This window comes from Castanea sativa, chromosome 2 (assembly GCF_040712315.1).
Source record: "Castanea sativa cultivar Marrone di Chiusa Pesio chromosome 2, ASM4071231v1".
NCBI lineage: Eukaryota > Viridiplantae > Streptophyta > Magnoliopsida > Fagales > Fagaceae > Castanea > Castanea sativa.
In genome coordinates this window covers 8,907,519-8,975,279 of record NC_134014.1, presented here as the reverse complement: position 1 = coordinate 8,975,279, position 67,761 = coordinate 8,907,519, and the positions used below count along the sequence as shown (strand labels likewise).

The 67,761-nt window shown below is 37.0% G+C and overlaps 3 protein-coding genes, 3 long non-coding RNA genes and 1 pseudogene across 6 annotated transcripts; 3 read left to right on the top strand and 4 right to left on the bottom strand.

The window, feature by feature from the left end:
- Positions 1–18,941: 18,941 nt before the first annotated feature.
- Positions 18,942–21,146, bottom strand: LOC142623133 (uncharacterized). Its single transcript, XR_012842062.1, has 2 exons — positions 20,974–21,146; positions 18,942–19,337 (listed from the first exon to the last, which is right to left on the bottom strand). It is a non-coding gene; the product is annotated as an uncharacterized LOC142623133 (long non-coding RNA).
- A 3,658-nt stretch (positions 21,147–24,804) lies between these two features.
- On the bottom strand, positions 24,805–27,466 carry LOC142624844 (protein FAR1-RELATED SEQUENCE 5-like; annotated as a pseudogene).
- Positions 27,467–28,117: 651 nt separating this feature from the next.
- Positions 28,118–29,984, bottom strand: LOC142623802 (uncharacterized). The gene is made up of 2 exons (XM_075797259.1): positions 29,975–29,984; positions 28,118–29,224 (listed from the first exon to the last, which is right to left on the bottom strand). Exon 2 carries the CDS (start codon positions 29,034–29,036, stop codon positions 28,575–28,577), a length of 462 nt encoding a protein of 153 aa, XP_075653374.1. The 5' UTR covers positions 29,037–29,224; positions 29,975–29,984; the 3' UTR covers positions 28,118–28,574.
- Positions 29,985–30,231: 247 nt separating this feature from the next.
- LOC142623803 (uncharacterized) lies at positions 30,232–30,753 on the top strand. The gene is made up of 2 exons (XR_012842234.1): positions 30,232–30,347; positions 30,445–30,753. It is a non-coding gene; the product is annotated as an uncharacterized LOC142623803 (long non-coding RNA).
- A 2,501-nt stretch (positions 30,754–33,254) lies between these two features.
- LOC142624843 (uncharacterized) lies at positions 33,255–34,213 on the top strand. Its single transcript, XM_075798582.1, has 2 exons — positions 33,255–33,720; positions 33,852–34,213. The coding sequence occupies exons 1-2, from the start codon at positions 33,255–33,257 to the stop codon at positions 34,211–34,213; spliced, it is 828 nt and encodes a 275-aa protein (XP_075654697.1).
- A 1,170-nt stretch (positions 34,214–35,383) lies between these two features.
- Positions 35,384–38,231, top strand: LOC142624842 (uncharacterized). The gene is made up of 2 exons (XM_075798581.1): positions 35,384–35,486; positions 37,849–38,231. The coding sequence occupies exons 1-2, from the start codon at positions 35,384–35,386 to the stop codon at positions 38,229–38,231; spliced, it is 486 nt and encodes a 161-aa protein (XP_075654696.1).
- A 1,160-nt stretch (positions 38,232–39,391) lies between these two features.
- LOC142625835 (uncharacterized) lies at positions 39,392–41,103 on the bottom strand. Its single transcript, XR_012842413.1, has 2 exons — positions 40,889–41,103; positions 39,392–39,811 (listed from the first exon to the last, which is right to left on the bottom strand). It is a non-coding gene; the product is annotated as an uncharacterized LOC142625835 (long non-coding RNA).
- Positions 41,104–67,761: the final 26,658 nt, after the last annotated feature.

The following is a 67,761-nucleotide window of genomic DNA, read 5'->3' as shown; positions in this document are numbered from 1 at the left end:
CGAATTTGGTTTTCTCATGTTCAGGGCAAAATTTGGTAAATTGTATATTTTTTGGAAAAAATTCAGTGAATAGTATGCGGCTGAAAGTATTTAGTAAGTCGGACTATTTTTTGAAAATCGAGTTTGTGAAACTCGAGTTCCACCCCAAAATTGAGTTTCTCAAACTCGATTTAGACCCGACGTGAATTTAAAAAAAGAAGAAGAAGTGGAACTCGAGGGAAGCAAAAGCGAGTTCCGTTACTTTTTTAAAATGGAACTCAAGTTCCACTTTTTTTTTTTTTTTTAATTCAATTCGGGTCTAAATCGAGTTTGAGAAACTCGATTTTGGGGTGGAACTCGAGTTTCACAAACTCGATTTTCAAAAAACAGTCCAGCTTACTAAATACTTTTAGCCGCATACAATTCCCCAAATATTTTTCTGAAAATATGCTTTTGAGCAAATTTTGCCCATGTTCAGCCATCTCAAGACAGAAGTTATGATGCATTCAACATCTATAACCCTTTATGCACCCTAAATTGAAGATAAGAAAAAAGGGTGATGCAGAAAGGTCCTTGATTTGGTCTCTTATATATATTTGGTTCCATTTAGTATGTTAGCCATTTTGGTTTAGGCTATAAATAAGATACACGCAAGGTGGCTTCCACCAACAATTAGACAATAATCTTATGTAGTATGTACTTTAAACGTCTGATGGAAATGGCCTAATGGATTTTGGAGAGATTAAATATTAGCTAGGTAGGGCCTCTTTAATTTGAGGGATTGTGACAAAGTTGTAAACCATGCACCTAGGCAAGGCACTTTCCTTTCACTTCTTCAATCCCACAATGAAGGCTCGTCAGTGGCCACTGGCCAGTGCCTTAGAGTAAGACCCACATTCAAAACTCTTGGCCCTTCATGAATTCATAGAATCCTCTCCCGATTTCAACATAGACGGTTTCATTGAAAAGGAAAACCCTTAATATTTTAGATTTCTTTGTATTAGTGATCAATATGATTTCCTAGTCAAAGACTTTAGTCTATTATACACCTTAATCTAGGTTTTATTGTAATAGGATCGATCCACTTCTTGCATTACAAGTTAAGTAATAACAAAGAAAAAAAAAAGTAATCCTAATCCTATTTATAGTGCAAATATTTGTAAAACTAAATAAAAGTCCTTGATATAACCTAGCTAGCAAGTATTTGTAACGCTAAAAACTTTTGGATTTAACTAGGGAATATTTTCACCATCTCAAAATTTGTTTAACACCGTACCCTAGAGTCATCAGGGACTAAGGCATTGTCAAACCCAAAAGCATCGCCAGACACCCAAGGGAGCATCAAGCCTCCCACGTGTCAGGTGATGCTAATGGCAACGGTTAGACGCTTACCCATCTGGTACTTCATGTGGCTGACGAATATCCCCTGATCGAAGACCCTCCATATTTAGTTCCACATCATTTGTTTGTTCACCAATCAAATATCTCCATATGGAGAGAACTTACATGCCACACCCAAAGATCTTTTTACATATTCATATCCTCCAAACATGGGAAGTTAAGCCCAAGGATCTTGAAGCATTAATTCCATACTCTCCTTATAAAAAAATAGCTTATATTCACATAATTTTGGTCATCTCTATATCACTATATAAGCACCAAGCCCCCTCCTCTCCAAGTTACGTAGAATTTCCTAACTCTCATACTTAGTTATTAGAAATTTTTTACTCACTAACTTAACATTCGGAGGATCTTTAGCTGGCACTCCACCAATGCTCTCTATAGGTTCTTCACCTTTTATTCTTCAAATATCCTCTAGTCACTGCGCCTCTGAATTATCGATTCACTGACGATTTTGTGCATCATTACCTGCTATATATACTTTTCGGATTTTTTTTTGGTAATATTTAGATTTGATAGTAAAGAAATAAAGATGTAGTTAAGTGTTTCTTACTATAATTATATATCTCTAATCCCAAACCGTGTTAATTCTATGCATTCTCTTTTTCTCCTTTTGTTTCAAGATCTTTCCATATACTTTATTACCTTTATTTATCAAAAAAAAAAAAAAAAAAAAAAACAGTAAAAAATGAAGTTCTAGTAGGGATGGCAATGGGGCGGGGCGGGGCTGAAGGATGGGATCTTCGCCCCTGGCCCCGTAGAGATTTTTCTTGCTCCATCCCTGCCCCGCCCCGCCCCGCCCCCCCCCGCCCCGCCCCGCCCCGCATGATAGGGAAAATTTCTTGCCCCATCCCTGCTCCTTAAGGCCCCGCGAAGACCTGCAAAGCCCGGCCCTACTTCGTAAAACTTTATTTCTTGTTAATTTTCCCTATAACTATTCATCTTTTTTCAAATAAAATGACATGTTTCAATATTAAAAATATACTTGAAATTATAAATAAATTTATCTTATCAAATCAAACTAATTTTTAGCAAAAACTAAATAATATTATCTAAATGTTTAACAAGACAATGTCACAACAAAAATTTCATAGTATGACACAAAAATCTTATATAATGTTAATGATGAAAAGTAAGTTGGGAAAGACATATGAATCATGAATGAAAAGACAAAAAGAGAGAGTTAAAATTGGTACCTTATTTTCAACTTTGCTCAAGAGAAAAGAGAGGTAGAACCACATTAGGTAGAATAAAATAAGCTGATGATATTTTTGTTTAAATAGTAGAATTTTAGAGTATGAAAAAATTACAACTTAATCCTTATTAATGCGGGGCGGGGCAATGCGGGGCGGGGCGGGGTGGGTCTAAAAAGTGTAAACCCATCCCCACCCCGCCCCGTGGTGCGGGTCTAAAATCTCGCCCCATCCCCGTCCTATCACTTTTGTGGGGCGGGGAAAACCCACACGGGGCGAAGCGGGGAGAGACGGGTCAAGCGGGGCGGGAAAAAATTGTCATCCCTAAGTTCTAGCTCTATTTATTCAACACAAATACATGCTTAATTACGAGAATAACAAATTTAATTTTAGTCACATTGTGCTGGTTTGGATCCAGCTTATAAGTGCGCGTCTGCATTTTGTTTTTGTTTTTTTTTTTTTCTTCTGCTGTGGGGGGACAAGTGCGCAGTGCGCGCACTGTGCGCGTACTGTGCGTGCACTGTGCGCGCATTGTTCATGTACGTTTTTAGCAATTTTTTATTAAAAATGGGTCCCGCAGTACTATTTACACATTTAAAAATTATTTTGCTACAGTGTTTTTAGTTTTCAGTTTTCAGCAATAAGTTCTATCCAAATGGACCTATTATGTAATAAGTTGAAAAGTACCAATACTTGAATCCTTTGATGATAAACAACTATCCAAAAAACAAAATGCATGATAATTCATAATTGATAAACTATTTTTTCTCCTTTTTTTTATTACTTTTGACTTGTTCAACTCATAATGACCTTTTTGTCACCTGTATGTTAATGTGAAACCCATCTGTCCTGCTGCATACAGCTTTACTTGTCACGTGGTCTCTAACGTAGAAGTATAAGTTGCATTAAAAACTCTCTTCACACATGACTTAGCATGTAACCTAGTAATTTTTTTTTAAAAGAGAGAAATAGCCCTAGGTTTATATATCAGAAAGTGTTTATATGTATATATGAGATGAGTTCAAGTTATATCTGGTGTAACTCTAAAGAGTTATATATTTTTTAAACTATTGGATCTAAAAAAAACTATTAAATTTAAGTAGATCTAACGGTAAAAAAAAGATCCTCATTAATGCTAAAATCTTAATTGATCTCATTTATTATCTCTTATTTAATACATTCTATACTTATTTCTAAGCCCAAAAAATTTATATAGCTGACTCTTTCTCTCTCCACTGCACGTCTCTCTCTCTATCTCCCCCACGACTCTTCTACCTCCATGGTCAGGTCTCCAATAGCAAAAAAAAAAAAGCCACAGATGGTGCAGATTCAATTTATTGCTTGAATCTGCACAATCTATCGCAGACAAAAAAATATTAAACAAGCAATAGATTGTAGAATGATTGACAACTCAAATAAACAATGTATCCATTGATAAATCATCAAGGCATTTCGTGGAGTACTATGGTAGGCCGGCGTTGTCAGCAGTGTTGTTCTTAAAAAGCCAAATGGACGAGTTTTCAACTTTTACTTGGTTAACAGATTGAGTTGATAATGTTGCTTGCTTTCTTTTCTTTTGATTAATTTATCATATCAAAATGGCAGACAGATCAATGAAAGAGGAAAAAAACAAAAGCATGTAAAACGGAAACCACATGTGGTATTGTATTTGTGTTTGGAAAACTTTCAAATCCTTATACAATCTGGAAAATTAAGTGGCCAATGGTTGTTAGAGTTCCCAATTAATATTTTATTTTGATGTTAAAAAATGACTAAACAAGAGTTGTTCTCTTTTAATATTTTTGTGTCTACAATAAATTGTGCAGATTCAAGCAATATATTGAATCTGCACCATTTGTTGAATCTGCACCATCTGTGGAATTTGCACCATCTGTTGAATCTGCACCATCTGTGGCTCTTTTTTTTTTTGCTACCGGGGACCTGATCGTGGAGGTAGAAGAGCCATGGAGGAGATAGAGAGAAAAAATGTGCGGAGAGAGAGACGTGCAATGGAGGGAGAAAGAGTCAGCCTTATAAATTTTTTGGGCTTAGAAATAAGTATAAAATGTACTAAATAAAATATAATAAATGAGATTAATTAAGATATTAGCATTAATAAGGATTTTTTTGACCGTTAGATCTACTTAAATCTAATAATTTAAAAAATGTATACACTAGGTATAACTCTCTCTCTCTCTCTCTCTCTCTATATATATATATATATATATATATATATATATATATATATATATATATAAACTACGTGAAATTGCTTAATGAAACCTCCTTTAGGTTTTTTATTTTACTTTCTATTCACAAATAGTGATAAATTAAAAGTCCATGGACTTTTAACGTTAACGTTTAAGGGAATAGAGTTTTTAACTGTCATGTTGATCTTAGAAGCTTCTTAAAATCTTTTTTGATAGTTGTTCTAACTTATTGGGTTAAGACTTAAGAAAGACTTGAATATCGATTCTCAACCAAAAAAAGAAAAAGAAAAAGAAGAGAGTTGAACATAGTAGTAGTCTATATATGACATGACTAAGTGTATAGCTTTCCATAAGTTTTAATACGTAAAAAATCTTCCCTGCTATCTCCTTCTTTTCAGGATGCTTGGAAGTTAGATGCTGATATCTTGTTGGTTTAATAAAAATTCTCTTTATAAAATTTAAAATAAAATAAAATAAAAACTATGACATACATTTATGTTTTATTGCACTATAAAATAATTAGTAATTGAGAAGAATATAACTCAAACAATATTTCTTCTTTGAAGAAGGCTCACCTTTAATCTATCCAGGCCCAGAACTTAGAAACTTTTTTTTTTCCAGTTTATTTTCACCTCCAATTTATTTACCTTTCTTTCAAAATTTATTTTTGTACTAAATACTAATTGCTATTTTGCAGTAGTGGGCCCTATAAATTAAGTCAATTTTTTTTCTTTTTTTCTTAATAAACCTGTAGTTATTAACGAGTGCTAATATCTTGCATGACGTGCAGCTTAGCAAATGATATATATGTTGAGCTTTTGTGAAGTCTAGTTGTGTTTGATTCGGATTATAAACAAACCTGAAATAATGTTGTTATAGTTTTTAATGGAAGATTTTCTAAGACTTAGTCCAAGGAGCGAAGGCTTGGATTGATAGAAAAAATCTTTTTGACCCATTTGGTAGCCCATTGTGGATCATGTGCATGCGCAGGTTAGAAAAACTGTTGTTTTGGATATTAGGGTGTCATATAGTTTTTGAGCGAAAAAATTATATTGTCGTATCTTGAATTTTTCTTTGAGAATAGTGAAATCCCTGCAATTCCGTGGATGTAGGCAAATTGTCAAACCACGTAAATATTGTCTTGTGTGATTGTTTTCTTTGGTGTATATTTTTCTCTATTTTTGCATCTCACAAATCTAGAAATTTCGTGATATTACCCATAAAGTGGTATCAGAGCCTAGGTTCAGGTTTGAGTGGGAGCAATGGCAAAGGAAATAGGAAAGACGTCTGGAATAGAAAAATTCAATGGCACAAACTTTGGATTCTAGAGGATGCAGATTGAGGACTACCTTTATGGGAAGAAGTTGCATCTGCCACTCTTGGGGGAGAAACCTGCAATGATGAAAGATGATGAACGGACTCTTCTTGATAGACAAGTGCTGAGAGTTATCAGATTAACTCTGTCAAGGTCTGTTGGGAGGCTATGAGAATGGCAGTAAGCAATTCTACTAGAAAAGAAAAACTGAAGTACAATGACATACGAGATTTAGTTCTAGTTGAGGAGATTAGTTGAAGAGATGCAGGTGAAACCTCAAGATCTAGTTCTGCCTTAAACCTTGAGACAAGAGGTAAAGGTAATGACAGAAACTCAAATTGGGGCAGATCAAAATCCAGAAATTCTAATTGGAACAGAGGTAAGTCTAGATCTGGCTAACAAGTACAATGTTGTAATTGTGGTAAGGCTAGCCACATTAAGAAGCACTACAAAAGTCCTAAGAAGAAGAATGATGATGATTCTGCTAATGCTGTAACAGATGAGGTATAAAATGCACTACTTGCTGTAAATAGTCCACTTGATGATTGAGTTGTGGGTATGAGAAACGTCTGGATTATACTACCCAATGAGTCTGTCTGGTTACTATAGAAGGTTCAACACATTCTTGACCTGAAGAGGAATCTGATTTTGATTGGACAACTTGATAATGAAGGGCATGCAATACTATTTGTTGATGGTACCTAGAAGGTTACAAAGGGAGCCATGGTATTGGCTTGTGGAAAGAAAACTGGTACTCTGTATATGACCTCAAATCCAAGAGACATAATTGCAGTTGCTGAAGAAGGTCCTAATGCAAGCCTATGGCACCACAGACTTGGCCACATGAGTGAGAAAGGGATGAAGATGCTACTGTCAAAAGGGAAACTACCAAATTTGAAGTCTATTAATTTTGACATGTGTGAAATCTACATATTAGGAAAGCAGAAAATGGTGAGCTTTTTGAAAACTGGCAAAACACTGAAGGCTAGAAGATTGGAGTTAGTACACACTAATTTGTGGGGGCCTTCTTTGGTTGCATCCCTTAGAGGTTCAATGTGTTACATTACTTTCATTGATGACTCAAGCAGAAAAGTATGGGTTCATTTTTCTTAAAAATAAATCTGACGTATTTGAGACTTTTAAGAAGTGGAAGGCTATGGTTGAGACAAAAAAAGATTTGGAAGTAAAATGTCTAAGATCAGACAATGGAAGAGAGCATAAATGGAGGGTTCAATGAGTATTATGCTGCACATGGAATTAGGATGGAGAAGACCATTCCTAGGACACCACAGCAAAATGGTGTGGTTGAGCACATGAATAGAACTCTCAATGAGCGTGCTAGGAGTATGAGGTTGCATGTTGGATTATCAAAAACTTTCTAGGTTAATGCTATTAATACTGCAGCTTACCTGATAAACCGAGAACCATCAGTTCCCATGGAGTTCATAATTCCTGAAGAGTTTTGGAGTGGTAAAGTAGTGAAGTATTCCCATTTAAAAGTTTTTGGTTGTGTTTCGTATGTTCATATTGATTCTGATGCTTATAGTAAACTTGATGCAAAAGTCTAAAATATGTTTTTTTATTGGCTATGGTGATAAGAAATTTAGCTACCAGTTTTGGGACAAACAAAACAGAAAAATCATTAGAAGTAGAAATGTGATATTTAATGAGCAAGTAATGTACAAGAACATATCAACTGTAGTGTCAGATGTTACAGAGATAGATCAAAAGAAATCTGAGTTTGTTAACTTAGATGAATTGACTGAAAATACTGCCTAGAAAAGGGGTGAAGAAGATAAGGAGAACGTAAATTCACAGGTAGATTAGAGTACACATGTAGCTGAAGTTCGTAGATCTTCTAAGATCACTAGCAGTGTAGTCGATACCATACCAATATTGATCGATATGTACACATTCTATTATTTGACATGTTTTGCATTTCACTTATGCTATGTAAGTCTTGTTAGACCTTTAGCCACACCAGAAAAGGATGAAGTAACAGTCTTTCCTACTCAAATGGCTATGATCCAGCCAGTCTCATATGAAGGTCTTGAGGGCCTTCAAATCAAAGCATTTCAAGAAGATGGAAACCCTTGTTATGAAGGAAAATCATCCTTTGGCCATATATGGTGGGATGTTTGTGATTGTGCTGATTGTTAAGAAGACGAAGTTTTTGAAGAAAAGCAGACAAGACGAATGAAAAAGTCTTCCCAGCAGCTTCTCAAAGAAAGATATGAGGCAGGAGATCCGGAAGTTGACCTCCTTGGAGAACCCTCTGGAAAGTTTAATTACTATGTCCTCTATCCCAGAACCAGAAAGAAAAATCCTCCTTCCCCCTCCCTATGCAGAGAAAATCATGATCAAAACCAACAAAATCAGAAACCTCCACTAATCCCATATTACCAGAAAGTCCTTCCCCAAATACCAAAATGTCAACCCAAACCTCCCAGTCAAACCTATACACAGAAAATCTTACCTTGTTATATGTTTGACCATGCTTCACATTCCTATTTACAGAATTTTCCTCCTCTTAAAAGTTTTGACCATCCACAAGCCAACGTTAAACACGTTTGGAAAATCAAAAATCATGTTGGAACTAATAAAGATGGATCCAAGAAACAAGTTTCTTCGGCTGAAGCAGCTCTAAATTGGCAGGCAGAAAATGTTGTTGCACAAAACCAGGTACTTTCAAAGATCCTTGATAATCAACAAAAGATAAGCAGTAACTCATACATTCTTGTCCTCAAATTCTCTTATTGAAGATTTAAAGAAGAAAATACAATTAGTTGAACAAGAATTGGCAACAATTGCCTCCACAATAAAAGATTTGTCTGTCTCCTTCCCTCTCATCGGACAAAAAGAAAAAGAAAGAAAACAGTTGTTGATGCAACTCCAGTCTATGGAGAGTTCACAAAAGGTGGCTATCCAAACTCTTCCATTGCAAGTCTACATGCCTTATCAACCTCATCAATTATTGTATAAAGATCTGTCCATACCTTTAACCTCACCATTCTCCCCAGTTTCCCCTTACCAGAACCTCCAACCACTAACCATGACACATCCTGCTCATAATCCTTTTAAACCAAGTGAAATTTTTCCCAGCATAATAAGCTCAATACCACTCCAACTAGAATATCAAACTAGACCACAAAATGAACCTTCTCTCATCAAAAAGGACAAAGAGCCATTATATGAATCATTAGATCCAACTATTGGTGCTTCTTCAAGACCTCTAGATATGAACATGTTGGCCATAAACTCTGATCCCCAAACCCAATTTCATCATTTCTTAAAACTTTTATTCTTCAAGAATCAAAAGAACCTTTTGTCCTCCCAGTCATTGACAACACAGATCTAGACTTGTCTGGCCTTGAATTCGAAGGAGTATTTATGACAGATCCAAAGGTAGAAGAAGATGATGATGTTCTTCACCCTGAACAACCTCCACTACCACCAATATTTCCTCCACCACCTTTCATCCCTAATCACCATACAAGATTAACTTACTCATCAACCATAGATTCAAAGCACTTGTTTACCATTGATAATAGTCCTCCTTCAAAATGGCATGATGAGATTTTTAACATGTATTCATGGTGCACAGCTGAACACTAGGCTCCAAATAATACTGTTACACAGATCGTTGCCAAGTTTGTTGCAAGACTTACAGGAAGATTGAGACAATGGTGGATCAATCTTGGAGAATACAGGCAAAGACAAGCAGCTCAGTGCAACACTCTAGAAGATTTTTTCACAATCATTCATAGTGAATTCCTTGGTTCACTGGCCCATTACACAGAAGTAGCAAGAAAAGAATTCTTACTGATAAAATGTTGCTCTTTTGAAAGAAAAGATCTAGAAAAACATTTTGACAGAATGTCAAGCCAATACTACTGCTTTAATGGAATGGATGATGTCAATTCCAAGCACACTTTTCTTAACTCTTTCCCAGAGCCATTAGGAGATGAAACTCTCCACATGATGAACCTTCAAAAAATAACCCTGCAGCAAGCTTCTTTGGGAGAAATCTACCAGCATGTGCTTATAGCTCTTGAAAAACTCTGTAATCAGAGAACGTTTCTTTCAGAAATTGACAAGGTCTATAGCAAACTTAAAGACAACTGTAAAAGGAAAGATTTGCAGATAAAGTGTTATGACAAAAATTGTGCTTGTCCGACAAAAAGAAGAGATCATTTCAAGAAGTATTCTTGGAAGAAGAAACATTATGCAAATCAACAGAAGAAGAAGTCTTTCAGGAAAAAGAAATGGAAGTTTCTCAGAAGAAAGCAGTTAAAAGGAAAAACTTCAAAAGTCTGTTTTGTATGTAGAAGACCTGGTCACTTTGCAAAAAATTGTCCAAAAAGAGAAAAAGCAGCAAAGCTTTTGGAGTAAGCCCAGATTTATGCAGATGATACCCCCTTTTCAGATGTTAAATCACTCTTCTCACTGGATGATGATTACTCTCCCCATGCCTTGGCAGTCATGGCTTATTCCACCTTAAAAGATGATTCAGATCCAAAAAATACTGATGATTCAGACCCAAAAATCCAAACCATCTACACATCTCAGCCTCTTATAGCCCCACTAACTGGCCCCACACCAATAGCCCAAGTTCACATCCTCCTTGATACTTATTCCAGACCCATCCCAGTAATAGCCTTGTTTGATACAGGAGTAGCAGCAGCAATTCTCCATCCTAAGATATTACCCGAAAACTTTTGGCTATCCCATCATCAAATGTTCAGAGCAGCCAATGGAGAAACATTTCTGATCACCCAAAAAAGTAAGCCCATTCGCATTCAAATTTTTCCAACCCTTACCATTAGACACCAAGTCCTTGGATCCCCACTCACAGGCAGGGACCTTCTCATAGGATTTGATCTCCTTCATCAAATACCTAGTCTTAGATGGTCATCAAAAGGACTTTTGCATAAACAACACCTTCTCACCTGGACCCAAGTACCTCATTTGTTCTCAATAGATCCCTTTGATTCTTTGAGACTCCAGATTATCAATGAATGTTGTGCAACCACTCACTCTGAATTCCTCCTTAAAAATCCAAATCCTTTGTGGAAAAACTCATCTTTTTTCATAAACCTACCCTTCAAAAAGAATGAAGACGTTAACCCTACAAAAACTAGTCACAAAGGAATGAAACCAGAACACCTATCCTTGGCTAAGCAAGAGTTATCAACCCTTCTTTCAGAAGGCCTTATTAAGCCCACAACTTCTCCATGGGCGGGTGAAACTTTCTATGTTAACAAGCATGCTGAACAAGTCCGAGGAAAGCTTAGATTGGTAATTAATTACCAAGATCTTAATCACTTTCTTGCAGATGACAAGTTCCCTTTGCCAAACAAAAGTGCCCTTCTCCAACATCTTTCCCATGCTAAAGTGTTTTCAAAGTTTGATCTCAAAGCAAGATGTTGGCAATTAGGAATCCATCCAAAAGAAAGATACAAGACAGCGTTTTGCATCCCAAACCACCATTATTAATGGACTGTAATGCCTTTTGGTCTTAAAAATGCTCAATCTCAGTTCCAAAAAACAATGGTAACATAGTTCTAGCCACTCTTGTCAAATGCATTAATTTATGTAGATGACATTCTCCTATTTTCCAAAGATGCAGAATCATATGAAAAATTGCTTACTGAATTTTACAATTTAGTAAAGGCTCAAGGGATAATGCTTTCAGAAAAGAAAATAGTCATAGGAGTATCCTCTATTGACTTCTTGCGCGTAAACATTTTAGATGGAAAGTATACTTTGCAACCCCACATAGCAGTCTCTCTTACTGAATTTCTAGATAAGCTCACCAGCACCAAACAGATCCAACAGTTTCTTGGAATTGTTAATTATATGTCAGACTTCATCCCAAAAATCTCCAGACACAGGGATTGTTTAGCTAAGCTGAAAAAATCTCCTCTAGAGTGGAATTCAGTTCATACAGAAGCAGTCCAACAATTGAAAAAATTGATAGACAAACTTCCCCCGTTGCAGATTCCAGGACCAGGCAAACGAGTCCTGCAGACAGATGCAAGTGATGAATATTGGCAACAGCTTTCTTTGAAGAAGTTGATGGTAAAAGAAGTGTTTGTGGTTATAAAAGTGGTGCATTCAAGCCTTCAGAGCTTCATTACCATTCTACTTTCAAGGAAATCTTGGCAGTCAAACGTGGCATTGAAAAGTTCTAGTGTGAAATTTCTGAGGGGCCCTAATGGTACAACAAGAAGTACAATGGTGAATAGCTTTATAGAGAAAATTCAACGTACTGTAACTAATATAATAAGCAGTGCTGGAAAAAAACTCACCCACTATATGAGTCCATTTTTTGAAGCAAATCACCGCTGTGAATGAAGGAGCAAGGTTCCGAAACTTGAGGGGGAGGGTATGAATTGGGGGAAGTAAATGCACATGGGATGTGTGCTAGTGTAACTAGTAAACAATAATTTAATTAACCACTAATTAATTGGGAGAAGCAACTAATAAACAATAATTAATAATTTAATTAACTAATACATTATAAAAGACAAATAAATTAAATTATGTTAGGCTAAACAACAATTAATAATTTTATAATTAATGAAACAACAATATAACAAATTATAGTTTATAAAAAACAAACAAATTAATAAAACAACTAAACAACAATAATTAATAATTTTATTAATATTTCAAATGAATTTATAGTTTATTGTTTATTCTTTTACTAGAATTATGGACAAATATTTGATAAGGAAACCACATACCCAAGGAACACCCTGGGAAAAATTCCTGGAGCCGTCACTGAGGGTATCTCTATCTCTCAGTCTCAGACACCCAAAAGCCAAATGCTGGAGCTTTGTTTAAAACCCTTGGACAATCGAGTAGTAGTGGTCCTAGTTACAGATTTTACATTGGCTGAGAGAGCGAGAGAAAGAGTCTATGGCTGATAGAGAGTGGGAGAGTGGGAGAGGCTAAGGAAATCGAAATCGAGCAAGTTGAAAGGTAAGAAGAGTGTGACTGATTAATGGTCTTTTTTTTTTTTTTTGTTTGTTTATTTTTAAATCTAGACAAATTACAAGTTAGCCACATGTAGTTTGATCAAAAATTTTAGTTATCTACACGATTTGAAATTTGACACTTACTTACTTGAGGTTAGCTTAATTAGAATTTTGTAACTCACCTATGTTAAAAACAGAACTAAATATGTAATTTTGTTTCACTTTTATGTCTCTCTTCTCCAAAAACACTATATATATATATATATATATATATATATATATATATATATAAATACAAAATCAAATAAGATAAAAAATAATCTAAGAGGACAATTGTTTCATAGGATTTCAAATCACATGTAGGCAATTTAAAATTTGGTCAAACCTCAGGTGGGCAAATTGTCAAATTTCAAACCATGGGTAGGCAACTTTAATTTCGATTAAACCCCAGATAGGTAAGTTGTAATTTCTTCTTAAATCTATTATAATATAGAAATCTAATAGGAGAGAACATGAAATTCAACCATGTAGTGCATTTTTTTAGATTTCTTTATTTAGGTTTACACATTAATAGTTGGTTCTAGTTAGCTTAATTGATAAAGTCTCTGATGGTTGAATAAGAAATTTAGAGTTCAATCCCCGCCTACACAAAAAACCAATTGAGAAGAGTAAATATATATATATATATATATATATGTGTGTGTGTGTGTGTGTGTGTGTGTGTGTGTGTATGTATATATTAATTATATGTAGTTAATTAGTTATACATCAATTATTAATATTATACTTATCAAAAAAAATATTTATATTAGAAGAATTTAAATAATTATTTCTTTTGCTAACAACACATTGTCATTGGGCCTCACTAATATACCATGATAACACTTTTGCCACTGAAACTCAAAATTTATGATTTGGAAACTCCAAAATCTTGTTCTCAGTTTCATCACTCAAAATCAACTTTTTTGAGTTTTGAGTAATGAGAACATACTAAAAAATTATGTCAAACAATCATTTCTTGCATGGGCCGCATATATTTTAGGTTTTGGGTGATGAAAATTAAGTTATATAACTCAGTTTTCATAAATCCAAACACTCATTTTGACAAAAATTGACACAAAAGCCATAAAAAATTTAAATATTTGTGAATTCACTAAAATTAGTCCTAATCATTTAGATTTCTTAACTTCTTTTAGTGATATTATATATATAACCAATATTGTAGCATTTATTCTATGCAATTAAAAAGATTACTAATATAATATAAACATATTTTTTATATTAATTATTTTAAGTGGTTCATTAATTATTTAAGTATAATGAAATTTTCATATAAGTTTTCTAAGATTTATATTATAAAAAATTGAGTAGAAATATGGTACGCTTGCACAAATTTAGTTAGTTTTGCTACCTTGGAAACAAGGTCCAATAAAAGAAAATAATAATAATAATAGACAATCAAGAATGTAAAAACAATTCTATATATATATCGACGGATTCAAGTTAGTGAAGTTTTTTTTTTTATATAAGTAACGATAAAAATATATTAGAGAAGAACACAGCCCCGTACATAGGAAATGTACTAAAGAGGCAAAAATATCAAGAAATCAAATTACAATGATCCAGCAAAACAGGAAGGGGAAGACAAGAAAAAGATGGTAAAACTAAACACCATTCCAGAAGAGTAAAAAAGAAAAAAGACTTAATCTCAAGAATGGACCGATCGCGACCCTCAAAACTTCTAGAATTCCGTTCCCGCCAGATACACCACATCAAACAGTGCGGCACCATCCTCCAAATCACTATATTGTGATGACGCCTGAAATTGCAAGCCCAATAATCCAATAGATCCACTACCCTTTGCGGCATCACCCAACAAATACCAAATAAGCAAAAGACCATACTCCACATCTCAAAAGCTATAGGACAGTGAAGGAGGAGATGATCAACAGATTCCCCACACCTTTTACACATATAACACCACTCAAGGACAACAAAGTGCCTTTTCCGAAGATTATCAATAGTAAGAATCTTGCCTAGAGCAGCAGTCCAAGAGAAAAAAGCAACCCGGGGGGGAACCTTCGATTGTCATATCATTTTCCAAGGGAAGGGAGTGGCAGTGGGGGGAAGGGAAAGGGAGTGATAATACCCACTCACCACAAAACCACGGCTGCTAGCTAGCTTCCAACAAAGCTTGTCAGAACCTACACCCCGCACCTTTGTGGAATAGATTAAAGCCATACACAAATCCAATGAGTGTGACTCTTGATCATTCACAAAACGGCGAAATTGTAGGTTCCAAAAAATACTCCCATTTGCATAGCACATAACCTCAGAGACCGAAGCATCCCTTGTCCTACTAATATTGTATAAATCTGGAAACGCCTCCTTAAGAGGACTATCCCCACACCACACATCAACCCAAAACTTCACACGAGTACCATCACCCACATCATACCGAAGGAACTTGGAAAAATTCAGCCAACCCCTTCTAATGGACTTCCACAAACAAACACCATAAGCCCCAGACACAGATTTTGTACACCAACCACCCCAATCATTCCCATACTTCGCCCCAATGACCCTTCTCCAAAGGGCATCATTCTCCTCACCATAACGCCACAACCATTTGGCTAGAAGGGCAGAATTAAACCTTCTCAAGCACCGAATGCCTAGCCCTCCATTCTTCACTGGCCTACAGACCTTAGACCAATTCACTAAATGAATTTTACGATCGTCACCAATACCATTCCAAAGAAAATTTCTTTGTAATTCCTCCATCCGCTTAGCCACCTTAACTGGGATAGGAAGGAGAGAAAGAAAATAAGTAGGCAAGCTAGAGAGAGTACTCTTAATAAGGGTAACCTTGCCCCCCTTAGATAAATACAATCTCTTCCATCCAGCTAGCCTTCGCTCCATCTTCTCCAAAATAGGATTCCAAACCGTCTTATCTCTAAAGGTAGCACCCAACGGAAGACCTAAATATTTTAGCGAAAGAGCAGACTCTCTACAACCCAAAATCTCCACTAGCTCATGCAGATTAGGCACATCTCCAACTGGAACCAACTCAGACTTACCTAGATTAATTTTTAGCCCTGACACCTCCTCAAATCTAGAAAGAATCCCGCGCAAAGCTGTTATATGACTGCTATCAGCATCACAGAAAACAAGAGTATCATCCGCAAACAACAAATGAGACACCGTCAACAAGGAACCATTTGCATTCCCCACTGAGAAGCCCGAAAACTGTCCTGCCGCCGTAGCAGCACCCAACATACGGCCCAACGCCTCCATGACAAGATCAAAGAGAAAAGGGGAAAGCGGATCACCTTGCCTCAGACCTTTAGAACTCCCAAAAAATTCAGAAGGGCTACCATTGATCAAAATGGAGAATTTAATAGTTGATATACAACACCTAATCCACCTTCTCCACTTGTCTGAAAAACCACATTGCTGCAGCAAAAACAAGAGAAACTCCCAATTCACATGGTCGTAAGCTTTCTCGATATCCAGCTTGCACAATACCCCCGGAACCCCTGCCTTCAATCTACTGTCTAAACACTCAAAAGCAATAAGGACAGAATCCAAAATTTGATGACCTTTCAAGAAGGCGTTCTGAGATTCTGAAATAATACTGTGAACCACCCTTCGCATACGATTGGCTAACACCTTAGCAATGATCTTGTACAACCCTCCCACCAAACTAATAGGCCTAAAGTCTTTAACATCCACAGAATCAATTTTCTTGGGAATGAGAGCAAGGAAAGTAGCATTGATACTCTTTTCAAACACCGCATGGGCATGAAATTTATGAAACACATCCATAATATCAGTTTTCATCAAACCCCAACAAGACTGAAAAAATGCCATTGTAAAACCATCCGGACCAGGCGCTTTACGCATGGTATAATTTTACAAAAGTTACACATTTTATCTACTATAGATCTTTAAACAATCTAACGGTTCAAAAAAAAAAAAAAACCATTTTACTTAATTAATATTACATGTTTTAGTGTTCTCTCTTATTTATTACAATAAATCATGAAATTCTATTCTATTTTAGTATTTTCTCCCTCTTGCTGAACAATTGTAAAAAAAAAAAAACAAAAAACTCATGTTTTCTCAATCCATGGCTTTCTCTTGCCATATTTAAAAGAAGAGTAATACTAGAAATACAAACAATTTTACAAAGTGTTGATATGGCTTGGTCCACATTAGCTTTTAAAAACAATTATTGAAGGATACTTGTATTTTGGTTTATCAAAATGATATTTGCATTTTTTTAGTATGCATAAAACTAGTTTATCTATATCAGTTACAATATCATGTAATTTTCAAAATTATAAACACATACAGTATGATCAAATGATTACACCTCTCTTATTGTCTTTTTGATTTGTTTATAAAATAGAACACTAAATATTTCAATTTTTTAGAAGTAAATTATTGCAATATTAGAGGAAAATATACCGCATATCGTGCGAAAACTCGGCTAGTATGTTAGAATTATGAGACATGTTAGTTGTTTTCATGTGTAGATAGAAAGCGTTCTTCCACACCTTATTGATGTACTCTTAACCAACTTTGGCTGATTCCTTTTTATAATAGTATATGTTATTTCTTCTATAAAAAAATGTCTTAGAATTAAGATTAAGTGATTAAATTTATCATTTTCAAGTTTGTAGGAGAATTAGTAATTTAAAAAAAAAAATGCTCAAATGAGGAGTGATAGGACAATTTTTATCAGTTATTTTATTTGTATAGTTATTTTTTATTTATCAGTTGTATGTATAATTTTTATAGTTTTGACAACTGAGATCTTGGTTTTTGTGATAATTGGGATTATAAATGAGCTAAGCCAAGTATTAAAGGTTGAAAATTGTTAATGTAATTTAATTTTGAGTATGAGTTAAGTTTGATTTCATCAACAAACAGATTACTTATTTGAATTTGGCTTATTTTCTTATCAAACATTAATACAAAAGTTTTTTACTCTTTCAAAAATATATGATAATAATTAATAACAAAATTATAGTAATTGAAAAGTCATATTATTTGAATTATTAGATAGATTGATTGCCATTTAAGAATTTACAAAAATTAGATTCACCTACTTGTATTGTTAAAAACTACTCACTCCGTTTCAATTTATTTGTCCTGTTTGAAAAATCAAACTTTTTAAGAGAATATCATTTATTGTCTTGTCTGCCTAATAAAAATGTACAAGTTTACAAAATTACCCTTAAATAAATTTATTAGCTTTTTTAAAAAAGAGTTATTCTTAATGAGGCAACTGAAAAAGTGCCTCAATTACATTGATTTAAAAAAAAAATATTTATTAGTTTTCTTTTCAAATAGTTTTGAAAATAAAGTAGGAGTATAATATGAACAATAGTAGACTAATAACTTCTATTTTTAGAAATAGGACAATATTTTGAGACATCCCAAAATGGAATAAAGGATAAACAAACTGGAACGGAGGGAGTATATATAATATTTACAATGAAATGAACTATCAATATTATTGATAAATTATGAATATTATGGGAATTTTATTTATAAACTTACACAATCTAATACTAAGTCAAAATTAATATATTTTTAAACATGAATACTTATAAACATAATAATATTATATGTATTTAAATCAAGCCTCGTACTCACGAACATGTTCACAAAGACGTACAATTTTTAATCCATTCTTGTTTATTAGTCAAGTTTAAACTTGTTCTTTGGCTTGACTTGTTTCTTAAAAAAAAAAAAAAAAAAAAAAAAGATGAAGGAGGAAGAAGAAGAAGTAAATAAGCATTTTCTTAAACTGAGCTACAATTGCTCAATAAACAACTTGATTCCCCTCATGAAGATTCTAAAATAATTCTTGGTAAACTCGAAACAAAAAGGTCAGTCTAAAACATATCATAAACAAACAATTTTCTCCATAATCTGACAAACAAGTAACATGCAAATTACAATGAATCTAAAGGTGCTGCAAAATATGGTGTACCAACAAAATAAGAAAAGTTTACGTCCCTTCATGCGTCACCCATTTTACGACTCTGCAGAAATAACTGTGCAGGATCCTCAAAAAGATACATCAACTCTTTTATAATAAAAAAAAAAACCGAGCCCAACCAAACCTCTCGTTGGCAGAAATTGCATAACAAACGCCCTTAAGATGGTTCTCTTCTCCAAGCTCAGTGAAACAAGCACCAAGCACTTGGCAACAGTTTGGATTGGATCAGCTGCAACCTTGGACCTGATTTGAAGTAAGTTCAATACCAAAGAGTGCAATGGAAACAAGTTATTGCTGGTTAGCTTGAGAGATCCAATTTCACTTTCTAGATTCAGTAGGTAAGAAGTTTGCTCCAAATAATTTGTGAGTTTATACAAGACTAAATTTTCAGGATTCTCAAACAAACAAGTCACTCTAAAAGTTCCTCTTGACCAAAAGTCTCAATAACAGAAATTGAATAACATAAGACCATGGAATGATTCTATTCTTTAAGCACAGGCTAACAGTGAAAAAGGACCTGGGGTTTAGCAAGATATTGGAATTTTAATTAGTGGCACTCTGGACTCGAACTAAAGCAAGATTAATATTAACGGATTCTAATGGATAAAATAACTCAAAACAAGGGAAACTTGATCCTTAATGTGGGCTATAACAGTATAACTACTTCATATCACTCCTTACTTGATACATATCCTATTCTGTAGTCATTCTGGAAAAACCAATCTTTCCTTGTATAACTGCAACAATTCAGAAGCTTCCTTCTCATAAGGCATCACAAACTTCTGCAGAAACAACTCCTCTGGATCCTCAAACACAGCAGGCAAGTAAAACAATTTCTTAATCAAACCTTTCGATTGCAAAACTTGAATAACCGAAGCCCTTGGAATAAGTCGCTTCTCCAAGCTAAGAGTAAGGAGGTTTGGGCGCTTAACAATAAGGGAAGCCTCCAAGCCCATTTTGTTGACCAAAAGATCCATCACCCGCATAATCTTATCCTCAGATGCCATAATACATTGTGGGCTCCTTCCAAATGCTACAAGAATCTCTTCCTCAGACAAACCCCACCTCTTATAAGCATTGACCTTCCTCTCCCGTGTGGATTTTTTCATTCCCCTAATTGCAAAAATAGCCGAAATAAAACTCAACCTCAAAGGATTGAATCCCATTTCCTTGACTTCCTCTACAATCGCTTTAAATTGAATAGCACCTGTCGTAATAATTCTAGGAAATTTTTTAATTGAGGCACCTATATTTGATTCGGGAACTCCATTTTCTCGCAGAAGATTGATATTAGGAACCACATGAGTGTCAAGTTTAACCATGAGAATACCCGGAAAACGTTTAACAGCAGTAATAGTGTTCCCATCAGTTCCAAGAAAATTCTTAAAAAAAACAAAAGAAGGGATTATGTGGTTTTCCAAGCTTCGTTTCAATATTCGTGAATTTCTAGATAAGACTGTGGCAATGTCAGAGGTTGTAAAGCCTTTGGAGTGGAAAAACTCCAATTTGGGCAAAAGGTTCTTGTGAGGATCTGATACCAGCACTCCTGGGTGTTCTCTGATGATGGGTGAGATTTGGGTTTGTGAGAAACCATGGTGCCTAAAAAAGCTAATGACCAAGTCTGCTTTATGTGGGTTTTCAAAATTAACATATTTGGAGGCTGATAGAGCAGCTTCTGGCGAGAACCCACATGAGTCTATGAGGTACGAGACAGTGAATGAGTGTTGATTTGAAGTTGAAGTGCTTGAAATGTATCTTAGTCTGCCAGATGATATTAATAACGCTATGTGGGTTTCAACAGTACAACAACTCCCATGGTGAATAGCTTTATAGAGAAAATTCAACATGTCATATAAGCGGTACTGGAAGAAAAACTCACCTACTGTATAGAGTCCGTTTCAGAAGAAAACCTCCGCTGTGGCTTGGGAGTGAATGAGCAGGATTCCCAAACAGCGAAGGCCAAAGCTTTGCTTTGCGTTTAGGGTTCTCTACTTCTCTCTCTTCTCTCCAAAGTGCACCGTTTTGATATCCTCTGTCCCAAAAATGTACCGTTTGGGACATGTTTCTATTTGTCCAATGAAATACTTCGGTACGGTACCAGATAAGATTGTTCTGCTATACCATTTTGGGTTATTATTATTTTTATTATATAAAAAATAAAAGATTATTTGAGAACTAAAAATGTATGATATAATTTTTAGTCCAAGAGTAAAGACACCTCCTAGGATTCAAATGATATCCCAAGCACATTTGGGACGTGTAAAGGTTGAATCTCACTATTTTCTTTTCTTTAAAAAAGAAAAAAGAATTAAAAAAAAAATAGAAAACAAAAACTACTTATAAAATTTAGTCTAATGCCAAACACTACCAATCTATCAAACACTTTATTTTTTTGATAATTTGATATTTGGGAGAAAGAATTTAAATCTTCAATGTTTTCGTTGCTGACATTATAAAATGTCAATTGAAGTACAAAACTTTTGCCCAATTGTCTATGATTTCAACAGACTTTGGTAAAGAATGAGAAGATTAGACCCCATCCCTTCTAGATATTTGATATTCCTTAATATTTTGATATCCACTTCAGCCCTTGAGGTGCAAGAGATTATTTGTGTCCCATCTTGTAGTGAGTTAGGAATTGGGTCTATCATTTCAATTTTCAATAGACCTTTCGTAAAAAATTTGTTGGGCCAATCATAGGTCTTATGGATCTTGTCTATTCATGGGCCAATTCATAGAGTTTTGCCCCCTCCTCTTGATTTCCATCAAGCCAGTTATAGGTTTTTGAGGCTTAATGAACCAATTGACTCAATATTACCACCATGTATATTTGTGCTTTGGTTTTACATTTTGGATTTAAGTATAATCATTAATCAATGAGTTATGTTTATTACACAAGCGTTTTGAACTGAAATTATGACTTCAAGTCACTTTACGATTTCAGTTTAAAATGTGCGTGCAAGTTTGTGTGTAAGAGTCATTTCTCTTAATCAAATGAGATAGTTACCTATATTTCTCCTCCTCTCACCACCCAGCAAAAAGAAACAAAAAAAGCATAATATGGACATACGTACACACAAAGGGATGAACCTCACATTATGAGCAATCCAAATAGCAGCAATATTAGGGAAGAACTATTTGGCCCAACTAGCACCATATAGAAGCTCCATAAATCAAAAGAGATGTTACAATTCTAAGAGCGTGCACTCTCAAACATGAGAAAACAAAATTCGGTCTTATAGAAAGGATTGCACTCCATATACAAGACCTCACAGTATATTCCATACAAAATAGGAGCGTGATACAATTACTATTACTCAAACGGTATCTCCTTCTCTTATAAGATTAAGATCGAAGGTGATGTTGTGACCCACCAAATGACAGTGTAAGTTACCAACAAAATAGAAAAGAGAGACAAATTGAACAAACAACACATCACCGAGCTTCTACAAGACTAACTACATAAAATTACAATAGCTGGGATCATTCAACACAATAAGAACAATGGAAACAAGTAAACAGTCACATAAATTATAATAGGATGTAATTTTTAAAAAAAATAAATAAATGAAGGATTTGAACATTAGCCTAAATTAATTGCAACCTTGGACATGACTAAAGCAAGTCCAAGAACAATGGGTTCAGCTAACACAATATGAGCAACATAAAACACTTGGATCCATGATTTAACAATTATAACAGCCGCACCCAAGGCTCTCCTCTTTAATAATTGTCTGGATACGAGTTAGCACCTTATTTTTCTAAGAAACAACTAGCGGGATACATATCACTTGCTCAAGAGCATATAGCACTGTTTCTGTACACGGTAAATTTATTATCACGAATCCTTATCTGAACAACTCATAATACACCGTTTTGTTTTCACCTAAACTACTTCTGGATTGTGTTATAAATGACTTGTGTCACACTTTGTGTTAACAGCTATAAGTCTTCTCTCTCTCAGCTGCACTCAGACTTGGACTAAAGCAAGTAGAGGATGAAAAATTCAAAGGGATTTTAAGCAACAAATAAGGAAATGCAAACAGATTGGGGTTCACTGTGTAATCATTATGCAATTGCTGCATGATACACATCTCTCTTAACCAGCTCCCACTTTTGTACTATCCAAGTTTTATCTGTATACATTCTGCAGATGGGAGACTTCCTATTTAATAGTTCACAAACTTGAAAAAGAACAGTTCTTCATCATCCTCTAACATAGTAGTCGTACTGAAATCTCTATTACTAAAGCATTTGATACCAGAATTAGGATAAAACCAAAGCCCTTAAAATCACTCTCTTCTCTGAGCTGTGGGCTTTTAGCCACAACCAGACTCCCATACTCATTCATTTCATACTATTACATGCTTGGCATGCTAGAGTTGATAAAAGTCCATTTTCAAGAAAAACACAAAGTTTTGTTCTAAAAGGATCTCAATTGTGCAGAATTTTTCACTCATAATAAAATTTAGCTGTATATAAAAGATGGGGTTGAAATTTAATTAAAGGGCAAAATGCCAACTTGCTAGCTGCACAGAACCTGCTAAGAGAGTAAAAATAACTGTCCAATTGAAAGTCAAAGAAAGATGTGATGGCAGAACATGGTCCAACTAGGCCTCATGATATATTAAGTGACTTGTAAACGCAAATTAAATCCCTCTCCCAACTTACAAGAAAGCTAGTAGCTGGATTTGTCCACTTGGTTGACATGAATTTGACTCAAGCCATTAAGATGAACAGCTTAGAAAGCAAGTATTTTTCCAATTATTTTCTTCTGTAGAACAAAAGAAATCCATGTGAAGCTTCAGCTGTGGTTAGCTCACTTGTTTATCAAATTTGCTGGTCTATCAGACTAATAATTTTTCCAAGGACAGGCTTCCAGCTTAAAGAATTTCCATTGTGTAGCAATGGAACTAATGTTAATCAAAAGGTGTAAAAATATTGCCATAGGAATGGTAGTTGTCTAGTTGATTATTGGAAGGACCTTCAGATCTGTGGAGTGGTTTAGTTTCTATTTTATTTTTCGTTTCTCCTTCTCCTTCAGAAGCTATGAGGTTTTTCTGTCTTGGGGTGTTTTCTATTTATTCTTCATCGATCTAAACAAAAAGAATTGAAGGAAAAACTTAAAATTTAAAACTCCTTGATAGCAGTTAATGATTTTGTTCGCCATGTAATAGATACTTCTTGATTATAACCTTCTATGCACACCTTTAAAGATATTTGCGTTTACAATTATCAATTTAAAATATGAAAAGTATAACTTCAAGATTACCAACTTTTCCGTTATAGGATTCATTTAGATGGAATTATTACAACTTGTCTTCACTTTTGGCACAAGTTGGGCTTTTACAATTTTTATATTGTCAAAGTGAAAGTTATTACATCTCACTTGTAAGTTTTAGCCCTTAGAAAAATATGCTTAGCAAGAGCTGTTGAGTAAAATAAAATTATTCGTAGAGGCTAGCTTTAAGGCTCAACCTATGTTAAGCCAAGGGATATGAACCACCTTAAGGATTCAAGGTGTTTGTCTCTAATCCAAGACCATTGAGACAGATTCAAACACACCCTTGAGATGCAAAGAGAGTTTCAATGAGCTAAGTAAGGGCATTACTATTTCTGTAACTTTGGCAAGTGAGGACAGGATATTATCTCAGTTTGGCAAGCATCAAATAAAATTTATTCATAAATATTATAGCTTTCTGCCCTCAAAAAAAGAAAAAGAAAATCTTGTTCAAATCTATCTTACAACCACCACAATTGTATTGGCCAAGAACAAAACTACTAGCAGCTTTTGTGACAAAACAAAAAAAGGGTGGTAAATGATCATTTGTGCCAAGTGTAGTAAAGGCCCTTTATGATCATCTAGCTGCCAAAAACTTGTGTCTTGTCACATCACATGCAACATTTTATCAAAACAATTGCAAATCTGAATTAAATAGACACACACACAAACACAAAAAGAAGAAGAAGAAGAAGAAGTAAGTTTAACAACTTACTTAACAGTTGATAGTCAAAAATAGTCTCCAATTTCTGTCAAATAAACTTGTACTCTTAACTCCACCCATTTTTGTCTCCAATCTCCATCCAAAAAAGTTGGTTTCTAAATCCAACCTACTTAGAGTTGTTGCCACTATGGTGCTCTTCTTGGATAATATCAGGAGGTGATGAAACCTACAAATATGCCACCAAACATGTTTATGTATGGAGAGGGGGAGGAGGGGACTGACGCTTAGGTTGTAACAAAAAACATAAGGAATATGTATACCTGATTTAAACCATATAAATCTTTAAAGTAGTGTCCAACAACATAATCTTGAGAAGTTATATCCTTATGGGAGTCAAATCCACTATTACCTTGTAATACATCTGCATGAATAGCTTCACCATGGACCTCTACACGACCTTCCATACTATTAGAATAACATTTCTTTCTCATCTCTTGGAAATCTTTCAATAAATTTTTTGGTATGTTCATACATCATCTCACTCTCTGCTGCAAGTGTGGAAATTTCACGAAATTTATGACTCAAATGAGAGTAGCGCTTTCCTATCGATTCTTGAGTATTACCTTTAATAAAAGCCATGATAGTCCTTGATAGAACCAACCTTTGCATCTTTTGTCCACCTTTTCAATATGTAATGGGTTGGAAGTCTCCTAATATTTTTCTTGTTAAGAACTTTCAAAGCATGGATGCATAGAATTCCTATGAAATTCAACTTCATGCAATTGCATTCCACAATAGTCGTTGAGGCTTCGTATTTAACTAGGTGCTCTTGAGTTCTCTCCCTATATGTGACTTTGTATTCTCTGATAGTATCAAATTTATTAACCTGGTAACTTTTACAATCCCCCATCTTCAAATATTCATCTTGAAACATTGGGAATATTTCTGGGGTGTAAAACACTACAGCTCGTAAAACAGGTTTTGTTCGCCTCATTCTGAACCCTGCTTGTAGTTCTTGATGTTTGCTTATCAGACAAAACTCTAGAGTATTGTTTTGAAAAACGCACAAAATCAAGTTTAACATTCAAGTATTTCTTCAACGCATTGTTCATCGACTCACTGCGTTGGGTGCTTTTCATATTAGTAGTGAACATATGCCGACCATATACCATAGCACATTTCTCCTTCACATCAAATATCCCACCTAACCATTTATTATCAACAAGAGCATATTTCTCAAGCATATCATCTCATGCAACAAGCCATTCATCTTCATCTTCATCTTCATAACCATACACACAATCACTAAAATCATTTGCAAATTCTTGAAATGAATCAAATACATGACTTAGATGCATAGTGGCCTCCTGATAAATATGCCATACGCATAAACGATGATTCGATTCAGGAAATACCTCAACTATTGATTTAGCCATTGCAACAGACTGATCTGTAAATATAGTTCTTGGTTGCTTCCATGACATTGCACTCAAAAAAGTTTCAAACAACCATTTAAATGACTCTATTGTTTCACTATAAAGTAAAGTTGCACCAAAGATAATTGTTTGTTTGTGATGATTAACCCCAACAAATGGAGCAAAGTGTCGATCGTATGTATTTGTTCAAGAAGTTGTGTCAAAACATATAACATCTCCAAAATGTCCATAATCAACTATTGATTTGGCATTAGCCCAAAAAATGTTCATGATTTGATTATCATCATCAACTTGTATTGAATAAAAAAAAAGATGGATCTTCTAATTGCATCTTACGAAAGTATTCCATCACGGCAAGACCATCTCCTTTCTTCAAAGCCGTCCCCCTCTCATTATGTACAGAATTCTTATAGTCAACATTCATAAACTCAAGATTTTCACCACCCCCTGCTTGCACGCTCAATGAATCAATGGCTTGTGTTATTAATATTCCAAGCCTCTCTACATCATTTGCAATAGCTTTTTGAGCAGGTGCAATTTCTCTATTTGATCTTGACATATGCTTTATTGGCAAAGAAGCAAGCTCGTGATTATGTTGTTCATGAAAAGAAACAACTTCTAACATACCATCCTTTTGGAGTTGACAAGTCATTTGTGCGAAACAACCCACTCGTGAAACTGGGCGGCGAAAAGATACTTGTTCTCGGCGTTTGTCAACACTTTGCTCACCCTCTTTTGAGCAACAAAATGTTCTCCTTTTAAGTTGTCCCGTCTTTGCTCCCTTTACAAATTGTTTCCTTACACTAAGCGCTATCATCACAATCAACTTCATGCCAACTTTTGGTAGTTCTACATTTTGCTTGTCATGTCTACTAGGAGTGTTTGATCTGCCTGGACTTCCATGAATAGGTTCTACTTGATCCTCCTCTTGTTGATCAACTATGACAACATTCAATTCATTTTCCAATACAGAGCTTTGGCTAGAATCCATTATCTATAGTCTAGCACATTCAATATTCAGAACCCAATCAAGAAAAAAAGTACTCCAACTAAGAGACAACGTAATATATAAACAGTAAGAGCTTAACCCATCAAAAAATACTCCCAATACATTACTTACAAACACTAGGAGTTTTAGAATTTCTGACACCTATTTAGTAAACAAATAAAAATATCATCGGTTAAACACTTAACAGCATGACCATTGGTGAGTTTGGCAGTATTTTCCAGTAGCAGATTTTGCGAGACCCAAAAAAAAAAAAAAAAAAAGATATATATATATATATACACACACACACAAACGAAAGCTAATTGTAATTTCTTTCTTTTTTTTAAGCTAGTTCTTTTTTTGCTAAAAAATGGATTTAATAAAATATTCTTGCTAAAATAAGAGGATGTCAATCGGATCACACTATATTAAAGGGTCCAACTCTATTTTCACTAGTAAATACTAGTTATTAAAGATAGAGCAACTGAGAAAGAATAAACTGTTTTAGCATGATGTTGATACATGAAGGATTTGACACGCTTTCAAGTTTACACCCAAGCATCAATCATGAAAACAAAAATGATTAGTAGCACTCTTGGACAAGAAATAAAGCAATTTTGAAACAATGGGATCAAGTAACACCACAAAATCGAGGACCCATAATGCAATTCTGTTCCATTGTATAACATTTTACAATAGCTGCTGCATCTACTGATCTCTCCCTCTTATAAATTTCCCCTAGCATCAAGATAGTTTCAACAGCTAGGAAGCTTCATTGTTACAGTTCCCAGCTTTCTAGAAACTACTTTTCAGGATCCTCAAAAGGATAACTAGCTCAACAAATAAAATATAAAAAAAAACATTCAGCCTAACCAAACCTTGTGATGATTCACTTCTCCAAGCTCAGTGAAACAAGCACTAGGCCTTTACCAACCGTTTGGAATTTGGACCAGTTCCAATTTTGGATCTGATTTGGAGAAAGTTTCAATACCAAAGAGTGTAATTGGATCAAGTAACTCACTCAACAAGTGAAACATTACACACAATATGAGCACTCCACAACTGCTTTATCTCATTCGTTGACTCATATTTATCATCATATGTTCACTAGTCATTCTGGAAAATCCATTTTTTCCTTGTATAACTGCAACAACTCAGAAGCTTCCTCCTTATTACGCAACACAAACCTCTGCAGAAACAACTCCTCCGCATATTTAAACGCTGTAGGCAAGTAAAAATTCTTCTTAACCAAACCTTTAGACTGCAAAAATTGAATCGCAAAAGCCCTTGGAATAAGTCGCTTCTCCAAGCTCAAACTAATAAGAGTAGGGCGTTTGACAATAAGGGAAGCCTCCAAACCCATCTTGTTGACCAAAAAATCCATCACCCTCATAATCTTATCCTCAGATGCCCGGAAAAAGCAGGGGTTCTTTGCGAAAGCTACAAGAATCTCATCCTCATACAAACCCCATCTCTTATAAGCGTTGACCTTCCTCTCCCATGTGGATTTATTCATTTTAATAATTACTGAAACAGCATCAACAAAACTTGCCCTCAGAGGACTGATTCCCATTTCCTTGACTTCCTCTACAATCTCTTTGAATCGAACTTGATCTGCCGTAATAACTCTCGGCCAATTTTTAATTAAGGTACATATAGCTGATTCATGAACTCCATTGTCTCTCAGAAGATTGACATTAGGAATTGCATAAGTGTCAACTTTATTGACAAGAATAGCCGAAAAACGTCTAACAGCAATAACTGTTTTTTCATTAGTTCCAAGCAAATTCTTAGGGTCCGTTTGGATAGAACTTATTGCTGAAAATTAAAAATTGAAAGCTGAAAATACTGTAGCAAAATAATTTTTAAAAAGGTAAAAATTACTGTTTATTTTAAAAATTACTATTTATTGACTTAAAATCCCTGCTCATGGTTAATGATCAATAATAAACACGCGTTAAAAAAAAAAAAAAAAAAAAAAGCCAAACTTGGACGTGGACGGCTATCCAAACGCCCTCTTAAAGAAGTCAAAAGAAGGGATTATTTTGTTTTTCAAGCTTCGTTTCAATAAGTGTGGATTTCTAGTTAAGATCATAACAATGTCAGAGCTTGTACAGCCTTTGGATTGGAAAAACTCCAATTTGGGCAAAAGGGTCTTTTGAGGATTTGATAGCAGCAGTGTAGGGTGTCTTCCGATGATGCTTGAGATTTGGGTTTGTGAGAAACCATGGTGCTTGAAAAAGCTAATGACCAAGTCTGCTTTATGTGGGTTTTCAAAATGAACATATTTGGAGGCTGATAGAGCAGCATCTGGTGAGAACCCACATGAGTTTATAAGGTATGAGACAGTGAATGAGGGTTCATTTGAAGTTGAAGTGCTTGAAATGTATCTTAGTCTGCCAGATGATAATAATAACGCTATGTGGGTTTCAACAGTACAACTCCCATGCTGAAAAGCTTTATAGAGAAAATTCAACATGTCATATAAGCGGTACAGGAAGAAAAACTCACCTACTGTATAGAGTCCGTTTCAAAAGAAAACCTCCGCTGTGGCCTGAGAGTGAATGAGCAAGGTTCCGAAACCCCCAAGGCCAAAAGCTGTGCACTGCGTTTGGGGTCTCTTTCTCGGATTGGGTATTGCACGGGGTGCAATAGGTTTAAACTCAACCTTTACTTTAATCTAATGCATATAAATATGACACGTCATAAAAACACGTCACCCATCTTTTCAGCTTCCCCAATTTTTTTTTATTTAAAAACTCTCTTCCATCAGATCTTTCTCTAGTACTCCATGGCTGAATCTCCACGAACTCCATTGCTCAATCTCCATGGCTACAACTAGCAGCCACCATGTTCCGCTCCACCAATTCCGGCGATGGTTCCGGTAAAGTTCCTCTGTCTCTCTTTAATTTTTCATTCTCTGGGATACCCATGTCTCTCTCTCATCTTGGTTTCTCTCTCTGTTTTCTGGTTCTCTCAAGCCCAGCCAGGACTGATCTCCTTGCACCCACACCGTCGTTGCTGGAGTTGCTTATCACTGGTGTCACTCTGGCAACCTCTACACCCTGACCGTGCTCCAAGTCTCCAACAGTGTTTCAGCCGCACCTTTATTCTAAAGCCAACCCCCAATATATAAATAAACGTTATTATATATGGACATATTGATAACAGTTATTTTCTCCCTCTTTTTTTGATTTTATTGTCAAAGATTTGCCCTTCTGTAATTAATTTTATTTTCAGTCCTTGCTAAAAAATAATTTATGTAATGTTTTGATTTCATGTTTTTGTCCATTGGTGCTCCCTGTTGTTTTTGTCCAGCACAGAAGCTTTAAACAACTGAGCATGATGTGAATTTTTTATTTTTTTATTTTTATTTTTAGAAAGGAGCATGCTGTGAATTTAATTGGCTTATCTTGAAATAAAATCCATACCAAAAAATTTTCACATGCATTTGCTACTAAATTCCTGGGGCCTCTTTTCAGATTCTTTCAATCACAACTTTAGTTGGAACGTAATTTTGCTTTGATGCATTTTTTTAGTCTTTGCTTGCAAAATGCATTTGTTATTGTCTAATTGCCCCATTAAAATTGGGTTGTGCACCTACCATATCATGTCATTGATTACAAAGGAATTAAATATATCTCATGAACATTCAGACTATATGATCTGCTTTGTATTTCACTTTTAATGTCAGTCCCCTAGTTGAGTTCTTAAGATGGAAATTCCCAAGCTAAACCCTCAACAAACTTACATATTTCTAATGAGTGTTCCCACCCTCCCCCCCCCCCCCCTAACCCACAACAACTTCCACCACTCCCACCACCATTTCTCCATGCACAAGCCAATCCACCTTTCGTTAATCCAACTTGCTTCCCCAATCTTTATTTCTTTCCTCCTCATCAAATCCCTTTCCAATAACCTTGTTATTGGCCAAGTCAGTTTGGTCAGTACATACCCCACACCACGCCGACCCAACCATCCTTACCCCCTCGGAATCTTAATCCTCCTAAGTTGCAACCTTCTCCCACAAGCACATCCCGTTCTTCACAAACCAAGCCTTCACCGTCACATGGGGAACAGGGGAAATCTGTTTTTGTCGTATTGACACAAAAGCCTTCTTCTTGGCTTTTGACGGAGGTCGTATGGATTATTATTCCATTACTGAAACACAGGGTAGGTATCATGGTTCTATCCGGGTTGGTAGATCAGGTTTGGATTGGATCATTGCATGCTTGGTAGAGTTATGCCGTTGGGATTTTAGCAAGCAACATTTTTTCAAACGGTTTCATGAGAATTATAAAATTCTAGAGTGCTTTAGTAGGCTGAATAAGGGTGGTTTTTTTGTGGAAATATCTGAGTATCATAATGGGGCTAGACGTGGTTGTTTGCGTGTTCCAGAAGGTTTTCATAAGGGTGGCTGGGCTTTTCTTGAAAGGAAGCTGAGTGATTTTTTCTTGGGAAAACATGTTTCTAGGCCAGGGAAGGAGGTGGCTGCTGACGGTGGTAGGTTTGTAAAACCCACCGATAATCCAAGGAACCAAGTTTGGAAAGAGGTTAATGGTCACGTGAAATTAGGAAGTGATTTAGATTTGGAGAAGCAGTTTCCTAAACTTGCTGGCATGTTAACTCAGAAAGAGGGAATTGGGGGATTTGATTTTTTTCCAAAAACAAATTTCTCAACTCGCCTTGTATTTGGACGGCCAATGCATGTTTCTACGTTTAAGTGGACTAAGGCCCATTTTTCTTTAAACATTTCGGTTGACCTTGAGGGTAAGGGCCAACGTGTGGTGAAGTGGGCCAATTTTGTTCAACCCAAGTCTGGTAAGGATGTTATAGCACCTTCTGAAATCAGGCCTGTTAAGCAAGCACATGGTGGGCCTATTCAGCAAGCCCAAGATGACCTTTCGGCCAAAACTAAGCTAAAACAAACCGGTGACTCAAACTACTTGAAATCACAAGGCTTGTCACGATCTTGTGAGCGAGGTGAAGGATCGGATTCCCGCGTCTGTGCCGAGAAGTCAACGCTAGGTGCCGGCGAGTTGGGAGGGGATCTTTCAACTTCCGATGGGGGTTCCAAGATGGCGGTGCAGGAGATTTTTGTTCCAATGGGTTACGCAGGCAGCGACGCCGAGGTGGGGGTTCCTTTCGCTGTCTCAGGTGCCGATGACTCAGCGACGGACGTTCCGATTAGTGGGGCTGTGGAGGTTTCGTGTGGTTTGAACTCTGATGGTCATCCTCGATCGACGACGCCAGTGATGATTACTGAGGTGCCTTGCAATCAGCCTTTATTGGCACAAAACCGCTTTTCCCCTATTTTTGAGTTGGTTTCGGATTATTTCGAAGAAGAAACATTGTTGTTGAATTGGGTTAATCCCACGGAGGCTGATAAGGACGAGGAGGATCGGCAGATGATGGAATATGTACCTTTGGCTCAATGGGATCCTAATGGGGGTTTGGTGTTAATGACAGAGGACGATGACCCAGTTGACATCTCTGTGGAGGATGATTTGGAACCTTCGGCTTGGGTAAGTAAGAAGGTAAAGGGCTTCAGTAAATGGGTGGGTTTTCCTATTAAGTCCTGTGAGAGGTAGTGTGTTGAATTTTTTCAACGACTTGAGAAAGTGTGGGAGAAACAAGCTACGGTAGGTAGTCTTCGTCATACTGCTTCATCCTCTACAAAAGGTATGAGGGAGTTACGGAATTTAATTTCTACAGTTAATTATGATGGGCAAGCTAGTAAACGAACCAGGGAGATTGTGAAGTTCAGTGGGTTAGGCTCTGATGGTTGTCCATGAATTTGAGACTTTTATCTTGGAATGTGAGAGGATTTAACAATCCTCATAAGAGGGATACTGTGAGGAACTTACTCAAGGAATGGAAGTGTGAGGTAGTGTGTTTTCAAGAAACCAAACTGGACTGTACCAACTCTGCTGCAGTGAAAAGTCTCTGGGGAAGCTCTTTTGTAGATTGGGTGGCTTTAGATGCCATTCACACAGTGGGAGGTATTCTTGTGATCTGGGACACAAGGGTGTATGAGAAAATTGATTGTGTGGTGGGTAGCTTTTCTGTTTCGGTCTTGTTGAAGGGGGTGGCAGATGGTTTTGTTTGGATATGTACGGGAGTTTATGGTCCCAATGATGCCAGTTTGAGGGATGCTTTATGGGCAGAGCTTGATAGTGTGAGAGCGAGATGGAGTTCAACTTGGTGTGTTTTTGGTGATTTCAACATTATTAGATACCCGGCAGAGCATCTAGGCTGTAATTCATTCAGTCCAGCCATGTTCAATTTTTCGGACTTTATTGAGAGGAATTTTTTGGTTGATCTTCCTTTGGTCGGGGTGAATACACGTGGTTTAGAGATTTAGTGATCCCTTCTATGTCTCGTATAGATAGAGTTTTGGTTTCAACTGATTGGGAGGAACACTTCTCGGATGTGATTCAAAGGCCTCTCCCTCGTGTGGTTTCAGATCATTGTTCTATTTTAGTGGAGGCAGGAGGTATGGTGAGGGGGAAAAGTCCCTTTAAATTTGAGAATATGTGGCTTAAAGTGGAGGGCTTTATGGATCGAGTTAGGTGCTGGTGGAATGGTTATCATTTTGAGAGATCCCCTAGTTATGTTCTAGCATGTAAATTCAAGGCTCTTAAAAAAGACTTGAAGTGTTGGAATAAGCATGTTTTTGGGGATGTGCATTTTAGAAAAAAATGTTTGTTGTTTGAGCTGTTGGATCTTGATTTGAGAGAAGGGATGTGAGTGCTGACTATGGCAGATAAAGCAAGAAAAATAGAGATTAAGGCAGAGATCAAGTTTTTAGCTTCTTTGGAGGAGATTTCTTGGAGGCAGAAATCAAGGGCTCTGTTCTTAAAAGAGGGGGATAATAATACTAGGTTTTTCCACAGGCTTGCTAATTCACATAGACGAGCTAATACCTTGAGGGGTGTGGAGGTTGATGGCATTCTGTATGAAGCTGAATCAGATATTTAGGATCAAGTGGTGGGGTTTAATAAGAGTCTTTATCAAGAACCTGAAGATTGGAGGCCCACTATTGATGGGTTAGATTTTGCGAGTTTATATGAGTCTCATAAGTTTTCTCTTGAAAAGGAGTTTGATAGGGAGGAGATCATTGCGGCTCTTCAGGAGGCCGAGGGTGATAAGGCTCCTAGTCCTGATGGCTTTACCATAGCTTTCTTTCAGAAGTGTTGGTGTGTGATTGAAGAGGATGTTATGGCTTTTTTTTGCAGACTTTCATAGCCAATGCATCTTTGAGAAATCTCTAAATGCTACTTTTCTATGTTTGATACCTAAGAAGATTAATGCTGTCAATATTAGAGATTTTCGGCCTATTAGCCTTGTGGGAAGTTTGTACAAACTTTTGTCAAAGGTGTTGGCCTATAGGCTTCGAAGCGTATTGGACAAACTTATATCCAACTCCCAGAATGCCTTTGTTGGGGGAAGACAGATTCTTGACTCAGTTCTCATAGCAAACGAATGTTTGGATAGTAGAGTGAAGAGTGGCGTTCCGGGTGTGATTATTAAGTTGGATATAGAGAAGGCTTATGATCACGTAAATTGGAATGCTTTGTTTTACCTTATGGAGAGGATGGGTTTTGGGGAAAGTGGAGGAGGTGGATGAAGGCCTGTATCACTATAGTTCGTTTCTCAGTGCTTATTAATGGGTCCCCGGCCAGCTTTTTTGGTAGTTCGCGTGGTCTTCGTCAAGGAGATCCTTTATCTCTACTTTTGTTATTGTTGGTGATGGAGATGCTGAGTAGGTTATTGAAGAGGACAGAAGAGGGTGACTTTCTTAGGGGGTTCCAGGCAAGTCCTAATGCGCAATGAGGGTTGCATATTTCTCATCTTCTGTTTGCTAATGATACTATTCTTTTCTGTGATGCATTTAGGGAACAATTAATATATATACGAATGGTATTGATCTTTTTTGAAGCTATTACGGGCTTAAAAGTAAATGTTGGCAAGAGTGAAATTGTGCCAGTTGGTGAGGTTGGAAATTTGGATGCTTTGGCTCGTATTTTATGTTGTAAGGTTGGTAGTGTTGAAGACTCTTTTTTCGGCCCACATAGCATTACTTCATTGGCAACCCACGCCACATCAACATATGGATTGGGCTCACACAATGAATCAAAGCTCATGGCCCATATCACCTTTCTTACACTCATGGCAAGCGGCTTCTTCAACAAGAGCCCATATTTACACAACATCACAACAAAACCCGAGGTACATCATCTCATCTTCAGCTTATGATCCAAGCTCATAAGTCTCTTCGGGGAAACTTTGGGAGTAGTGGTTTGGAGGGCCAAGAGGTATGTCCAGTAAAACTCCAGTGATTTAAAGTTGATAAAAGAAGCATGTTGTTTGGCGTGTCTTCTCCAACTCCCTAAACTCTGACGAGTCCGTGTGTGGCTAGTAACATATGGTAGGCATCTCTTATCACGTAGCACTTAAAATGATAAAATTCCTCATTGCTCTTTTCTTAAAGCTTAATATTCATCACATGACACATATTCAATATCCCCAGCCATTTAGCTGCTGGGAATATAACTGCTCCTTCAATTCCCAGCTGTTGCTATACAAATTTGGGAATTTCATTATATTATTCTACATAATCCCATTACTACTTTTAGCTAAAATCCAATTCAAACACATGGCCTAATTTGATTAGCTATCCTTCATCTCCAACTATATGCAAAATATTCATTATATCACCCATACCCAGCTGCTGTCTGCCCCAAACAGACCATATATTTCTCTGCTAGTTGCTAGAGTAGAGCGTTAAATACTCTTCTTGCTCACCAAGATTAAGTTACAACACAATGGGACACAATGGGACCTCAACTAAATCTCTAAACCTTCATTACCTTTCAACCAATCCTTCTATTACTTGCTAGAAATGTGTTGTAATAGAACCTTGCACCAAAAACACAAACACCCAAAAGGGGAAACATTTCCAGCAGACCCCCAGCAGTGTATCCAGCACTTGACACCTGGCAGGGAGTGACATCAGCACCCATTTAATGCTGAAATCCCAGGTGCCAGCTGCTATGCCTAAAATAGCAAGATACCCTTGAAAGTGATCTTACCATTTTCAACTAAAACCATAAAGTAAATGCTGAATGACCTCTTCTAGACTCTTCAATCACCATGCTGACCTCTTTTGCTTCTGCCCAAAGTGACAGTTGCTCCTGACAGCTGGGATAGCTTTACCTGACAGCTGAGACAGCTTTTTCAGGACAGATGTGACAATTGACCCAGCAGCCTTAGCATTACTTTTTTTTTCCACATTTAGCTAAAACCAAAACCAACTATGTAACTATCTTTTCTCTTGCTAAAATACATTCCTTTTTTGTTGCTTTTTCCCCAGCAGCTCTTACCCGAAATAGCAAGAACATCTTGAAGCTAAACTTACCATTTTTGCCCAAATCTTAAGATGAATTTTCTGAAGATTCATTGCTATTTGGGACAGATTTTGGTTGATATTATTTGCTAAAATACCCCCTCAAACTCAGCTTTAAATGGGACCCCTCATCAACATCTCAAGGGGGAGGAAGAAAGAAGGGGGAAAAACTCTTTCATAAACCTCTCTATTCTCTCTCCCTGAGCTCTGAATGAAGTTCTGAGTTTTTAGTTTCAAAATCAAGAACTAAACTCTTTAGCCCTTAGCTCATAAATCCCTTCATCCCAATTGTTGGAGGGAATAAAAATTTAAGTGTTTTAAATTTACATTATTGAGTACATGACTACTTTACCTCTAAATAAATACTACTTTATCTCGACTATTGTTACAACTACTAGTCAAAGCTATCATATCAAACGCATATTACATTTTCATGATTCTTAGACTTTGGCTTTAATGGTTTGGTAGGCTTAAAAGATACACCAGTAGTCGTTGGACCACGAAACCCAATGTTGAGTTCCGGGACGCAACTCCCCAAAAAGAACCCGGGCCTAGCAAGGTCACCCCTCCAAAAGACCACACGTGGCCGAGCAACCGAAAAAGGCCCCCGAACATTTGGTGACTCCACTGGGGAGTTGCTTGTATCGCCGTATTATGCCCCCAAAGTCTAGAATCACATATCATAAGGGAGAACTCGACTCCAAATACTCAAAAGCTCTTGACCCAGCAGCTCATGGTGCCGAGTCACAACTATATTATCTCATATTTGTTCATGGAAATGCTATTCCACTTGTCTCTCTATCATTCGAGCAGCTCTATGGCTACAACATTCTTATTATGAGCTTATTGACCCCATAAAAGAAGCTCTTCCATCATCCCAACCATAGAGGGCTTCTGCAGTAGAAACCTCTCTTCCTTTGGCATAGTATTTGGTGTGTAAAGGTACCTAAAAGGGTATCTTTCTTTTTATGGACAGCTGCTAGGGGTGGGATTCTTACAATAGATAACCTTGTTAAGAAGAATTTGCCCCTTGTTAATTGGCGTTGTCTTTGTAGGCGTGATGAGGAAACTGTGGATCACATTTTGCTTCATTGTCAGTTTGCATCTGCTTTGTGGTGTGAGGTCCTTATTATGTTTGGGGTTCAGTGGGTGATGCCGGATACTATTGTTTCTCTTCTTTTTGCTTGGAGGAATCGGTTGGGAACTAACTCTTCTAAGGTTTGGAATATGGTACCAGCATGCCTTATGTGGTTAGTATGGAAGGAACGTAATACTCGAACTTTTGAGGACATTGAGAGACCTATAGATATGTTGAAGAACTTGCTTGCTAGGACTTTGTTTGAGTGGTCTCGTATTTAGGGACTTAAGCATTGTAGTTCCCTGTCTGATTTCCTTATCTCTATTAGACTTTCTTTATGATTTGTATGTTTTTGTTTCAAGGGCAGTGAGTTTACAATCGTAAACACATTGTTCTTTTTCATCAATTAAACTCTTATTATCTATCCAAAAAAAAAACTTACATATTTAGTAGTAAATAGTGATAGTGATCTTATGGCTTCACTTGTGCCTGCTGTTAATTGGAAATTTTGATTTATGTTTATCATTGAAATCACGCTTCGTTCTTTTGTTAGGTTGAATGGCATGATTAAAGGACTTATCAAAAAAAAAAAAAATGGCATGATTAAAGGAATGCTATTCTTTGATTGATCACCAAGAGCAAGAAATGGCATTTGCTAGAGGGATTATACATGTTCTCACAAGTTCTACCATTAAGAAGTATTGTACAAATATATATATATATATATATATATATATATATATATATATATATATATATTTATTTATTTATTTATTTTGGATACATAAACTTCAGCCACTTGTATAATTCAAAAATTGTTTTGAATGGAAGTATTTTGCTTGGGTATAATCTTATTTATTACACTTGGGCTTCAACTTGCATCCTTACAGAATTTGTGAATGCAAATTTTAGGTTCTTTTTTAGTGAAATAAATCATTGCCCATGACTGTGTATTTAATTAGGGCTCTTGTTCTAATTGTCTTTTAATCAAGGTATACATTTCAATAAAGTTTTGTTTATTATTGGATCAAACTCTTGCATCAATTCATGACCGTATAGGCAACATCAAAATTGTTCAATTTGAAGCATTACAAGATATAGAAATAAAAAGGCACACAATCAATTACATTTTATTACACTCAAACCAATATCAAGAAAAAAATAACTAAATTTTATTACATTTTTCTTGGTTTGTACTCTAAATCCTTGTAAAAGTTTTTGTAAATGAACAATGAAACTACCTAGTGTTAAAATAGAAAATACATTCAATGTTTCACTAATACTGAAAATAAGTAGCCACAACAAGATATGGCTTCAATACATCATGGAATGCTTGTAACAGGTCTTATGTTATGACTGGGTTTAATTTCTAACTGAATGGATAGTTATTTGGTTGTATTTGAGATGACTGGTCTCCTAAATAAGAGAATAGAGAGGGAAATTGGGACAATAATTCTCTGATGTTTTATTAATTGCATTCTACGTTAAATACAAGTCCTAGGAATTCAAATAACAAACAGATAACAATAGATACTCCTATGAATATTCAAAATACTAATAGATAATCCTAAAGGTACTCAACTTCTTGGAAACTCATATACAAAAACCAAATCAGATATAGCTTTATCCAAATAACAATAATTCAAATACGAATGCAACAGCAACTCCATAGTAATCCAAATACGAATTTCAAATTCAATAGCTATCCACCCATGGCAATAGCTATCCACAATGCCAAGTCTTCCACGTAATCTTCTCTCTTTCAGCAGTGCACTTCTTTCTTCAAACATAACATTCTACTTTGAAAAACTTCAGTTACAAGTTACAACTGAAGGCCATCTTTGTTAAAGCTACTATTTTCCTGGCAGAGTACCAACTCTTCAAATTCTTAGCAATTTTTATGTCAAGCTTATCTTTATGTAACACTGTCATGTAATGTATCTTAGCTGCTATGCTCTTTTTTGAATTGGTTCTCTATTTTGTTTGATAGTCTTACAGGATTCAGGCCAGTTTTTTTTTTTTTTGTAAATTTTCTTTCAACATATTAATACAAGTTTTCTATCTTTTAACTCAAAAAATATATAGATCATAGAATGCTTTAAAACATTTTATCCTATTAACAAGAAAACAAGAGACATAGTAATTAATCCATATAAGCTTTGGCCACAATAAATGGGGAAAAATGCATAAAACAAACTCTTTTTCATGAGCTCAATTGTGCCTAAATCTAAATGCAATTTCTGCTTTATTGTATAGATCAGTTTTATATTTGTATAACTTAGAAATGCCCAAGAAAAAACACATCACCAAATTTTCAAACATTCTTTTGAACCAAAAACCCAGAATATTTGAGGGAGGCCTTAACATATAAAAATCTAAATTGACTATTTAAGATTTGGGCTAAACTTGTTAAGTATGATTGGTAACAATCCAAGCAAGCAAAAATTTTCCCCTCAAGTTAGCCCATCAAGAGCCATAGTTTATACCTTTAAAATGAACTACAACAAGCAAAATACCCATCTGCATAGTCAATACAACTACAGCACGCAAAATACCCATCTGCAATTTAGTAAAATAACAAGTGTGGGAAATTTCATAATGACTTTCCCTTCAATCACAACACATTTGACTGTATCCAAAAACCTCCATTTTTCAAACCCAAGCAAATCATCAAGCTTTATGCACAAGGAAACCTAATCACTAATAAAAATTGAAACAAAATGACAGCTAAGGGGTTTCGGTCATTTCTAAAAAGCAACTAAAAAGAGAATAGACAATAAAGAGAAAGAGAGGGGTACAGGCAGCCACCAATGGTGTAAACACCATCTATATGCACCGCAGTCGACGGTAGTGTGGGTGCAAAAAAATCTTTTTTTTTTTTTTTTGTTGAGAAAATTAAAAGAACGAAAAATCAAAGAGAGAGACAAAGGAACTTTACCGGAACCAGCACCGGAATTGATGGAGCGGAACATGGTGGCTGCTAGCTGTAGCCATGGAGATTGAGCAATGGAGTTCGTGGAGATTCAGCCATGGAGTCCTAGAGAAAGATCTGATGGAAGAGAGAAAGGGAGAGAGTTTTTTTTTTTTTTTTTTTTTAATTTGGGGAAGCTGAAAAGGGTACAGAAAAGAGTAAAGGAATGGGAGAAAAATTTTTCACGCGGATCGGTGACGTGTCTTTATGACGTATCATATTTATATGCATTAGATTAAAGTAAGGGTTGAGATTAAAACCATTGCACCCCATGCAATACCCTAAGTATTGCACGAGATTTCAATCCCTCTTTTTCCCTCCTTTATGTCCAACTGCACCGTTTTGATTTCTTCTGTACTTTCAAAAACAAAATTTTGGTGTATTTTTTTGTTCTTTGACTGAAAAATAATTTTCAAGAGGTTGGTTTTTATGTTTGATATTTCGTATTTTATTTTATATTGGCCCTCTTTTTTTTTCTTTTTTTTAATGAAATTTTATATTTGGTATCTAATAATTTATTTTAGAAAATTTTTGACACAACTTTCATAAAAATTATAAAAAGTCATCAATTATTTTTTTCTTTCCATAAAAAATTTCTAATATTTTTTTAATCAATTCCCTTAAAGTATCTATTAACTTTTCCCATTTAATTTAAATATCAAATGACAAATAAATGTCATTAAGATACATCACTCATTTAAAGTCTATTTTTAATAGTATTTTAACCATTAAGTGTCATATAAGTGTTATCAATTAAGAGTTGAAGATATGTCAACTATATAAATTCAAATCTATTAACAATTCAACTATTATTGCCCTTTTTCTTTTTTTTCTTTTTTTTTTGCGGAAGAAGACTGTAATTTTATTAATCAAAGTTGGTAGAATTCGCTTAAGCTACATTGTAGATATGTGGTGAAGCATCCTCCATCCACATGACAAAATCTGAGACATTCCTAGAATACCTAACTAGATTGTAAGCAACCATATTACCTTCCCTCCTAACGTGAGAGTAACCTAATTGAGTAACAAACGCCGAAATAAAATCTGCATCCTGAAGAATCAAGTCACGTGTTGTCAAAGAAGAACCATCATCCTTGAGAGCATTAATTATCATCTCTGAATCCCCTTCCAAGACTGCCTTAGAGATTTCCAGCTCCCGCGCAAACTGTAAACCCCTTACTGCAGCAAGAGCTTCCACTTCCGCTGCTGTGCAGGCCTGGGGGATCAACTGAGAAAGAGAGGTGAGAATGAGTCCTTGACAGTTTCGGATTACCACTCCAATACCAAATTCGTTCTCTGTAGTGAATAAGGCTCCATCAAAATTAATCTTGAGCCAATCAGGTGAGGGGGGTTGCCATTGCACACGCTGCCGAGCTGTCCTAGGTTTCAGTGGAGTTTGGACAGCCATAAATTCATCTTGGCTATCCTTAGCTAACTGGGCAAGTTGGTCAAGATTTTAGTTGTTTGTTGGACTCGAACTTGGTTCCTTTGGTTCCAAATCGATCAAGTAATCATTGCAAATAGCTCCGGGTTTTTCTTCTTCTGCAGAATCCAAAAAACTAGCTCGTTAAAGTCAGCAAACACAGTCCCTCTTCGGCAATCCCACAGAGTAACGTCAGACCAGACTTCATCCAAAACTAAACACTCCCACAACACGTGTAATGTTGTTTCTAAGGTTGTTTTACACCGGTCACATAGAGGATTATTGATGACTATTCATCGACATAAATTGAGTTTTGTGGGCAAGGAATTTTTGCAGGCACGCCAAAGCTGGTTCTTCACTTTATTTGGAGACATTATTGCCAAATTAATGTCATCCGTTTAGAAACACAACTTATATAGCATCAACAGTCACCAAATGACTAATGAAAATGAGCTACAAAATCAAATACGAATGGCAAATCGAGAAATTTGAAATGTAAATGGTTATAATAAAAATAACAAAGGTGTATGTTTATTAACAACAACGGTGTGTTTATTAACAAAACTGGTACACTGATGACTTAGACATGTTCAAGATCAACCCCTGTATCTATATGTGTAGGTTTAATTTAGCATTCTTTAAACAAATGTTGTTGCTTAACTCTCTATTTGATTGATGTTAAAAAGGAGGAAAAATCAGCTTTCATTTAGCTAAACAAAAGGTCGGCTCATTGAGGAGACTCCACACCATGTGCAAGACCCCACAGCAGCTTTCATTTAGCATAGAAGGGCTACAGAATTACAGATAGCTGAACTGAACACCAATCTCACTTAGACCACCGAGCTTCTACTAGATTAACACAAGATTACTTGCACAATTGTAGTACATACAGAACAAATGAGCAAGAATAAACTGTTTTACCATGACGATGATATATATATGTATATATATATATATATATATATGTATGTATGTATGTATGTATGTATGTATGTATATAGTATGATCTATGATGAGTTTGTCAGTGTTTTAAATTTTAACCCCAAGCTTCAATCATGCAAACAAAAATGATTAGTAGTCTTGGACAAGAAATAAAGCAAGTTCTGAAACAATGGGATCAAGTAACACCACACAATTGGTGAAGCATGACATTTTACAATAGCTACTGCATCCACTGAAGTCTACCTCTTACAAATTTCCCCTAGCATCAAGATAGCTTCAACAGCCGGGGAGCTTCCTCACTACAGTTTCCAACTTTCTGTAGAAACTACTTTTCAGGATCCTCAAAGGGATGAGTAGCTCACCAAACAACAACAAAAACAACGAGAGAGAGAGAGAGAGAGAGAGAGAGAGAGAGAGAGAGAGAGAGAGAGAGAGAGAGAGAGAGAGAGAGAGAGAAAACCTCAGCCTAACCAAACCTCTAGAGGAAGGAAATCACAAAATTAAAGCTCTTGTGATGGTTCTCTTCTCCAGGCTCAGTGAAAACAAGCACTAGGCCTTTAGCAACAGTTTGGAATTTTGATTAGTTGCAATCTTGATTGTGATTTAGAGTAAGTTTCAATCCCAAAGAGTGTAATTGGATCAAGAATCTCAACTCAATAAGTGAAATGTGACACATAATGTGAGCACTCCACAACTGCTTCATCTAATTCTTTGCCTCATGTGTATCAATATATTCATTGATCATTCTGGAAAATTCAATTTTCTCTTGTATAGCTGCAACAATTCAGAAGCTTCCTTCTCATAAGGCATCACAAACTTCTGCAGGAACAACTCTTCCGCACACCCAAACACTCTAGGCAAGTAAAAATCCTTCTTGACCAAACCTTCCGATTGCAAAACTTGAATAACTGAAGCCCTTGGAATAAGTCGCTTCTCCAAGCTATAAGTAAGCAGTCGCGGGCATTTGACAATTAAGGAAGGCTCCAAACCCATCTTGTTGATGAAAAATTCCATTACCCGCATAATCTTATCCTCAGATGCTATAATACAATGTGGGCTTCTTCCAAAAGCGACAAGAATCTCTTCCTCAGACAAACCCCACCTCTTCTAAGCACTGACCTTCCTCTCCCATGTGGATTTATTCATACCCCTCATTGCTAAAATAGCCTGAATAAAACTCAACCTCAAAGGACTGAATCCCATTTCCTTAACTTCCTCTACAATCTCTTCAAATCGAATGGAATCTGTCATACTAACCATAGGAGTTTTTTTTAATTAAGGTACATATATTGGATTCAGGAACTCCGTTTTCTCGCAGAAGATTGACATTAGGAACCACAAAAGTGTCAAGATTAACAATTAGAATAGCTGAATTTCGTTTAATAGTGGTAACAGTGTTCTCATTGGTTCCAAGCAAATTCTTAAAGAAAACAAAAGATGGGATTATCTGGTTTTTCAAGCTTCTTTCTAAGATCCGTGGATTTCTAGTTAAGATCAGAACAATGTCAGAGCTTGTAAAGCCTTTGGACTGGAAAAACTCCAATTTGGGCAAAAGGGTGTTCTGAGGATCTGATAACAGCACAGCAGGGTGTTTTCTAATGATGCTTGAGATTTGGGATTGTGAGAAACCGTGGTTCTTGAAAAACCCAATGACTGAGTCTGCGTTATGTGGGGTTTCAAAATTAACTCTTTTGGAAGCTGATAGAGCAGCTTCTGGGAAGAACCCACATGTGTTTATGAGGTATGAGACTGTGAATGAGTGTTGATTTGAAGTGCTCGAAATGTATCTGAAAGATGATAATAACAACGCTATGTGGGTTCTAACAGTGTATAAATTCTGAGGGGCTCTAATGGTAGAAGTAGAACAACAAGTACCGTGGTGAATAGCTTTATAGAGAAAAATCAACATGTTATATATATTATATAAGCAGCGCAGGAAGAAAAACTCACCTACTTGACGATTCCATTTCAGAAGAAAACCATCGCTTTGAATCAATGAGCAAACATTCCAAAACCCCAAAGTCTAAACCATACCAAAAAAAAAAAAAAACAAAACCAAAGAGATTAACTTCGGTCAGGAGCTGGCGTAAGAGTGAGGTTTTACGCCACCAATGAAGAAACGACACGTCATCACTTTGCTGAAAAATCAATACACATTAGAACACAGAATCATAACTTAATTAAACCTTACAATCGTCAATCACTTGATTTTGCTGGATTTTGGTATTTTCAGGGGTTTTGATTGGATTCTTATGATTTTATTTTTTTATCCAGCTTGCCTGGGTCTTATGATTTTTATTTCTGCTGTGCTTCCTTTTTAAGTTATGAATTTTTTTTGAGGTTTTCCATGTACTGTGGATCCCCTGTATTGCTCTGCGCGTTGTTCTTTTGAAAGGATTCATTTAGTTAGTAGAATTGTTCTTTATGATGTACATTAGTTAGCCATATAGGTTGATTAAGTCAATCAGGGTGTGTGACCATTTAAAGATAAGAGTAAAAGTTATTGAGGTCAAAACTCAAAACCTGCAAAACATGGGTTTCTGCACAATATTTGTGGACTAGTAGAACCTATAGTTTTATGTCACTTTTAGTCCACCGAATCACAACCCCAACAATCAGCAAACGCCAAACCATCAACAGGATTGTACTGAAGAGTACACATTATTGTAACTGAGAGGGCTGTAAGTAATTTATTTAAGCAGAATAATTAAAATATAGGAAAGATTCTGCCTATATTCTTAGTTCATTAGCCCCATCATATCAGGACAGCCAGTTGGGTTTATTACAGCTAGCCTCGCATGTTGGCTTGCTGGGAGTCTTTCAATAAGCTCAGTCATGCTTCCAGAATTTGCTGCAATGGCATCTGCATTGGCAGATCTATGTTAGGGCCAGGGGGCAAAATTCTAATAAAAATCTTGTGTGTGTGTGTGTGTGTATTAAGTATGTATAATTTTTTTTTTTTTTGAAATTTTGATGGACAAATACTTTTAACAGTTACCATAAATTTATCATATCCAAATTGATGTATTTGCTCTGTTTAACTTTCTTTTGGATCAAATTTTACAAAGTTTGCATACTATATACTTAGTATCCTATATTATCTTGGATTAACCATTGGTTGATTTCATAGGCATGTCACTTTAATTAAGAAAAAGTGGTTCTAGCTGAGTCAATTTGAATTTGAGTTTTGATTCAATCTAAACTTGATGTTTGTAATTAGATGAAAGTCCATTTCTAGACCCACTTTTGTTTATTAACTTGAGTTATTTCTTTATGCTGATTTGCAATAGGGAAGACTGAAGTTGGACTAGTTATTGGTGTTGCTAGAAAGGACCATTGACAGGACGCACAAAAAGCATTGTCATTGATTATGAACAATATACTTTTTCCCTTGTAATCAAATCTGTTGGGATGGAACATGATAAATTTAGTGTGATGTAGTTTGTATTTTTCTTCTGTTTGTTGTCAAATGCATGCTAATTATGTAATCACATGAAAGAGTTGTATTATACTATAATCTATCCTGGACAGATATTTCCTACCCTTTACCACATTGAAGTTATACATGGTTGTAATTAGAAGAATAGAGACTGCTGTATTGTAAAATTAAATTGAAAATTTCAAAATCTCACTTGATCAAGATTTAAATTTTCTCTAGCAAAATTTAGTTTTGCTCAAGCAATTTAAGTTCCACTCCAACAAAGGATAAACAAACTTTCTGTAAAGACCTTGCTTAAGTGAGGGATAAGGGAGACTTTTAGTCTGAACTTTTTTTTCTATTATTGAAGAATTTACTCAAGTTAGAAGGGTCGTTCGCTCAAGAAACAATTGCAAAAAAAAAACATGTTTACTAGAAAATTTTGTAGAAAAACAAGAGAGCCTTGGCAACATTTTAGAGTGTTTGTTTCAGCATAATTGACTTTTAAAATGTGTATTTCTTTAGCAATGAAGGTATAAGTCACCTTTCAAATGTGTTATTATTATTATTATTATAAATAAACAACCATATTGAGGGGGGGTCAAATTTTGCTCTCCATATAATGAAATTCACAAAATACTCCAATTTTGTTTATTTGTAGAATCTTGATTAGCTGTATTTAGGAGATGGTTTGCTTGCAAACCCATTAGCAAACTTATTTGATTGGGGACAGTTATGAACATGCACATAATCCAAATATTATACAATAGACCCTTTACAAAGTTTATATTCTATTACACACATTCAGAGAGGTGAGAGAAAAAATATAACAAAATATTTTAGAATATAAATATCAAACCCTCCATTTACTTTTACTTTTACAAACAGATGAGAAGGCAATCTGAAACCTTGCATTCTTTCAAAGATTCACACGATCCAAACAGATCATAGTTGTACATGATATAACCAAACCTCTACTTCTATCTATACGTGACACAAAGTTCTATATTATTTAACGAGAAAGTTATGAACTTTCAATCAAGAAAATCTCAATCAATCCCCCCCCCCCCCCCATTTTTTTTTTTTTTTTACAAATTCTTGATTTGTTGGGCATCATGTTAAATCCCCTACATGTATGGACAGAGAGATAGACTTAACATTAAAAAAGACATTGGCTAGGCTCTAAGATTTTTTCAGCTCAAGGGATTGAGAGAGGACCCCTCCAATATTGTTAAAATCAGAAAACAGCAACTCCTCTCACTGAAGTTTTAATGTTTAGATCAATATGACATTCATTTGAAGCTACAAAAATGCAAGCCCCATGATCATGACAGCACAACTGTTCTCTTAACTACAAAAAAATCACTTGTAGACAATGAATGATATAGATTGAAATCATTATATGCAGATGTTTAACAAAAACTATAAGTGTTGCACACCCCAAATCAAATCCATTTCATCTAGAGAACAAAATAATAAAATCAAAATGGCCTGTACACAATCAAAACAATGATAAGACAAGTTCATGAACAGCATATGGTTGCTTCTATTCATAGCATCCCTTTTCCAATTTCTTTTAAAACCAATACATCTAACACAACATCTTGTAAAGGTCTTCTGATCAGTGTAGTCGTTTGCATTTCCCCCAGAGCAACTCGGATAGTAAGATCATATGTTTCCAGGTCAAGTAAATCAATCTTGTTTGCTCCCTTGATACCAGCAATTCCTATGACCTATTAATGCAGAGGAGAAGATGAGCAAAAGAATTTCACAACACCCTTAAATTAACACACAGAAAATCAATGCTATTGCTATTAGTATTGGGCAAAAAATAGGACAATGCCCATTTACAAGTTTGAGAAAATCAAGGAATTACAAACACAACTCACACAGACCTAGGAGATTTGAACTCATGACTTCACCTTCTAAACCTTATATATGGCGTGGGAGAAGGTGCTATTTGATCACAACACAATGAGCATATTATGAGATGCCAACGACAATGATAATGTTCTACAGTGAATTAGACATGCTAGAGATATATCATATCTGAAACAATGAATAAATTATAGGTATCTACTGAAAAACAGTTCTAATAAATTTAGCCAAGAGCCTTGTAACTCAATTAGTGACTCCTAGTATTTCTAAAGGTGAAGTCCAAAGTTCAAATCTCCCTCCCCAACTATTGAATTATCCAAAAAAGAAAGAAAGAAAGAAGTAACTAGGAATAATTACAGCGATAAACTGACACCTTATGAATTCGAGAGGCGATTATAGTGGAAGACAACAATGTAGCTATTCAACATGTGAAAAGAAAAACCATTTGTACACTGATCAGTTCAGCAATTTCTCACCCATATTTTTTCCATTTTTGATTCAGCACCCAAAGCCTATTATGAATTTACAAGGAAGCATGAGTTCAAACATCATTCATATAGGTGTAAAAGGTTTCATTTGAAAAGTTTAGATGGATAGATAAGCTGTCAACAACAAAATTAATAATAGTGACAGAAAAAAGATTGAACCACAAGCTAAACCTGGCACCATTTACTAAAAGATTTAGAAAATGAAGTACTAGAACATATATTCTCCATTTGATGTTGTCAACTTGTCATATTTTCAACTCCACGTAAAGAACAATTCAACTAACTAAATGAATCCTTTCAAAAGAACAATGGGCAGAGCAATATAGGGGATCCACAATACATAGAAAACCTAAAAAAAAAAAATTCATAACTCAAAAAAGAAGCACACAAGAATCATGATTTTGAGCCGAAATAAAAATCATAAGAACCCAAGCTAGCTGAAAAAAAAAAAAATCAGATTTTTTTTTGGGGTTTGAACCTACCACTGTGAAAATACCAAAATCCAGCAAAATTCATACTAAGGGTCCGTTTGGATAGAACTTATTGCTGAAAACTGAAAACTGAAAACTGAAAACACTGTAGCAAAATAATTTTTAAATATGTAAATAGTACTGCGGGACCCATTTTTAATAAAAAATTGCTAAAAACGTACATAAACAGTGCGCGCACAGTACGCGCACAGTGCGCGTTGTCCCCCCCGCAGCAGAAAAAAAAAAAAAAAAAAAAGTCAAAACGTAAAACGTGAAAACGTGTATCCAAACTCCACTTAAATCAATTGATTTATATCCAAAAAATAACCCAAACCCATTAGAATTTCAAAATCCAACATTTGGGGAAATAACAAATCATAAAAGAACACACCTTGAGGTTCGGTGCGGCAACCCCAGCTCCAGAAATGACGTGTGTGGCGGCGTATGTGGCGGGGTGGAGCTCCAGTGCTAAGAGGAAATGAGATTTGGGTTTAGGCGTTTAGCTCTTCAGGTCTGTCTTGTATTCGTGTTTGAGGATTGTAAGGTTGAATTTTCTTTCCAAATAACTTTAAATATAAAAAAATTTAGTTAGTTATCAGGCTTCAAAACAATGAGGGAAACTAGCATCTCGAGTATCTAAAACTCGAGTTCCAAAATAAAACTCGAGTTTTTAAGACTCGAGTTCCACCATTTTCTTTCAGAGGTGGATATCATTTTCCATGGAACTCGAGTTTTTCAAACTCGAGTTCCACCATTTTCTTTCAAATTAGATTATTCCACAGATCAGACGATTGTGCTACACCAGAACTCAAGTGTTTGAAGCTCAAATTTGTCACCGAACTCGAGCTTCAAACACTCGAGATGCTATTTTTCAGTTTCGTTTCCACCGCATGCTAACTTATTATATCGTTTCCTCTCACTATGCTAGTTGGAAAATTGCCTCTTGTAAGGTTTAATTGAGTTATGATTGTGTGTTCTAATGTGTATTGATATTTTTGCAAAGTGATGACGTGTCGTTTATTCATTGGTGGCATAAAACCTCACTCTTACGCCAGCTCCTGACCGAAGTTAATCTCAAAAGAAAATGCTAACAAGTACAGCACAATGTTTATTAATATTTCCCTTATTATTTTATTTATTAAGTCTTTATTACTCAAACTCAAACCTCTTTTCTTCTTTTATTTTTATTTTTATTTTTTATAACTTATTAGCTAGCCTCCTACCCACTCAAACGTGTTTTATACTAATTTTTTTTTTCTTAAAAAAGGTTAATTGTTAGTACAACAATGAGAGAAGAAGATTCAAACTCTCATTTTTCGCATAATGATATTTAAACGAGCTCTTAAAATCTTTCACCGTGAAATGATCGTTATACTTGTTGACTGATTCATCTGCATTGTGCTAAATTTTAAAGACCCATTTGTTTCCAATGGTCTTATGCCCAAGCAAAAGATCAACAAACTTCCTAACTTGATTCTTTGCTATGGAACCCATCTCATCCCTTAAAGCAACTAGCCATTCGATTGAAGTTGGTGAAGTTAAAGAAACAGACTCAACAAAGTGTAATGGTGCACGCATGAAAGATTCCCCTTCAATCTCAAAACAACAATAAAGAATTGTTTCACGTTCGCTTCTATGTAGTTCAAATTCTTGCAAGTCACATTCAAGTGGTACACTACCACTACACTAGGAGGCAAGTTACTCCCACCATCTTTGGCAATTTCCAGATGAGTTTGAAATTCCCCACCCTTGCCAAGAGATGGTCCAACTTCAGTCTCAATAAATGGACTAAATAGAGCCTTAGAAATGACTCTTTTCTATGCTTAGTAAAAGAATGATTTGGCATTTGTCAGAAGACTCGCTCCCTATTCTTGCTTCTTTTGTACGAGTTCAGCTTCAATCATGGGGAAAATAAAATGATTAATAGCAACCTTGAACAAAAGATACAGCAAGTTATGAAACAATGGGATCAAGTAACACTACACTAACGGGTAAATAAAAAGCATTTATGTTCCTTTGCATAACATTTTACAATAGCTATTGCATCCACAGTTCCCTCCCTCAAACCACTTATTCATTGGCATGAAAGTTCAACTTCACTGAATATGGCTTCAACAGCCAAGGAGCTTCCTCATTGCAGTTCACGCATTTCTGTAGAAACAACTTTCAGAATCCTCAAAAAGATAAGTCGGATTTGTGATGGATGACAGTAATTGCAAACGATAGCCTTGTGAATTGTAATGGTTCTCTTTTCCAAGCTTAATTAGAGAAAACAAGCACCAGGCATTTTGCAACAGTTTGGAATTTGGATCAGTGGCAACCTTGGACCTGATTTAGAGTAAGTTCAATACCCAACAGTGCAAATGGATCAAGTAATTGCCTGGTTAGCTTGAATGATCAGATTTCAATATATAGATTCAATAGCTGAGAAATTTGCTCCAAATAACTTCTTGTGTGTTTTGAGACTTATGGTCAAGAGGAACTTTTAGAGTGACTTGTTTGTTTGAGAATCCCGAAAACGTATTCCTGCATTAGTAACTCCAAACAAGAGAAACTTGATTCATGATGTGGGCTATAACTGTTTCATCTCACTCCTTGTCTTATACATATTCTATTTTGTAGTCATCTTTGAAAAATCCAATTTTCCCTTGTATTGCTTCAACAGGTCAGACACCTCATCCCTATATGATATATGGTGTCACAAACTTCTGAAGGAATGAGTTCTCGGAAGACCTAAACACTTTAGCTAAGTGTATATTCTTCTTGATCAAACCTTTTGATTGCAAAACTTCAATAACCGAAGCCCTAGGAATAAACCACTTCTACAAGCTATAAATAATGAGTATCGGGCGATTGACAATAAAGGAAGTCTCGAAACCCATCTTGTTGACGTAAAAATCCATAACCTGCATAATCTTATCCTCAGATGCCATAATACAGCAGGGGCACTTTCTGAATGCTGCAAGAATCTCTTCCTGAGACAAATCCCACCTCTTATAAACATTGACCTTCCTCTCCTATGTGGATTTATTCATTCCCACCATTGCAAAAACAGCTTGAATAAAAGAAAACTTCAAAGGATTGAATCCCATTTCCTTGACTTTCTCCACAATCTCTTTACATCAAACTGGATTTGTCACAGCAACACTATGCTTCTTTTTAAGTAAGGAACTTATATGCGATTTGGGAACTCCAATTTCTCGCAGAAGATTGACATTTGGAAGCACACAAGTGTTAAATCTACCCATGGGAATAACCCAAAAACGTATAATCGCGTTAATAATGTCCTCATTGGTTCCAAAAAAATTCTTAAGGAAGAAAAAAAAGATGGGATTATGTAGTTTTTCAAGCTTCGTTGCAATATTTTTGGATTTCTAGATAAGACTGTCGCAATGTCAGAATTTGTAAAGGCTTTGGACTGGAAAAACTCCAATTTGGGCAGAAGGGTCTTGTGAGGATTTAAATAAGTCATTTTGTTTTACTTTTATGTCTTCCTTCTTCCAAAGTATATATATATATATATATATATATATATATATATTCAAGATCAAATAAGATAAAAAAAAAAATCTAGCAGGACAGTTGTATCATGAGATTTCTAACCACTTGCAAGCAATTTAAATTTTGGTTAAACTTTAGGTAGATAATGTGTCAAATTTCAAATCACAGGTATGCAATTTAAATTTCAATCAATTAAACCACATATGGGTAAGTTTTAATTTGCCCTTAAATCTATTATATTATAAAGATCTCATAAGAGAGAACATGAAGTTCAACAATGTAGCGTATTTTTTTAGATTTCTTTATTTAGGTTTACACATCAATAGTCAATTCTAGTTAGCTCAACTGATAAAATCATTTATGGTTAAATAAGAAATTTGGGGTTAAATCTTCGCCTACACAAAAAACCAATTGATAATTAACTAATGGAGTAAATACAAATATTAATTATATGTAGTAAATTAGTTATAAATCAATTATTTATATTAGATCTATCAAAAAAAAAATTATATTAGAAGAAATTAAATAATTATTTCTTTTGCTAACAACACATTGCCATTGAGCCCCACTAATACACATAATAACACTTTTGCCACTAAAACTCAAAATTCATGATTTGGAAACTCCAAAATCTTGTTCTCAATTTCATCACTCAAAATCAACGTTTTTGAGTTTTGAGTAATGAGAACATGACTAAAAAATTATGCTAAACAATCATTTCTTGCATGGGTTGCACATATTTTGGGTTTTGGGTGATGAAAACTAAGTTATATAACTCAGTTTTCATCAGTCCAAACACTCATTTTGACAAAAATTGACACAAAAGCTATAAAAAAAATTAAATATTTGTGAATTCACTAAAATTAGTTCTAACTATTTAGATTTCTTAACTTCTTTTAGTGATATTATATATATAACCAATATTGTAGTATTTATTCTATGTAATTAAAAAGATTATTAATGTGATAAATAAACATATTTTTATAATAATTATTTAAATTGGTTCATTAATTATTTAAGTATAATGAAATTTTGGGTTTTCAAAAAAACAAAAAGTATAATGAAATTTTGATATCAGTTTTCTAAGATTTATAGTATAAAAAATTGATTAGAAATATGGTACTCTTGCACAAATTTAGTTAGTTTTGCTACCTTGGAAACAAGGTCCAATAAAAGAAAAAAATAATAATAACACACAATCAAGAATGTAAAAACAATATTATATATATATAGAAGGGTTCAAGTTAATGAAGTTACGCCTGATATAATTTTACAAAAGTTACACATTTTATCTACTATAGATCTCTAAACGATCTAACGGTTCCAAAAAAAACCATTTTACTTAATTAATATAACATGTTTTAGTGTTCTCTTTTATTTATTACAAAAAATTATGAAATTCTATTCTATTTTAATATTTTCTCCCTCTAGTTGAACAACTCTAAAAAAATAAAAATAAAAACAATAAAAAAAAAACTCATGTTTTCTCAATATGTGGCTTACTCTTGCCATATTTAAAAAAAGAGTAATGCTAAAAATACAAACAATTTTACAATTTTTTTACAAATTGTTGATATGGCTTGGTCCACATTAGCTTTTAAAAAAAATTATTGAAAGATATTTGTATTTTGATTTATCAAAATGATATTTGCATTTTTTTAGTAAGCATGAAACTGGTTTATCTATATCAGTCACAATATCATGTAATTTTCAAAACTGTAAACACATATAGTATGATTAAATGATTACACCTCTCTCATTGTCTTTCTGATTTTGTTTATAAAATACAACATTAAATATTTCAATTTTTTAGAAGTAAATTATTAAAATATTGAGGAAACTAACAAAATACACCACATATCGTACGAAAACTCAGCAAGTGTGTTAGAATTATGAGACATGTTAGTTGTTTTCATGCGTGGATAGAGAGTATTCATCCACACCTTATTGATGTACTATTAGCTAACTTTGGCTGATTCCTGTATATAATAGTATATGTTATTTCTTTTATAAAAAAAAAAAAATGTCTTAGAATTAAGGTTAAGTGATTAAATTTATCATTTTCAAGTTTTTAGAAGAATTAGTAATTAAAAAAAAATGCTCAAATGAGGAGCGATAGGACAATTTTTATTAGTTATTTTATTTGTATAGCTATTTTTTATTTATCAATTATATGTATGGTTTGTATAGTTTTGACAATGCGAAACTACACTATTGGTCCCTCAATTTTACCCTATGTACACAATTGATCTCTCAAGTTTCAATTGAGCACAATTGATCCCTCAAGTTTTCATAATGAGCGATTTAAGTCCTTTTGTTAACTTTCGTTAGTGGTGTTGCTTACATGGCTAACGGAATAATGACCTAGCTTCTTTTTTCTTTTTCTTTTTTTTCATGATGTGGCATTTCTTTTTGTTAAAAATTACAAAATTGAATTTACACATATATACCCTCAAGAATCAAACCAATAACCTGAATAAACCAAATCAAATCTAAATCTCCGAGTCCACAATTTGAAACGGGTAAAAGAGAGAGGAGAAGCTACCCTCCTTTCTCCTCTCCGACCAGCCACTACCCTCCATCTCCCTTCTCCTCTCTGGCCAACCCATCTTAGGTATTGCTAATTTCATCCCTTTGTGGCTGTGCAACCCATCTTAGGGATTTTAAGAAATAATCAAATAAAACCTAACAGAGCAACTTGGAGAGGAGAAGCTGGTCATCAAAGACATCGTCTTGGATGAGGCAATCAGTACTGAAGGTTTCTTTGATTTTCCTCTCTTCAACAAGTCTCTACATTGCAATTTTAATGAGTTCTAGCTCTACCTTTTGATTTAACTCCTATCACAGATTACTAAGAGATGCAAGTTTGATGAGAAGAGAAACAAATTAAAGACTGTGAGTGAGATTTTGATAACTAAGTCAAACCTTTGATTGTGTTCGTTGGTCTTGCATCTGAAGGAAATATCAAATTTTTTATTTTGAAATTATGAATGTGTCAGAATTAGTTAGGCATCATACAAATATACAATCTAATCTTTTGCCTCTTCGTTTGGGTGATCTTGAATGGCCTTTGTATATACTAATTATTGTAATTTTTTTAATTAAAAAAATGTCACGTCATTTAAAAAAAAAATCAAGTCATTATTCTATTAGTCATATAAGTACCAACACTAACAACAGTTAATAAAGGACTAACATAACTCATTTTTTAAAACTTGAGGGATCAATTATGCTCACTTTAAACTTAAGGGACTAATTATGCTCCCTGGGTAAATTTAAGGGACTAACATTATAGTTTCGTCTTTTGACAACTGAGATCTTGGTTTTTGTGATAATTGGGGTTATAAATGACCTAGCCAAGTATTAAAGGTTGAAAATTGTTAATTTAATTTAATTTTGAGTATGAGTTAAGTTTGAGTTCATCAACAAACAGATTCCTGTTTAAATTTGACTTATTTTCTTATCAAACATTAATGCTAAAGCTTTTTACTCTTTCACAAATATATGATAATAATTAATAACAAAATTATAGTAATTACTTCCTAAAAAAAATTATAGTAATCAAAAAGTCATATTATTTGAATTATTAGATAGATTGATTGCCATTTAAGAATGTACAAAAATTAGATTCACCTAATTGTATTGTTAAAAACTATATATAATCTTTACAATGAAATGAACTATCTATATTATTGATAAATTATGAATAATATGGGAATTTTATTTACAAACTTACACAATCTAATACTAATTCTAAATTAATATATTTTTAAACTTGAATACTTATAAACATAATAATATTATATGTATTTAAATCAAGCCTCATACTCACTGTGGGGAGTAAAAATATCTTAATAGGGATATGGGCCATTGGGCCTTGCTAAGGAAGGCCGACCTACTCTTGGGTTTAGGGCTTGTTGATACTCTAGGTCGGCCCATACGCCGAGGATCCGAGGACCGAGCCGAGGATGCTTTTCCCTCGGACCGACACCAAAGAACCCGGACTTCATGGTACGGCTTAGGGAATGGTACGGTCAAGACCAATGGTTAAGTGGGTGAACCCTGCGTAATGCCCCGTAAGCACCGGTGTTGAAGAAATGTCAAAAATGAAGGCTGCTACTTCCGCATTAAAGACCCCGCACCTACCACCCCGTCGCATTAATGGGGAGGGTGACACTTGAAATGCTGGAAGGAAACTTCTAGTTACCGTTCAAAGGCACTAAGAAAAGAAATATCTAGGCTAAGGGAGGAATTGGGGCAACACGTGTATAAAGTATTAAAAAGAGGAGTATTTAAGGAGTGGACTCGAACAGAAACGGGACGGAACTTTTTGTAACCTAAAAAGACAAAAGACAAAGGAGAGATATAATATAAGAACAGCTCTCGCTTACGTCCGAGGAGGCCCAAGCATAATATTCCTTGTTGTTTTCAATTGCTTGCAATCTTTAGTTTGTCATTTAATCCTCATATACTTCTAACTTGGGTTTCAAGCCCACACTCTACAAATTCTTATTGTTTAAGGCTCATTGGCCCGAGCCCATAACTATTCTTGGGTCCAAAGTGCAATTGTGCACTTACAATTGGCGCCGTCTCGTGGAGAATCTAGTCTAGAAGTAGTAGAGATATTATGGCAGTGCTTAGGCTCTCACCATGCGAGTCACAAGGATCACAACCGGAAGATCATTTCGAACGTCTTGAACATCGTAGGGATCGTGAGGGAAGCGTCCATACATATCCGTGGGCTAGCCATACTCATGGAGGGGGTAGCACTACCCACGATGAGGGCTCTAAATCCATGCGAAGGAAATCAATCGTTTGAAGAGGAAGTTACGCCGTGCTAAACGTAAGGTTTCCCCGTCCCTCATCTAGTTCTTCCCCGAGAAGGACGGGGACATGGCTACGGCTCAAGGTCATATTCCCCCACCAAGGCAACATCCTCTCGGTGAGGAGAACGACCAACAATCCGTACGTAAGAAGCTTCGTCCTAGGGGTTTAGGCAACGATACCATGAGTAGGCGTTGCACCAACTCTCTAAATCTCCGTTTTCACGTAGGATTGAGAGGGGGAGGCTCCCCAGAGGTTCACCCAGTACCCACGTTTACCATCTATAATGGCCGACTGATCCGTGGAGCACGTGAGTCACTTCAACCAAAGGATGGCAAGCACTCACACAACGAGACTTTGATGTGTAAAGTCTTCCCTCCAAATTGGGACCCGTGGCTATGAGATGGTTCAACGGTCTCAAGTCGGGTCCGTAGGCTCGTTTGGGGAACTAACTAGGGCATTTGCTTCTCGGTTCATTACTTGTAGCGCAGTCCCTCGGCCACCGGACTCACATTGCTATCCATGGTCATGAAGGAAGGGGAGACACCGAAAGCATACTCCGAGCGTATATTCGGGAGATGTTTAATGAAATAGACGGCGACTTTGATGAGGTGGCGCTAAATACCTTTAAGGTAGGCCTCCCTACCGATCACGACCTAAGAAAGTCTTTGACGAAAAAGCCCGTCCGCAGCCGTACGTCGTCTTATGGATCGTATTGATGAATATAAAAGGGTAGAGGAAGACCAAAGAACAGGAAAAGGAAAGGAGAAGGTTATCCCGCAGGAGAGAAGGGATTTCAGTCGGACAGAATATCACAACAACAAGCCGAGGAGGGATTATTTCGGACAATCCGGCTCGGCGAAGACCCTTGCCGTAAATACTCGTGTTCCGAGAACCAAGACATCAGCTTATTAGAAAAAGTTCGTAAAGAGCCCTTCTTTAGATGGCCCGGCAAGATGGCAGGGACCCCGCGAGGAGAAATCAAAACCTTTCTCGTCGAGGCCATCGGGATGTGGGCCACACTACCGAGAACCGCCGGACCCCGTGGAACCATCTAGAGCAGCTCGTCCGGAGAGGGAAAGTTGAAGCAAAGATTTGTGCCGCCCACCGGGCAGCCGTGCCAAGTTGGTTCAAACAACCAAAGGAACAGCTCATCTCGGCCAGCATCGGGAACAATTAATGTTATCTTCGCCGCACTCGGTAGGACCGGCTCGAGTCCCACTAGGGTCATGGCGGTTTCCCCATCCGCAGGCCGAGGATGTGGGTGGTAGGCCGAAGAGATTAAAGAGCACTTTACCCTGCCTCGGGTTTCTCCGAGGAGGATAAAATAGGAACTATCCAGCCCCCCATGACGATGCTCTTGTGGTTACCCTCGTAATAGGGAATTATGACGTGAAGAGGGTGATGATAGATCGTGCGCGGTGCGTATATCATGTACCCCGATCTATTTAAGGGGTTAAGGTTGGAGTTGGAAGATTTAACTCCTTATGGATCACCTCTTATTAGCTTTGAAGGGAGAGCCGTTGTGCCAAAAGGACATATCCGTTTACCCGTTCAATCCGGCATTTAAACGTTGAAGTAGATTTCATTGTGCCGACGCGTACTCTCCATATACAGCCCATCCTCGCCAGGCCATGGCTGCACGCCCCGGGAGCCGTCTCCTCTACCTTGCACGTTAAGGTTAAATTCCCTCTGGGAACATGTTGAGGAAATCCTCGGCAATGTAGTGGCCGTACAATGCATCTCCGCCGCAAGACTTTCGCCATGCTAGAAGTCGAGTTATCAACCTTGCCCATCCAGAGTCATAGCAATTAATGCTCGGAGGCACCGGAGCGATGACAGATGAGGCCGTTTGCGAGGAGTTAGAGAAGTTTGTAATAGCAGATGATCCGAGAGGTTCTTCCAAGTTGGCATACTTTTGCCATACCAAGAGAAGATGGAGTTGTTGGAATTTCTGAAGGACAATATAGATGTCTTTGCGTGGGACCCTTATGAGGCTCCAAGCGTAGATCCGAGCTTTATTTGTCATCGTTTAAACGTCAATCCGGCCAACGTTCCGAGGAGGCAGCCACATCGGCGATCTTCCCGAGAACATTCTCGAGGCCGTGAAGGAAGAGGTTCTTAAACTCAAAAGGGCGGGGCTATCAAAGAAGTTTTCTACCCCGAATGGTTGGCTTCATACCGTTGTCGTTAAGAAGAAACACGGCAGGTGGAGAGTATGTGTGGACTTTACCGATCCGAACAAGGCCTGTCCTAAAGATTCTTTCCCAATGCCACGGATTGATCAACCGGTAGATGCTACCGTCTGGACATCCTCTGATGAGTTTCTCGGACGCCTTCGTGGTTACCACCAAATTCCTCATGCGTTAGAGGATCGAGGAAAAGATCGCTTTCATTACTCCAACTGGGAACTATCATTATAAGGTCATGCCATTTGGGTTAAAAAATGCCTGGGCTACTTATCAAAGAATGATGACCCGAATGTTTGAATGAAGAATCTGGGGAAAACCATAGAAGTATACGTGGATGATATGGTGGTAAAGAGTAAGACGGTACCTTCGCACATGACAGATTTGGCCGACACCTTCCAAATGCCGAGGAAGTATAAGTTGCGCCTTAACGCCTCCAAGTGTTCTTTTGGCGTGGATCCGGAAAGTTCTTAGGATATATGATCACTCATAGGCATGAGGTGAACCTGCCAGGTGTTAGGGCTATTCAAAATTTGCAGCCGCCTTCGAACCCAAAGGAGATTCGAAATTGACCGGAATGATTGCTTTGCGTTGAACGATTTATTTCTGGCCGTCACCGACCGTGTCCTTTCTTTCGCTTGTTGAACAAGTGGAAAGGGTTTCAAAGGACCGAGGATTGTGAGTCACTTTCCAACAAACTTTAAGCAATATCTATCTCGGCCACCCATTTTATCTCGCCCGAGGTGGACGAGGTTTTATTCGCTTATCCGGCCGTGGCTATTCATGCGGTGAGTCTAGTCCTTATAAGGAATGAAGATGGAGTGCAGAGGCCGATCTACTATGTTAGTAAGTCCTTGAATGAAGCCGAGGTGCGCTATTTGCCCTTGGAAAAAGCACTTCTGGTTGTAGTCCACGCCACGCGCAAACTTCCTCATTATTTCCAATCTCATACTGTGGTTGTTTTGACCCAAGCGCTCAAGGCCGTGTTGCGTAAGGCTGATTATTCTCGTAGCTGGCAAAATGGGGAACCATTTTGGGAGCCTTTGATGTTAAGTACAAGCCTCGCACCTCGGTGAAAGGTCGGGTCCTCGCTGATTTGGTGGCAGAGTTTGCCGAACCATTGTTAGAAGAAACTTCAAAGGGAGCGCACATGGGTGAAAAATCAGGGCGGTGTGATCACGCCCGTATCGCCTCGGCTTGGAAAGTTTATGTGGATGGGGTCGCTAATCATAAAGGGTCTGGCGTTGGACTTGTTCTAATGTCCCCTGAAGGAATTGTCTTTGAAAAATCTTTGAGATTGGCTTTCTCGGCTACTAATAATGAGGCCGAGTATGAAGCAGTCTTGGTAGGCATGCGAATGGTACATAAGATGGGTGGCAAGGAAATCCATGTGTTCTCGGACTTTCAATTAGTGGTCGGCTAAGTCATGGGGACCATGGAGGCTAGAGACCCCAGAATGCAAGAATATTTAGCCCAGGTTAAACGTCAGCGAGCTGAATTCGACTCATTTGCCTTAGCTCATGTCTCTAGGAGTGGAAACACTCATGCAGATTCTTTGGCTACATTGGCCACATCCTCGGCTCAAGGTCTACCAAGGGTGATTCTCGTTGAGGATCTGGTAGAACCTTCTCTTATACCTGCTGACGCACCTCGCATCCATCTAATAAGGCCTGGTCCTAGTTGGATGCATTCGATCATATCTTTTCTCAAAAATGACATCCTTCCCGAAGACAAAGTTGAAGCAGAAAAGGTACGTCGAAAGGCGCCGCGTTTCTGGTTGTCCGAGGACCAGAAGCTATACAAACGATCCTTTTCGGGACCGTATTTGTTGTGTATACACCCTGAATCAACAGAATCATTACTGGAGGAATTGCATGAGGGAATTTGTGGAAGCCACACTGGAGGAAGGTCCTTAGCCCATAGAGCCCCGACTCGTGGTTATTGGTGGCCCAATATGCGAGGGAGGCTCGTGACTATGCCGTAAAATGTGATCAATGTCGAGGTTCGCCCCTAATATCCACCAACCTCGGGAGGGGTTCTTAACCCCTCTCTCCAGCCCTTGGCCTTTCGCGCAATGGGGCTTGGACATTGTAGGGCCCTTTCCGAGAGCCGCCGGAAACAAAAGATGGTTGCTCGTGAACGTACTACTTTACTAAGCCGGGTCGAGGCCGAGCCTTTTGGCCAATATCCGAGATGTTGATTCCAAGAAATTTATCCGGAAAAATATTGTTACTAGATTCGGTATACCACATACACTCGTCTCGACAATGGCGTTCAATTTGACAAAGAAGGCCTTTAGGCACATCGTGGTGAGATGGGTATTATAAATAGATACTCTACTCAGCTTATCCTCGAGGAAATGGGCAGCCGAGGCCGTTAACAAGGTCATAGTCAACGGGCTTAAGAAGAGGTTAGACGATGCGAAAGGCAGGTGGGTAGAAGAGCTCCCTCATGTCCCGTGGACGTATCGACCACACCGCGTAGGTCCACCGGAGAAACTCCATTCTCTATGACTTATGGAGCCGAGGCGGTGATACCACCGGAATCCGGTTTTCCTACTCTAAAGACAAGTTCTTTTAGTCCAGAGAAAAACGAGGGACTTCTAGAGAAAGATCTTGATTTACTTGAGGAACGGCGTGAGGCAAACTATGGTCCAATTGGCGTATTATCAGCAGGCTAAACGAGGGTATGATGCCCACGTGAAGCTAAGGCCACTTGCACCGGTGATCTTGTATTAAGGAAAGTTTAGGCACTTCTAAGAACCCAGCATGGGGTAAGCTAGGACCTAATCTGGGAAGGCCCCTACCGCATTGTTTCAATAGCAGGCATAGGGTCATATAGGCTAGTCGACCTAGATGAACGAGTTGTACCACGTCCATGGAATGTAAATAATCTTAGAAGGTATTATTATTAATCAAATAAGCTTTTGTCAATTAATATTTCCAAAGTTATGGCTAGCTCTCACGTTTGAAGTTACAATTTTTGAGAATCAAACAGAAACTTGGTTAAGTGTAGTCCCTGACCACAAACCTTGTGGAAATTGATGTCTTATCATTTGTTAAAACAACCTTAGTTATGCCGGGTCTTCGGACCTCCTACTTTGGGAAAATTAACATTTGAAGTTACAATTTTTGAGAATCAAACAAACTTGGTTAAGTGTAGTCCTCCTGACCACAAACCTTGTGGAAATTGATGTCTTATCATTTGTTAAACAACCTTAGTTATGCCGGTCTTCGGACCTCCTACTTTGGGAAAATTAACATTTGAAGTTACAATTTTTGAGAATCAAACAGAAACTTTGGTTAAGTGTAGTCCTCGGACCACAAACCTTGTGGAAATTGATGTCTTATCATTTGTTAAAATGTAACCTTAGTTATGCCGTGCGTTCTGACCTCCTACTTTGGGAAAATTAACATTTGAAGTTACAATTTTTGAGAATCAAATGTAAACTTGGTTAAGTGTAGTCCTCGGACCACAAACCTTGTGGAAATTGATGTCTTATCATTTGTTAAAACGTAACCTTAGTTATGCCGGGTCTTCGGACCTCCTACTTTGGGAAAATTAACATTTGAAGTTACAATTTTTGAGAATCAAACAGAAACTTGGTTAAGTGTAGTCCTCGACCACAAACCTTGTGGAAATTGATGTCTTATCATTTGTTAAAAGAACCTTAGTTATGCCGGTCTTCGGACCTCCTACTTTGGGAAAATTAACATTTGAAGTTACAATTTTTTGAGAATCAAACAGAAACTTGGTTAAGTGTAGTCCCTGACCACAAACCTTGTGGAAATTGATGTCTTATCATTTGTTAAACGAACCTTAGTTATGTCGGGTCTTCTGACCTCCTACTTTGGGAAAATTAACATTTGAAGTTATTGTTTTAAAGAATCAAACAAAACATGGTTAAGTGTAGTCCTCGACCACAAACCTTGTGGAAATTGATGTCTTATCATTTACAAGCAATTTTGAAGAATTAAACGAAAGATTGCTTAAGATTTATCTTCGGACTATGACTTTGATTAAACTTAACTTCTGATTGTGTCTCGGATGTTAATACCTTACGTTTATTAACTCGGATCTTAAGTTTTATATCTCTAAGTATTGAGGAAATTTGTGTAAGGAATGGTCCTCTGATCTTACAACCTACTAAAAACAAAGGTTATGCATTATAAGGGCTTAATTGTTATATGAAGTCCTCTTTCCTTTTTTAATCGAGGTATTATTCAAATGAATTAACCATGTCACCTTGTATTAACTCTTTAATAATATACGCATGATTATGTGAAAGTTATGACTATGCAATCCTTGGAGTTAGATTTTTGATGCTCCGAGAAACTTCGATATGACTTAATGGGAAAACTTTTGTAATAAGTACATAAAGAATAAAGAAAAAGTACACAATCCAAGTGAAAAGCAAACGAAATTGTTCTTCATTAATCAAGGTGAATATACATTACAATATATAATTCAAAAACAAAAAAAAAAGAGAATGGAAAAGAGAAGCCCTAAGCTAAGTCCTAAGAAGCCGTTGGAGGAGGATCTTGCCGAGAGGTACTAGTGCCCTCGGTCTGCCTTCTCAACTCCAGCCAAAAGGAGTCATAACCCGCTTTCCTTTATCCGCCGTCTTTGTTGGAAGGACGTTGGGTTCCACTATCTGTTCAAGTCCTTCTCTCGCATCCACTCCTCCTTCCTTTTCTTTATGGAACCGAAGGTTCCGTAGGATCAGAATTTGCCGCTGGGACCATCGGAGGTAGGACAGTGAAGAGTTGTCTCAGTGGAGGAGTAGCAGCAGGAGCCTCTTCAATCTCCCCGTATTTCTAGGGGAAGCCAAACGTTCTCGGACTTCCTCAAATCCGAAGACCGGGGAACTCCCCGCTACGTTTAAAGCTTCCCCCATACTTTTTGACAGATTCGCGGCATAAAGCCGCGAATTCCTCCTCGCCCCTGGCGTTCCTTCGGTGGTCGCTACCCCTTCGTCAAAACTTGCCTGCTTGGCAACAAGAGAGTTGAAGGAGCCGGCTTCTTCCTTCATCGAGCGCGCTGTTTCTTCGCATCCGAGCACTCCCTTTCGAGCTTGGGAGAGCTCTTCATTTCTTTCCTTAAGGAGTTTGCGCCGTCCTTCTATCCGGGTCTTCATGGTCTTCAAGTTTGACTCGACCCCATTCTTCTCTCTCCTCGCCCTCGCTACCTCCGAGGTCAGCTTCTCGTTTCCTGAAGGGCTTACCTAAGGTCTTCTCGCCTCCACCCTAGTTTCGAGCTCAGCCTCGGCTACTTTCCGAGCGTCTTCAATAAACTTTTCAGCTACAAAGACCTCCCGAATAGCCTCCGTAAAAAAGCATGATGGAGTGAGGAATAACAAAAACTAATTTACTTATAAATATTGTTAAAAGGAGAAACACTTACCAAAGTGCTAAGTCTCTTTTTAGAGAGAGGAATAGTTGTGGTTGGCCCATCTTTTCCAAGGTCTCCATGTCCTTGGTGCCAGGAGAAGAGGGCGTTCTAGGACCTCGGCCGGTGGTGGGCGTGGCCTTGTTGAACCCTTATACCGGACCGGGCAGAGATAGGAGCGCCGTCCAGCCCTTAGATCGGGGGACCGGTGGCCGGGTGCTCGGTGCACTGGCGGCCTCATCCCCGATTTCCCCAAGTTCGCCCGAACGTGCTCTACCCTTGCACTTGTCCAGCCTTCGCCGCCGGGGCCGGTGGGAGTTGTTGGCGTGGTTTCTTGGGGTCTTTAGTGATCGCCCCGTCATTATCCCCCTTTCTCTTCTTCTTGGGATCCCCGGGCTGCGCTTTGGCTCGCCAGAGGAGGAGGAGGAGGTAAAGCTGGGGGAACTTGGGACGTCCCCGTTTTCTTCTTCTCTGCAACTTTGGCAGCCCTATTAGTGAGAAGACCCTCCATTCGTCCCATGTCTTCTACGGATTCGTCCTCGGGAAGGGCAACTACAAACACTGCGATTCCAGAGGCCTCAGTGGCTTCTTCCTCCTCGTCGGAAAGTACCACGAACTGGTTTCCGCGAGGTCTCTCGGTGTCTTCGAGATGGAATTGGTCTATCTCGTCGTCAAGAGTGTGTGAAGAAGACACCTCCTCTTCCGGAACGACAGCTTGTTTGTGAGTGTATGGCGAGGGGACCGCCGGCTATCGGCCGGTTGTATAAAATAGTGTCGAGCGTCCGGAGGTCACGTCGTCCAAAAAATGGGGCCGAGCTACGTTTATCCTCTTCGTCTTCGGCCGCCGCAATAATGGCGTCCTCATCTCCGAAAGTCTTTGGAAAGGGGGTGTATCCTAGAATAAGATGAGCAGCCCGGAGTTGTAGGTCCGCACTAACGAATACCTCGGAGCGAAGTACTCGGTTTAGATCGGCAACATTACAAAGGACTCGACGAGGACGCACGTGCCGCTTATCTCGCAAAAAAAGACGTCAAAACAAACAAACCTGGTCGATTCACACAAATATTTAACGAATTTAAGTAAATACAAATACGCATTTCGTGTGTGTGTTAGGAGAAGTTGTGTTGTGGGGAGATTAATCCTATGGTGTCGCACCTGGATCCCCCACGTAACCGGGCAAATGAGGCCGTCGTGCCGGCCTCGCACACGATCGTGTAGTCGTCCTTCATGCCTTTGTTTGATTTGGGCAGCATGAGATTAGCCTAACGGTGCTAGACCGAGATTTCATATAATAGCCTACCTTAGAGAGTTTGTGGGACTCATATAGGAACACGACATCGTGCCATGTGAGGTTTAAACTCATCTCGCTCGTTTAGAGCATCTACGCTACCTAAAACTCTAAAAACATTTGGAAGGCATTGGTCGGGGCACAACCTAAGTGGTTGCGAAGATACTCCTCATTACGGTTTCATTGGTAGGGTCATCCCACCCTCTATGAAGGCTATCATAGGAATGATAACTTCTCCCTCTTTCCTAGAACCAGCCACTGCGTTCGCTGCAAGTATTCTAACCCTACGTCGCGGGAATATGGTATTTGGCTCTAAAGCCTTCCATCCCGCCCGTGGCGGTATCAAATAGACACTTGAATCTTCCCATTACAGAGAGACGATAGACTAAACTTTAAAAGGGAGAGTGATTGTATTGGTAGCCGAGGACTGTATCCGAGGAGAAAAGGTCAAGACTAGAGAGAGCAAGAACTTACAAAGTTGAAGGTACGGGTTTCCACGGTTTTTCTGCTGGTGAAGAATGATTGTTGTTGTTTTGATGGGATTGATCCCTGATGACTTAAATGAAGGCGCAGGTTCCCGAAGCGTCACGACGTGCGAAAAGGCGGCCTCGAAAATTATGTCTGTCCCGCCTAAAATTTCGTGGAGTGAGGAGAACCGTTGGATGCCCATCTCACCGTTGAGCGTGGGAGACAAAGAGTAACTTACAGTAATAAATGCGCGCGTTTTCGAAAATGAAACCGCCAAGTGTCATCTTCTGGGACGCGAAACGATTTCCACACGTGCCGTCACTTATAAAGTGTGTGTAGAGCAAAGTTTCACGGATCAAAACCCTATTTTTCTCCTCGGACGTTGAAAATTAGAGTTTTGAGGGCTATTGTGGGGAGTAAAAATATCTTAATAGGGATATGGGCCATCGGGCCTTGCTAAGGAAGGCCGACCTACTCTTTGGGTTTAGGGCTTGTCGATACTCTAGGTCGGCCCATACGCCGAGGATCCGAGGACCGAGCCGAGGATGCTTTTCCCCTCGGA

Coding starts and splice junctions, on each gene's coding strand:
- LOC142623802 (XM_075797259.1), bottom strand. CDS start 29,036: ATGGGAATCAGTCCTCTGAGGGCAAGTTTTGTTGATGCTGTTTCAGTA.
- LOC142624843 (XM_075798582.1), top strand. CDS start 33,255: ATGAATTTGAGACTTTTATCTTGGAATGTGAGAGGATTTAACAATCCT. Junction 33,721..33,851: donor CCCGGCAGAGCATCTAGGCT/GTAATTCATTCA, acceptor TGTCTCGTATAG/ATAGAGTTTTGGTTTCAACT.
- LOC142624842 (XM_075798581.1), top strand. CDS start 35,384: ATGGTATTGATCTTTTTTGAAGCTATTACGGGCTTAAAAGTAAATGTT. Junction 35,487..37,848: donor AAATTTGGATGCTTTGGCTC/GTATTTTATGTT, acceptor TTTTATGGACAG/CTGCTAGGGGTGGGATTCTT.